We start from the raw sequence: 72,089 nt of genomic DNA, 5'->3' as shown, positions 1-72,089 counted from the left end.
TTTGGCCCAGCTCATTCATGCCAACCAAGATGGCCCATGTCCCTCTCAACATCCACATACCTGCATGGATGTCTTTAAAATCTAATTGTGTCCAGCACCTCCACTGGCAGTTCAATCCACACACACATCACTCCCCGTGTGAGAAAGTGGCCCCTCACATCTCCCTTGGAACATTTCTCCCCTCAACTCAAATCTCTGCTCTTTATTTTTGGACTCCTCTCCCAATGGTAAAAGACTACCATTGCTCACCCCATCCATGTTCCTCACAATTTTTTATCCCTACATCTTCATATGAATGCCTGGTATATTAACCCAATGCATTAATTGGTTCTACTCTTGAGAATCGAGAAACAAAATGTCAACCTTTGACATTGACTGCCTCCTAATCATTTTTCCAATGGAGTTCAATTGCTGACCTCACATGAACGGTACAGAATGGGATGGACTTTCCCGTTCTTGAAGTCTTCCTGTCTAATGTATGAGCCTGGATCTGTGAGGCAAGTGGTAGACCGTCAGATAATCATGTGATGAATTAAATGTGCTTTTGATCAGCAGTTTTCTTTTCCCATTTGGTTGGCCACAGTTTCCACGGCTATGATCAGAGGCCCTGCTGTGATTAGTGGTTGCTGTGGAAACTGTGGTTCTTCAGTCTGAAAATCTGCTGAGAGCTGAAGTACTAAACATCACATGCAGGGTCATTAAGACTCCGATACCAAACATGCCACGTAAATGCTGACACCATTATGTGTAACACATGGGAGCTGCAGAGTATTTCCCCAGGAGGTAGCAGGTTGATGCATGTTATCTTCCACAGCTGCTCAAGGCATCTCTAATACTGAACAAAAAGTAATGTGGATTCCAATCTCTGAGACAGATCCTTTTGTCATCAAGCTCTTGGCTTATCGACAATGTATAACCTCATGTTAATCATAGAACCACAGAAGCACAGAAATAGGCTCTTCACCCTTCTAGTCATTGCCAAACTGTTATTCTGCATAGTCCCATTGATCGGCACACAGCCATTGTAAAGCTGTCCAAATTCTTCTTAGATGTTAAAATTGAGCCCACACTTCAGCTAGCAGCTTATTCCAGAATCCCACCACTCTCTTGTGTGAAGAAGTTCCCCCTAATGTTTCCTCTAAACTTTCCCCCTGCATTTACTCCATCTATACCTCTTATAAGTTTAAATTTCTCTATCAAATCTTCCCTCATTCTTATACACTAGTCCAAACCTGTTTAACTTTTCCTTATAGCACAGTTCCTGAAGTCACGGCAACATCCTTCTCTGCACTCTTTCAATCTTATTGATATCATTCCTGTCATTAGGTAACCAAAACTGCACACAAGAATCCAAATTTGGCCTCACCAATATCTTATACAACTTTAACCTAATATCCTAACTCCTGTACTCAATACTTTGATTTATGATGGTCAATAAGCCAAAAGCTCTCATTTCAACCCTACCCAACTGTGATGCCACTTTCAGGGAATTATGTACCTGTATTCCCAGATCCCTCTATTCAACTGCACTCCTCAGTGTCCTACCTTTTACAGGGCATGTTCTTTCTTGGCTTGTCCTTCCAAAATTCACACTTCTCTCCATTAAATTCCATCAGCATTTTTTGAGCCCATTTTTCCATCTGTTCCAGATCCCTCTTGCAAGCCTTGAAAGTCTTCCTCGCAGTCCATGATCCTCCATTCTTTGTGTCATCAGTTATACTTGCTGATCCAATTTACCACATTATCATCCAGATACAGATGGCAAACGACAATGACCCCAGCACTAATCCCTGAGGCATACCACTAGTCACAGGCCTGGCGTCTCAGAGACAATCATCCACTTCTACTCTCTGGCTTCCCCCATATAGCTAATGTCAAATCAAGACAGATTTGTGCTGATCGTCACCCTGATGGCCTGTGCAAGATAATCCAATATTGGTCTGGAAACTGGCAGAGGGGAAAAAAAAGTCTTAGGGCACATCAGGCATGATCATATTGAATTGTGAGGCAGGCATCGAAAGAGGGAAAGGTCGGTCCACTCCTTAATTTGGTCATTTTACTTATTCACCTTTTGAGATATTGGAGGAAGGCAGGCAATTTAAACTAAAATAATGGGTTATTTATAAAAAGGAAACAACATAGGCATACTTTCTCACAGTACCCTCTTTGACAGAGGCTCATAACCTTTTCAGAAAAGTCTACACTCAAGTAATGCCTCAACAATGCCCACATCCAAGATGAGTCCACCAACTGGAAATGGACTCATTTGATTCTTCAACCATTCAATAAGATCATGGCTGTTCATAGAATTACTCAGTCAAACAGCATGGAACAAGACCTTTGCCCGACTCATCCATGCCAACCTAGTTCTGGGCTGATCTGATTGTATCCTCAACTCCGTGACTCCACCCACATCCTGAAAAATTCCACGCCCGGTTCATCAACTGCTTGGACATTGAGTATAAAAAAAGAAGCAAGTCGTGATGCAGTCATATGAAACTTTGGTTGGCCTTCATTTGGGGTTGTGGGCAATCCTGGTTGCCCTACAGCAGGAAGGATGAAGAGGCTTTGGAAAGCATGCAGAAGTGATTTAGCAGGATTTTGCCTGAATTACAGGGTATGCAAGGCGAGGTTGAACAAACTTGAGTTGTTTTCACTGCAGCACTGGAGTCTCCAGTGGAACCTAAAATTATCAAAGGCATTTGATAAGCTGGAGAGACAAAATTTTTATCCAAGGATAAAAATGTCACATTCAGATTCAGATTTCTGATTTCAGAATTTTTCTCTGAGTACACATGACATCAGAAGCAATCGTAAGATTCTTTTTCCTGCAGGCAAGGCAGAATTTCTACTTAATGGTAGTGCCAAAAAAAACTGTACTCAATGTACACATGTAAACAAATTCTTAAAAAATGTAATCATGCTGTCTGTACAATAAAGGGAGAGAAAAAAATGAAATACAAAATTAAACGAGTCCCTGATTGAGTTTGTTGTTGAGGAAACTAATGGTGGAGGGAGCAGCCTTTCCTGATCCTGCTGGTGTGAGTCTTGTGGCATCTTTACTTCTTTCCTGATGGTAGCAGTGAGAGCAAAGCGTATGCTGGGTGGTGTAGATCTTTCATGATTGCTGATGCTCTCCGATGGCAATGTTTCCTGTAGATGTTCTCAACAATGGGGAGGGTTTTGCCTGTGAAATCGTGGGTTATGTCCACTATCTTTTGCAGGGCTTGACGCTCAGGTGTATTGGAGTCCATGATCCAGCCGGTCTAAACATTTTCTACCACACATTTGCAGAAATTAACCAGGGTTTTCAATATCATACCAAACCACCATAAATTTCTGAGGAAGTTGAGGTGCTGATGTGCTTTCTTCTTGATGCCATTTGTGGGTTGGCTTCAGGAAAGATCATCCAAGATAGTGACTCCCAAGAACTTAAATTTGGTCAGCCTCTCCACCTCTGATCCTCAATGTTTATTGGATCATACACTTCTGGACCACTAGATTTATACCTAGTCTACTAGACATAATAGGTGACATGTATTTAAGAAGGGGATAAGGGTAAGTTTAAAAATGTAAGAGGTGTATTTTACTTAGAATGTGATAGGAATGGGCTGCCAGGAATAATGGTGGTAGCAGATACAATAATAATATTTATAAGATGCATGGATATGCAGGAAATAGAGGAATTTCAATATATATATATTCATATTTATGTATATGTATAATATATATATATGTATGTATATGTTTGTGTATATGTATAATATATATGTATATATATATATATATGTGTGTGTGTGATATATATATATATATATCGTGTGCAAGCAGGAGAATTTTATTTTTATTTGGGCCTGTGAGCTGAAGGGCCTGTTCTTGTTTGGTACTGTTCTATGCTCTTAGTTACACTGAATTACCCCACCTTAAAAATGATCAAAGACTCCAATTCTACGATACTTTGAAGAGATTTCCAAAGACACATAATTGAGTAGAAGTAAAAATTAAAACCACTTCATGTTTCTTGAATGGGCATCCCCTTATTTTTAAATAGCAGCTCAAATTTCTAGGTATTCTCTCGCAAGAAATCGTTCCTTCCACATCCTGTCTGAAGATTCCTCATGATCTGTGAGACTTAGCCTGGGAGTAGCACTGGCACATCTCGCCGCAAGATGCACCCATCCATTCAATGAAATGCAATATGTCTCTGGTCATCGGTTGGTTAGGTAACTGGGTGTAGGAGCAAAATAGAAATACCATGTGACATTGATGTTGGAAACAGCACATGATTTATTAAAATGATGCGCATCTGAAGACCAATCAAAGCTGAGTATGATTTTTTTAAGGGGGGGAGGGGGGGGAACAGGTTTTATATTCTCACTGGATACAATTACCAAACCCTGATTAATTTATTTTTGTTGTTTTGATTACAGAATAGGAGTTACAAAGAGCTAATTACTTATTTATCTACAAGTTTAACTTAGTTAACAATGGGTCCAAGTTTCGGTTTACTACAATGGAGCATTTTATGATTGTCACTCACTTAACAATAAATCCAATTTCCTATTAACAGCAAAGGATGCATGTTATAACACAATTAACTGAGTTCCTGAAACCTGAGTGCCAGCACTACTGTATTCCATGGTTCTACTCTTGGACAGTTTTTGGTTCCCTGTAACCTCATTAGCACAATGCACATCCCTCTTTATAAAGTATCGCCCTCTCAATTCTCTTTCCTCCAACTCTGGATTAGCATCTAGATCAGCCATTCTTAAAGGCCCCCACCCACCCCCGGGATCACACCACATTTAAGTAAAAGCCTTGTTTTCTTTTCACTTCATGTAACATGAATATCTTACGTAGTCAGTAGGAGAGAAGTATGGAAGAAAGTGAAACGTGACTACTTCATGGAGAAGGGGCCCACAAATGTTGGGTGGTGGGGGGGGGGGCGCATCACCAAAAAATAAGATTGAGAATGGCTGATCTAGATGTATGGTTCAGTAATCTCTGCCCTTGAATTCAAGTCACACCATGTCAACAAGCAAACTCAAGTTTAAGTAATTAAATATCTCACTGGATGACTGTTTTGAGAAATGTAAAGGTAACTTCTACAAGTTCTAAAAATCCATTTGGTTCAGGGAAGGAAACCTGCAGTTCTAATCTAGCGTGGTTTATTTGTGACTGAGAAGGCAGGGAGTGATGGTTGGATCCTACTCATCTTCATGCAGTTTCAATTAAGGATAAGCAACATTGCTAGGATTTTAAAATTAATCCATAATGACGGACCACTCTGGGTCCTCTGCTTTAAACTGTACACATTTTTGATATGAAAAGAATGTCATTCAGATGATTGACAGCCAATGTTGACCTGTGATATGCTAGAACTGCTATTTGTGTGAGTCATGAGGTCAACCCAACACTGTATTTGAGTTCTTCTGACAGCACAGCCCTGCAGCAAACAGCTAGAAACATGTCTAACATTGATTGTTTTGGATGTCAGCTCAAAGCAGCTCTCGAGTTCCTTCTTCCAGCAGATTCTATTACTGAAGAAACAGTTGCAAAGGAGAGAGAGAGAGTGAGTGTGTGAGAGAAGTAAGAATAAGAGAAGAGAATAAAAGAAAGGAGAGAGGAGGAGAAAGAAAAAGAGAGATAGAGAGAGAGAGAGAGATGGAGATAGAGACCGAAAACAAAAAAAAAACATTTAAGTTCAAATGACACAATACTGCTTAGAATACATACATTTTTTGGTAGAATCAGCTAAGAATACGCCACAGTGTAAGTTTAAGCTAATGTACACAAAGAAAATCTGTTAAAGCAAAAAGTATTGCTATGTGTTCCTTATTGGAATTAGAGTAATGGAGCCATAGAAGCACTTGTCCATGTTGACCATTTGCCTGCAATTGACCCATATTCCAACAAGAAGGACCGAGTTCAACTATAGTTTGTGCATATCAACCTGCAGAGGGAGAGGAGGCTCAACAGGTAGGAACTCTGTGAGTCACTGTACAAATTGTGAAGCACCTGTACTACTAACAGATGACCATTATCATTGCCAATGAGTTACACACAGTACATCAAAATGCATCAAAATTCTTACTTTGCAAACAGGTAATTAGCAAAACAAACGACCAAAACAACTAAAAACCACTGCAATAGAACACTTAAAGGAATTAAAAGGAGACAATAAATACAAAAAAAATCAGTTATCCTCCTGTGTTAAAAAAAAAATTACGTTACTAAGACGCAGACAATTCTTAGTGCTGACAGAGAAAAGCTAATCAGGGTTAACATTTCAAAGCAGAACATAAAGGTAGGGTGGAAGGCCTTAAAACAAGTTCAATAAATGGCAATGAATGGTTTTCAGAATTCAGATTTTTTTTCTGATTTCAAATTTCAGATTTATTATCAAAGTACATCACATACAACCCTGAAATTCCTGTGGGCAATCAGAATTATTATTTATTAGTAGCACAAAAAAATGTACACGACATACACATGTAAACAAATGTAAATGAACCGATGGTGCAAATATAGAGAGGGAAAAAAAATCAATTAGGTGCAAAAGTAAGAGTCCTTAAATGAGTCTCTGATGGAGTTTGTTGTTGCGGAGTCTGATGGTGGAGGGGGAGCAGCTGTTCATGAACCCAGTGGTGCGAGACTTGTGGCACCTATACTTTTCATCCTGATGTCAGCCATGAGAACAGAGCTTGTCCTGAGTGATGTGGATCCTTGATGATTGCTCTTGCTCTCCATTGGCAGCTTTGCCTGTAGATGTTCTTAATGGTGGGGAGAGTTTAGCTTGTGATACCCTGGGCTTTATGCTCAGGGGTATTGGTGTCCCCATAGCAGATCATGATGGAGCTGGTCAACAGACTTTCCGCCACACACCTGTAGACATTTGCCAGGGTTTCTGATGTCATGTTGAACCATCCTAAGGAAGTTGGCATTTTTTTACAATGCATGTTGAGTCTAGAAAAGATCCTCCAAGGTAGTGATTCTTGAGATAATGATTCAGTAATAAATACTGGAAATAATTTGCAAAGCAACAACTATTTAGATTGAACAATCTGCTCTGACTGGGTAATAATATGTTGTGTTGCCTTTGTTTGGCCAAGTGCCGCCTGCAATCTTTGCCAAGGTTTTTAATGTCTAATTCAGTGGCTTTACTAGTTCTAGTTCAAGTGGGCACCTTGCTTGAGATTGACTGGTATTCAGCACACACCCAATGCCAATTCTTTCAACGTGTACAACAGAGGTCAAACTTTTTAGCCTGTAAAGGATAGAAGGGTAAACACAGAAATGCACTCCCAGTGAGGGGAGCATTGTGTATGACAGTCAGGTCCTGAAGAGTGAATACAAACATCCAAAGCCCCAGTTCCAAATCATACTTCAATGAGTGACAATGCTGAATTGGCCCCAATTAAACCAGATTGAGTTTACTTACAATCGTTTTAAGATTGATGAATCATCTCTCTCTCTCTATCCTCTTTCATTTATCTCTTCCTGAAGGTCATAACCAGTCACACTCTGCTTGGTTAACCCAGAATGGATTCTATCTGACTTCCTTTCAAAGTCATACTCTTTAATGTTAAGCAGAATTCATTACCTTGACCTCGAGCTCAACATTAAAGCCATATCTAACATGAATGTAAAATGGAACAAATAGGTATTGTGTCGGGAGATTATTTTGCCTGCTGCAGTTCCTTATAAGCTATTCTCATTGCATGGAAGGCAATCCTGCTCATGCCCTTATGTCCAGTGCTGGCTTCACAACAGAATTTCCGTCATTGCAAACAGGGTAGCAAAGATGCCAGCTGTGATGCTTTTGACTTGTGAGAGGACATTGACCCTGATAAGTTAACTCAGAACAGAGGGTATTGTTACTGAATGATTGAGTCATGAGACTAGTTTGCAAAGACATTGATCAGGAGGCAGAAGAATAAAGCCACAGTGTAAATTTGATTCAATTGATAAATTGGGTGGCACGATTAGCGCAACATAGTTATGGCTCCAGTGACCAGCGATCGCAACTGGCACTGCTGTAAGGAGTTTGTATGTTCTCCCCGTGTCTGAATGGTTTTTATCTGGGTGCTCCAGTTTCCTCACACCCTTCAAAACTTATGGGGTTTGTAGGCCAATTTGGTGTAATTGGGCAGCATAGACTTGTGGGTAGAAGGGCCTGTTTCTGTGCTTTATATGAACAAAATAAATTGATAGACGAATAAATATATATTTGAACAAAGGAAGGTGGTATTACTAATCTTGCCTGGAAAGTAGACTTATGTCATTGGAAGATGGAAGAGAGGAGGTAATTATGCGTGTGTTGCATCTGATGCAGTTCCACAGGTTGATGGCATGAGAAGGAGAAGCTATTGATGGAGATGACAGAGGTAGAGCAGTAGACTAGATTGTAGATAGGGAGGAATCCCTTGGATTGCTGCAAGGAGGGGGAAGGCAACAAAGTGACAGGTCATGGTACCATGTTGAAGGCGAAGGAAATCACACAAAATTATGGGTTGAATGTGAAGGCTGCTCGGGTGGATGGTTCCGGCAAGGTAAGTTATTTCGTGGCTTGGGTGGGGTGAAAGGGGGAGAAAACAGAAGTTCAGGAATGAAAACAGGTGCTGTTGATAGCCCTGTCAGCCATGGTGGAGGGTAATCCCAGGTTAAAGGAGAAATACCCATCACAATAGCACTGTGGAAATCGGCATCTGAAGAGGTGTGATGCAGAAATTGGGAGAAAGGAATAGAGTCTTCAGAGGATGTAGGATGAAGGGAGCTATCAGTCTTTGAAGATGTTAGTCATGTTCATAGAGAAGTTGACGGATTATTGTAAGACTGCATGTGGTTAATTAGTTCATTCAGAAAAGAAAATCTACCATCCTTACCTTGACAGGGCTAAGATGATTCTAGACCATATACTATTAAAAAATACAGGTGCGTCACTGTGCTTTATACTCATTAATAGATATTCTTCATGACATCATATATTTTATCCTCATTAACCTAATATTATATTCTTTTAGTACTTTAATATTATATTTTCCACATTTTTCTAATTTCCAATAGATCATTCCTTAATTTTCTAATTAATAAATTATTTTAATTTTCCACATCATTTGTAGGCTGATAAATAATCAATAACCTGTTATAAGGAACATTTGTACGGTTTGTGGTTGGCATCCTGTTAATCAATGCACTAAATAATACCACCTGACCTCTGAAATACTGTTACTTTTTAAAAATTTCAGATTCCTAGACTTTATTCTACTTTGCTTTTGGAACCAGCCAGCAGTTGTTAACAAAATGATTTTCAGCACTTTGTAAGAAAGAGAGCAGAGGAACATCATCACCTGAGTGGTTCTTTCAAGCCTCCTCCCATCCTTACTAGGTCAACAAATTGTGGAGCAACACATTGGGGCACTTCTAGCGGAAGGATCACAGCCGTTTGAAAATGGATCATGGTTGAATAGCTCCAGGACAATTGGCCAGTCAGTAATGGATGGCAAACCCTGCAGGAGATTCCCATGCCCAAATGTAGCCCAATACTAAAGCGTCTACTTTCTCTGAAACATATGGAAATTGGATATGTCCCCAAGGTGTCTTTACAACTTTTAGAGATGCACAATAGAAATGATCTGGCCACATCTGCAAGAGACTGCAGACTGTCCAGACCATCTTGCAAACCTTTCATTGAATCCATCGATACTTTCTACTGCTCCATTCATCTGGAGTATGGAGGGTCATGTGATCCCCCCTTCCGGCGGGAACCTAGTCCGAAGCGATCACATTTTTCAATCAAAGCCATGACCACCCAGCCTTTCAAGGAACACACACCTCGCTACTGGCTCTATTAATCACCTGCCCTATTTTGGGATTACACGTGTTTTCCCCCACCAGCCATCTAGGATATATAGCCCAACATGTCGAGCAACTGAATCAGAAGATGAATCCAAGCTCCATTCCTGGCCTTGATCCATAGATGACACTGGGAAAACCGTTACAAGGTGAGTTGCTAATTGGTTGGGCAACTTATTGTGTGACACACATACAAATCGATCAATGTAACTTTTTGATTAACTAACTGAGGTGATATAGCTGCACTAGGTCAAGGTGTGGCAGGAACTGTTGTTTTATTTTTCTGCTATACTGTATAGATCATGATGTTCAGCAATTGTCAGTACTGTTGTGTCCGATGCAAATGTATTGCATGTGTCTTGTGTCTTGTGTGTGTGTGTGTGTGTGTGTGTGTGTGTGTGTGTGTGTGTGTGTGTGTGTGTGTGTGTGTGTCTGTCTGTGTGTGTGTGTGTCTGTGTGTATGTGTGTGTGTGTGTGTGTATGTGAATGCGATCTCGTTTGCAGTTTTTCCTCATGGGCAAATAAATATCTTTTGTTGCAATCGATATGAGGTCAGACCTGTTGCTGCCTGGACTTGCCGAACTTGTTTCTCACATTACATTATCCAACACTAGTCATACTCTCTTCTCTCCACTTCCATCAAGCAGGAGATATATGAGCTTTAAGACACAAACCTATAGATTCAAGAGTTGCTGTTATCAGATTTTTAAATGGATCTCACACTGGCAAAAGTTTATCACCTTACATAGTTGATTTCAACTGTACCATTTGACTCATTGTGACTTTACTACTTACACTATGGATTACTCATTTGTTTATTTATTACTGAACTTCCTGTTGTATATATTGACTTGCCTGGATAGCACTTAAAGAAGCCTTTTTACAATATTAATCCATTTGACAATAAAACAAGTCAATTCAAAATCTTGTCTAAACCATTCTGCTTACAGATAACTGACTGCAACAATGATTAGATTGTTTACAGGAATAATTATTTTATCATAGTGGTTTACTAAATTGCTTTCAAATTGGGAATGGACAAACGAGCTGAGTATTCATGTGATTTCAATCCTAACTCAGGAGGGAGAATGCATTGGCCAGGGAGGACCCAGTGTTTTCCATCCAGGAGGAAATATCAGATTGCAGGATGCTAGTGTTGTGGGGGGAGGCACAGCTAAACTTGTCTGGGAGTTCCGATTCCTCAGCTCATTCAGATGCAAGCATCAATCAAACAGGAAAGTGCTCAAGCAATTGCTCAGGTCAGACAGTATTCCTGGGTAGAAATGGTCAGCCAATGTGTCAGGTCTGGCCCCTTTATCGAGACCCAAATGCAGATTTGTCCAAGAATAGATCAGGTGGATAGAACATAAAGTGGGAAGAGATTCATCTGTCATCACCAACCTCACTCTCATCAAGGCATAGGCTTAGCACAAAGTAGGTCTTCTCACTGAGAACTGTACCCTCTTAAAAAATAATAACACCCGTTTCCTTTCTTACAAAGGAGTCCAAAAATTAGGAAGAGTACAGAAACCAAGCCAAGAATCCGGCAATCTACTCCCTCAGAAGGTTTGTCACTAGAGGATGTTGGTGCAAGGTAACAAAAAAAAACATATGCCTTGTGCTTAAACAAGGAGTTGTGATCTAGATAAGAGAGGGAACTAGAGTTAAGGGAGAGAAAGAGGATTATAGGCAATGAAAAGAATATAACAGCATCTAGATTCTGTAGCTGCAAAAGTATTATAAATTACAATTCCATAAATAAAAGATTTTAAGAAATAAATAACTAGTGCAAAGAAGAGAAAAAGTAAGGTAGTGTCTGTGATTCATTGTCCTCTCAGAAATCTGATGGCAGAGGCGAAGAAGTTATATTTGTTACATTGAGTGTGTGATTTCATTCTCCTGTACCTCCTTCCTGATGGTAGCAGTGAGAAAAGGACATGGCCTGAGTGGTGAGGGTCCTTGATGATAGAAGCTACTTTCTTGAGGCACCATCTCTTAAAGATGTCCTTGATAGAGTGAAGACTAATGCCCATGGTGGTGTTTCCTGAGTTTACAACCTCCTATAGCTGTTTCCTGTCCTGTGTATTGGCACCTCCATACCAGACAGTGATGCAACCAGTCAGAATGCTCTCCTTGAGAATTTGCAAGAGACTTTGGTGACGTACCAAATTTCTCAAACTCCCAGCAAAATATTGCCACTGGCGTTCCTTCTTCATGACTGTATTGACATGATGGCCCAGGGATGGGTCTTCAAAGATGTTGACACCCAGGAATTTGAAGTATCTTATCCTCTCCAGTGCTGACACCTCGATGCAGACTGGTTTGTGTTCTCCTTAGTTCCCCCTCCTGAAGTCCACAATCAATTCCTTAGTTTTGCTGACTTTGAGAGCAAGGTTATTGTTGTGACAGAACTCAACTACCTGATCTAGCTGACTCCTGTACGCTTCCTCATTGCCATTCGGGATTCTGCCAACAACTGTGGTGTCATTGGCAAATTTGTAGATACCATTTGAATTTTGCCTAGGTATACAGTAATGGGTGTAGAGCAGCGGGCTAAGCTCTCATTCTTGAGTTGCAGATGCATTGATGTTTCTGTGAGGAAAAGACCATTTATTCAAAGGAATGGATTCCAGCAAAGAATGGGAAAATTTTAGACCTAGTTTTGTGGAGAGAAAATTAAATGTGGCTAATGTTTGAGGTCAGTGATCTCTCCCCTGAGATGTGAACAGTTTCTCCCCAAGGTCCTGCATTTTTTTTTTTCAGATTTCCAGCATCTGCTCTATTTATTGGTTTAGAGATTTGAGTTAAAACCCAACACAGCAGCTTTAAAGGTGAAATTAAAAATAAGCTTCTGCAGCAAGGACCGTGAGAATACTCAATTGCTGTAAAATCTTATTTTGTCTGCTAATCTGTTCTAATTGTTCTGACCTACTTGTGACTTCATTTCCAGAGCAATATGATTTATTCACAGACGGATGAGATACTGCAGATGCTGGAATCTTGAGAGAAAAAAAAAACAATCTGCTGGAAGAACTGAGCAGGTCAGGCAGCATCTATGGAGAAAAAGAACAGTAAACGTTTCAAGTCAGAACACAGAGAATGGTGAATCTACGGCAGTAAATTTATTTAAGATAATTTTGCATAGATTTTTACATAGTAGGGGAATTAAGGGATACAGGGGAAAGGCAGGTAGGTGGAGATAAGTCATCAGGTCAGCTATGATCTTATTGAATGGCAGAGCAGGCTCGATGGGCTGGATGGCCTACTCCTGCTCCGGGGTGCAATGCTAATTTTTTAGGTGCTGGAGCTCTCCAAAAATGGTGACATGGAGGTTCCTGGAGCAGCCCCCATAAGGTTCCTGGAGCAGCCCCAGGAGATGTCAGGGCATCACTCTGGTAAGCTCTGGCAACACTGCACTCCTGCTCCTATTTCCCATGTTCTTAGGTTCTTCATCAAGTTCATTAATTGACTCTAAACTGGCTTACTGAATAACTTGGAAAACTACTGCTCAAGGACTATTGGAAATGAGCAATAAATACCGACCATCTCAGAGATTCTCATGTTATTAATGAAGTATTTCAATGAGCTACCATATATAATATGAGCCAAATGACTTCAACCTGGGCTGTATCATCACATGATTCAAACTCAATGTGTTAGGAATTGATCAAAGATGAGAGACAGGTTCCTAAAAACAAAAGGTAGATTTGAATTAGCGTCGTCCATTCAACGCCCACTGTGGATCTGATGGAGAATATTCCAGTGATACTAGATGCAGTTAGTGTTTGACCATCTGACCAGCAGACACACTTAGGATGGGAGGGGTACAGAGTGCAGATGGAATTGGGACTTGGCAGAATAATATTTCAGCACAGAACAGAGGGCCTGAAGGGTCTGCATTCTGTGCTATAACGTTCTATGGTCGCGATTAATAACCAGCTCCATGACATCTGAAAAGACATTAGAGTAATCCAAGATATAGTAATTTGACAGAGCTTGTTCTCTATGATGGTGAAACTATTTAATTGGAAGCAAAATTTGGCATTTAATCACCTCTATAAATCTGATTGGCCTCCTCAATGTTCTAAGATCTATGTGACTATTCTTTAGTAATAAGAATGTCTCAAGCTTGATCTAAAGCAATGTAAACAAACCTTTTGCTTTGCTCTCAGTGTTTTCCTTAATGACAAGGATCATATATTTCAAGCAATGTTTTATTTTCCCTGGTATGCATTTGATGAATTTGCCAAAAGATTTGTCAGCTTTTAAAACTGTATGCAGGTGCACAATTTAACTTTGACTATTACAATGGAAGTACAATCTTTCTCTAAAACCAGTCCCTGGGTGTTGGTTCAGATTCAGCACATAATGTGGCATATATCGGAGGATGGCACACCTCCAGCAGGATTGAACCCTAAGATGCCCTTTTAAGAATGAGTTTTCCCTGGGCATCCAGCAACATCCTCATGTCACATTCAAGAGCAACAACATCTGGGAATGTGCGACAAAGCAAAAGAAGCAGCAGTATTTGTAAATGTCGTTTGTGATCTCTGCATTATGCAGCTAACGAAGATAGTAAACAAGTAGAAGGTGTGCACAGCAAGATCCCACAAGTAGAAGGTGTGCACACAAGCTCCCACAAGTAGAAGGTGTGCACAGCAAGCTCCCACAAGTAGAAGGTGTGCACAGCAAGCTCCCACAAGGAGAAGGTGTGCACAGCAAACTCCCACAAATAGAAGATGTGCACAGCAAGCTCCCACAAGTAGAAGGTGTGCACAGCAAGCTCCCACAAGTAGAAGGTGTGCACAGCAAGCTCCCACAAGTAGAAGGTGTGCACAGCAAGCTCCCACAAGTAGAATTGTTGTTAAAAATAGCCAATTATTGTTTGAGCAATGAACACAGGCCAGTATAGTGGAGAGAATATTTTTCTCTTTCTCTAAATGGTTTCACAGGATCTGTTGTATTGACCTGATGACAAATTGATACCTTATCGAACATCGGACTTCAGGAGAACAAAAGGCTGCATATAAGTGGCTCTGTCGTGGAGAGATTTTGGAGCAAAATGTTCCTTGGGGTACATTTAAAGGAAAACCTATCTTGGATCCACAACACCTCCTGATTAATCAGGAAGGTACAGCAGCACCTACACTTCCTCAGGAGGGTGAAGAGGGCAAGGCTACAGGCCACCTTCCTAACAATGTTCCACAGGAGCAAAATAGAGAGTGCCCTGGCTGGCTACATCAAATCGTGGCAAGGTAGCTGCAAAGCACCAGATCAGAGGTCAGTACAGAAGGTGATTAAAACTGCTGTGAAGATCTCCTTTCCCTTCATCAACGACATCTACAGGGAGTGGTGCTTAAAGAGGGCTCGGAGAATGACCAAGGACCCTTACTATCCAGCCCACAGTACCTTTGAGACACTACCTTCAAGACAGAGGTACAGGAACACAAAAAACTAGGACCTCCAGGCTGGGAAACCACTTCTTCCCACAGGCGGTGGCACTGTTGGTCATTTATAGAAAGCCGTAATTTTAAAAAAAAATAATTTTGTATTGTTATATATGTGTGTCGTTTGTCATTTGTGTTCAGGGTGTACTGTGTATCTATGTGTGTGTCTACACTATAATCTGGAGATAAGCTGTTTCTTCAGGTTGTATATGTACATGTACAGTCAGATGACAACAAACTTTTTTTGATATGACAACTCCAGGTCTTCAGAACTCTCCAGAACAGTGCTCCAATAGTAGTGCACTGGAGTGTGCGCTGAAATTTTGACTTCAGGTATCTGGGTTGAAGCTTGAATTCACAATCTTCCAACCTCCAACTGTGCTTGCAACTGTTAAAGTTAATATTATTCTTTGAGCATGCCGATGTTTCAGTCAGCTATTGTAATAATGCATTTGAAACTAAGCCCTTCTCTTGGCACAGTTTTAAATTATAGTCTATTTTTAATTAGCTGATTTCAATCAAAATAACAATACATTGCATGCAAAAAAAAAACAAAGACTTACATTTTTGTAAAGCCTTTCATGTTAAAATGAAATGCTTGACTGTAAGAGAAGGGTACTTGGCATGCAATGATTATTAAAAATGCAGGAGCCAATTTTGAACACAAAACGTTTGTATAAACACCAAGGTCATAATGACCAAGGTAATCTAGCAAAAGGAGGTCACTTGGGGAATAAATTCTGATGGCATACTGGTGAGAATTCCTCCTCTTCTTTGAAAGAGGACAATGAAATCCTATATATCTAAGAGGAAAGATGTAATATCTCTCAATGTAAGATCTCATTCAACAGCACCCACAAGGGCTTAACATTCAGAAAGTGATGAACTGGAATATTAGCCAACCCCTTTTGTCTTCAAATCTCTGCAGTGGGATTTACGTCCTTGGTCTTCTGATTAAGCAGTGGACCCACTACATCTGAGGCTTGACTGAGGTTGTCTGAAGAGGGCACGCCAAATAATTGAAGACCCTTTTCAACCTGAATGCACCATCTTTCAGCTGCTCCCATCGGGAAGGAGATACAGGAGTAACACAGCCAGAACCACCAGGCTGACAAAAAGCTTCCTTCTTCCCATGGGCAGTGGGAATGCAGAACTACCAAATCAACTGCTGATAGTACCCATTCAAGACTTTCGTATTCATGAAACAATATTTATTTCTTAATTTGTATAGATAAATATTTGTCTTGCATATGTATTGTTTGTCTGCATGTGTGTTATGACTGGTTGAGTCCACTGAGGACTGGAGAACGCCGTTTCGTCGGGTTGCACTTGTGCCACCAAATGACAATATACTTGTCTAGACTGATATTGATTGTGACTCCAATTGGATCTCGCATACTTGGAATGGAGAGATGGGGAAAATCACCCCATGACCAATCTGGGAAAATGTATATGTAGATTTGAAAGGCAAAGACAGTATCAGATAGGTATTTTTAGTAACCAACATCGAAATTATGCTTTAAAAAAAGTGGTGAGTCCAAAATGAAGGGCAAAAAAAAAACTTGTAGACTCAGTCACTACCGGTAATTCAGGAGAAAATTCGGTGTGGAGCTTTTAGACTTGCATGGACAGAATGGTTGCGGTCAATGGCAGTGGTGCATTTGAAAGGCAAACTGGTAACCGTGGGATGGCAATGCTGCTGGAGCAGCTGTAAAAAATAGCGTTAGCAATGGTGTGAAGCGGGAGAGCAGAGACACAGTGCTGTTCCAAGGGTTCAAAAGCTCAGTTCTAATGCTGGCTTTAAACAGGCTGTTAAAGGAGCCAACACTGTTTGTAAGTAAAATTCTGTAATCGTAAGATCTGTCCCCAAGATGGCAACGCCTATGCTCAGCTGTGACCACAATGGTTTGCAGACTCAAGGGATCAGTGTAACGAGGCAGGGCACTAGAAGCAAGGATAACATCCCCTGTTGAAGAGAAACATGGGAGAAACAGGACAGTAAGCACAGCAGTTAACTAGCAAGGGGCTCAGCAGCTGGTCCTCCACAGCCTTTGACATCACAGGTAACCCTACTATTGAGTACATCTATAGGGTACACTGCCATCGGAGGGCAGCAGCAATCATAAAAGACCCTCACCACCCACCACATGCTCTGTTCTCACTGCTGCCATCAGGAAAGAGGTATCGGTGCCACAAGACTCGCATCACCAGGTTCAGGAACAGCTGCTCCCCCTCCACCATCAGATTCTTCAATGACAAACTCAATCAGGGACTCATTGAAGGGCTCTTACTTGTGCACTTTATTGATTTTCTTTTTGTTCTCTCTGTATTGCACAGTCAGTTTGTTTACATTTGCTATCTGTTTACAGTTCTTTGCTTACATGTTTACGTTGTGTAGTTTTTTTTGCACTACCAATTAGTGGTAATTCTGCCACACCGCAGGAAAAAGAAATCTCAGCGTTGTATGTGATGTCATGTATGTACACTGGCAATAAATCTGAAATCTGACATAGAAGGATAGGTTAACTGAGTCAGACACTGATGGATGATAGGGTGCCTTGTATGTCTGAATCCTTGAAAGGCGTACTATTGAAACAGACCATTTGGACTATTCAGTCTGCATCAAACACCTATCACCCATTTGCATCAATCCTAATTTGATCTCATTTTGTCCTTCTCCCAACACTCTCATCAGCGCCTCCCAGATGCAACAACTCACTCACACATCAGCCACCAATTAACCTCTCAATAAACACATCCATGGGAAGTGTTCGGAGTACCTTGAGGAAACCATGTGGCCTTAAGGAAAAGCGAGACCTCCGCAGAGACACCACTGGAAGTCAGGATTGAACCCGTGTCTCCGGCATATCAATGTTGGGCTGAAATGTCTGCTTCTATACTCACAATTCTGTTTTTATATTGGACCATTGCTATGATTAATTACGATACTTACACAGGACAATAAATATAAAAAGGAACATGAATTGTAGGAATCCATTGTGTGCAAACCTGAAATTCCCATAAGGAACTGTTCCAACTACCTTAAATTCATTGGAAACCCTTGATACATTGCACTGAGCAAAGCTTCCTTTGACATTTTATCACTACCAAAGTTGAAGCAATCAATCACAAAGTCCTCTGGAGCAAAAAAAATCATTCACTAGTATAGTAGTGGATAAAGAATTTCTCCAGAGATTTTGATCCATATGGATCAGGGAAAGATTTATTTCAACTAGTAACAGAGATGTTGGCATCACCTATCTCCCATCCAATCAAAATGGTCAATTAGCAACGAGAAACCTGGTCATATGGAGAGATGGCTAAAGATGAGCTTGCTTGTTGAGCGAAGACAGCTAAGGAGAGATTACAGGGAGGTGTTCAAAGTGGCATCGTTTTCCAATAAAGTGAATGGTTTCGCTGGCAGAGCTGAGTATTCAGAGGATGTTAGTTTAATTTGCAAACGAGCAACAGTAAAATCCAACTCATTCAATGACTGGGTTATCCAAACTAGATATTACTCCTTTTTATAAACCAATGCATCAGTAATTATTTTAAGCATTTTCTACCAGAGGACAATTAATTTCCCAGTGAGTTTAAAAGGATCACAGAAAACTGAGCCTATGTGATTTAAAGGAATCGTGAGAATCAGAAGCAAATGAGACATGCTAAACTACATGGATTTCTGAATAATTATAATGATACACCATGAGAACAAGTCCTTCTGACCCATGAGTCCATGCTCCCCAAATACTCCAATGTGACCCATTAACTACTTTTTGGAATGTAGGTGGAAACTGGAGTACCCGGAGGTCATCCACGCAGACACGGGGAAAATGTACAAACTTCGTGCAGACATCACCAGATTTGAATCCAGGTAGTGGGTACTGCAATAGCATTGTGCTAACCACCACATTAAAATTGAACAAAGTATTGATGCACTGACATTCTTATTTGCTGTGCCAGATAGGTGATTGCAAAACAAAATTGGAAATGTAAAAGTAATTGAATTAAAAAAGGGCAGTAAATACATAAAATCGATAAATCTTAAACATTCACAGTTACTGCAGTGTGAAAAGTGGTGCAAACCGCTCTTCTGAGGTGTTGGAGCAGTCTACGATGAGCTTAACAGGGTAGGTTCAAGAGCCTGATACCTGTTGAAACAAAACCGTTCTTCAGAATGTATTGTCGTGAATATGTCACAAAATGTATTATTTTGTGGCAGCATCACAGGTGGAAATTTGCTATAAATTACTTTGGAAAAAAAGTCAATGCAAAAGAAGAGTAAGTGAGGGAATGTATATGGACATTGCCCAATTGGAAATATGGTGCCAGAGGGGAAGAAGCTGTTTTTTGCAATGATGGGTTTTAGTCTTCAGGTTCCTGTACCTCCTTCCTGATGGTAGCAGTGAGAAGAGGGCATGGCCTGGGTGCTGAGGGTCCTTGAGGATAGAGGCTGGTTTCTTGTTACACTACCTCTTGTAGATGTCCTTGATGTAGATGTTGTAGATATTCCTGAATGTCGAAGTGCTGGTTTTCAGGCTTTCTGTCTTTTGTTGGAAAGGAGCAATGAGCAGATGGAGTTTTACAGAAGAAGGTGAGTGGTAAAGTTCTTTGTTAATTTAGCAATTTGCTGGGATCTGGAATTAAATACGTCGGAAGCAAATTCAACAACCATCTTCTAAAAGGAATCTAAAAGACAAAGATGCTGCAGGTAAGTGAGCAATTTCTGGTCCGACAAATTGGAACACATCCTTTCATCTCTAATTCATGAATGCTCAGCTCCCAAAGTGAGTGTGCTAAATCGAGTTTGACTGCCCAGCGTCATGCTGAGGGGTAGCAGCACTGTTGTGGGCTCTTTTTTTTTCAATGAGGTGTTAATCCAAGGGCTGTCTGCTCTCTCAGCCCGATTTAATACGGTTTATACTTTTTCAACAAAAAGCAGTGGAGTTCAAGGCCCAGTACAAATTGGAAAGAAATGTCTCCTGGCCCACTACTCTACTCACTATACACCAATAACTTTGCAGCGAGGCACAATCCCAGTGCTATCTACGAATTTACCAAAGATACCACGGTTGTTGGCAGAATCACAAATGCCAAGGAGGAACCGTACAGGATGGAGATCGAACAGCTCATTGAGTGGTGTCACTCCAACAGCCTTGCACTCAATGTTAGCAAAACCAAGGAGGAGAATGTGGACATCAGGAGGGTCAGGACTACACGAACCAGTCCTCATCAAGGGCTCAGCATTGGATAGGTTCAAGAACATCAGATTCCTGGGTGTCAACATCTCCAAGTCAATGCAATCACAATAAAGGCTCACCAACGGCTATACTTTGTGAGGAGTTTGAGGCTATTTGCTAGGTCACTGAAGACTCTCACAAAATCTCTACATGTGTACTGTGGAGAGCATTCTGGCTGGTTATCACTCTCTGGTACAGAGCTGCCAAAGCTCAGGGCAAGAAAAAACTCCAGAGGGTTGTTAACTCTGCCTGTGACATCACGGGTATGAGTCTTCACTCCATTAGGGATGTCTACAAGAAGTGGTGTCTTAATAAATCAATCTCTATCCTCAAGGACACCCACCACCCAGGCCATGCCCTCTTCACGCTGCTACCATCAGGGAAAAAGGTACAGGAGCCATAAGACGAGCACTCAGCGGCACAGGGACAGCTTCTTCCCCGCTGCCATCAGATTCCCGAATGAACAATGAACCAAAGAAACTGCCTGACTTTGACTTTTCATGCACTATTTTTTATTTATTCTTATAAGGTGGTTTATATAAATGTTTGGACTCCGATGCTGCCGCAAAGAACAAATTTTATGATGTGTTCATGATAATAAATTCTGATTCTGATTCTGAGTTGTACAGAATGGAAGCAGGTCCTTCGACCCAGTGCTCCATGGGAACCGTTCTGCTTATGTGAGCTGGTCTTATTTGCCTGTGTACCTTTCCCTGTATTCAATGACCCTGTCCAACAAAACCTGATCACCTGGTCAACTTCAGGTTGTGTCCTGTGGGTGCTTGCAATGCAAAAATCCTCTGCTGTATTTTTTTTCAATATCACTGTTGATATAAAGCTCCTGAGGGATATTCTCATAAAATTATCATTTGTAAGTAAGTACCTTCTTAGATTTTGGAATCCCTTTCATAAAATCACAAAGACAAGCTATAAAAGGTGCTGTTGAAGCTCCTTTCCACGGTTTGGAATGAAAGAAATGGCCAAGACTGATTCATATGAGCACGTGGGGCTGGTACATGTGAACGATTAGTGATCAGCTCACATGGAGCCCTGTGTCATCATCTGTGGTATATAAATTATAGTAAAATTCCACCTGATTATCAACACTGTGACATTTGAGCAGCCAAGCTGGCTGTGAGACGGGCATATGTGCCAGTCGCTGCCAGCTATCACCTCTCTGACATGCTGGGGAGAGGAGCCAATAATGAAAGGCACAAAGATTTTCAGTCAACGCATTAAATAAAATGAAGAGTTACAAAATTTTGCATCTCACATCTCTTCCTGAAGGTTGTTTCAGGTTTCTGACTGCTGGGAATTAGTCAGCCTAGGGCAAATTAAAAAGAAAATGTGTCAATAATCATAGAATTAAGATGGCTGGGCAATGAAGCATATCTTTAAAGCAGAGAGATGTCTCTGCTATTAGAATATAATCTGATTAGACAGTGGAATCAAATGATTAACCCATCCTAATGCAGTTTATAATAGTTTATGTCCCATACTTGATGCAGGGTATACCTGATGAGGGACCCAGGCCTGAAACATGGATAAGCCTTTACTTCCTATGGATGCTGCATGGCCTACTGAGTTTCTCCAGGGGTCAGCACCAGAACGTGTGTTAGAGCAGGGCTTTAAGGTAACCGGTTGGGGCACAATCTGACCGTCGTAAACTCGCCCAGTGGGGAGAAGGTGCTGGTGGCGGCTGGCCTACCTGCCGATGGACGTAAACCTCCTCCGTCCCTCTGACGTAGCAGCAGCTGAAAACGCTGCTTGTATTGCGTAGAGAGTCACTAGCGTGTGTCAAGATAGTGACACTTGACACACACTAGTGATGCGGGTGGGGTGGGTATGACTGCAAGCGATGGGGGCCAGCTTATGGGGGCACAGCACCTCGTAAAAGAGGGCCATGCCTGAGAATGCCCCCTCTTGGCACCATCCATGGTTTGTCCAGCTCATATGGATGTAGCACTCATTCCCAGCATCTGCAGAATTTCTTGTTCAACTGAATCATGAAAGACTTCAAAGAAGCTTCCAAAGTGTTTATTGTCAGAGTACATAGATACATTACATACAACCCTGAAATTCTTTTTCCTGAGGTCCAAGCAGAATTTCTACTTATACAGTATGTAGTGTAAAAAATTGTACTTGGGAAAAGATATGTAGTCAAAAGAGAAGGAATTGCAAACAAATTGTGCAATTAAGTAAACAGGGATTCATTAATAAATAATCTGCAAAGTAAGTGTCGTTAAGTAAGTCTCTGATTGAATTTGTCGTTGAGTAGTCTGATGGTGGAGGGGGAGCACTCTTCCCAAACCTGTGGCACTGATACTTTTTTCCTGATGGCAGCAGTGGGAACAGAGCATGTGTGGATCCTTGATGATTGCTGCTGTTCTCTGACGGCAGCATTCCACGTAGAGTTTCTTGATGGTGGCGAGAATCTTGCCCGTGATGTCGTGGGCTATGCCCACTTTCTTTTGCAGGGCTTTCCACTCATGGAAATTGGTGCCCTCATACCAGGCCATGATGCAGCCAGTCGATACACTTTCCATCACACATCCGTAGAAATTTGCCAGGGTTTCCAATGACTTACCAAACCTCCGCAAACTCCTGAGGAAGTTGAGGTGCTGACGTGCTTTCGTCAGGATGACATTTGTGTACTAGGTCCAGGAAAGGTCCGCTAAAATAGTGACTCCCTGGAGTTTAAATTTGCTCACCCTCTCCACCTCTGATCCCCCAGTGATCACTGGATTGTACACCTCTAGTTTTCCCCTCTTTGTCCAAAATCAGCTCCTTGGTTCTGATGAAGTTGAGTGTGTGGGTGTTGTTAGTGCACCATTCAGCCAAGTTTCCAGATTCCCTCCTGTATGCTAACTCATCGCCTCCCCCCACCCCTTATAAGAATCACAATTTATTGTCAAGAGCATGTCACAAAATGAATTGATTTGGGGCAGTGTTACAGAGCAAATATTACTATAAATTACATTTCAAAATAAAGCGTGCAATAAAATGGAGAAAGTGTGGTTCATTGCTCATTCAGAAATCTGATGGAGGAGGGGAAGAAGCTGTCCTTGTGCCATCGGGTGCTCATCTTCAGTCTCCTCTACCTCCTTCCTGTGGAGAGGGTCTGGCCTGGGCGGTGGGGCTCCTTGAGGGCATAGATTGCTTTCTTAAGACACTGACTCTTGCATATATCCTCGATGGAGTGAGGACTAATACCCATGATGTCACTGGCCGAGTTAACGACCTTCTGGAGCTTTTCCTTGCCCTTTTATACAATCCATTTTTGTGATGTCATTAGCAAATTTGTAGATGAGGTAGCACTCAGTAAATCTAAAGCCTGTTTAAATCAAACTAACATCATTTATGCAGACAAAATAGAGTAGGACATATCGTATTCACCTGTTAATACTGAAAACCATACGAAAGCTAAAATATAACATTTCTTAGAAAGAAATGCTGTGAATGAAAACAAAGCCCTTAATAACAAACACTCTGATTTGGATATGGTCCATGCATTATGTTTCGGAGGCAGAATTGACAGACAAGCAGTAAGGGATAATCAATTCATACCCAGTAATCATTTCTTAACCAATTTATTTGTTGTGTGCTCTTATTTATTGGAGAGCTGAGCAAAAACCATGCTGTGTTTTTAGGGGGACGGATGCAAATATTTGCTTTGCTACCAATAGCAATCTTTTCTCTTATTTATTGGAGAGCTGAGCAAAAACCATGCTTTGTTTTTAGGGGGACGGATGCAAATCTTTGCTTTGCTACCAATAGCAATCTTTTTTCATATTTATTGGAGAGCTGAGCAAAAACCATGCTTTGTTTTTAGGGGGACGGATGCAAATCTTTGCTTTGCTACCAATAGCAATCTTTTCTCTTATTTATTGGAGAGCTGAGCAAAAACCATGCTTTGTTTTTAGGGGGACGGATGCAAATCTTTGCTTTGCTACCAATAGCAATCTTTTCTCTTATTTATTGGAGAGCTGAGCAAAAAACCATGCTTTGTTTTTAGGGGGACGGATGCAAATCTTTGCTTTGCTACCAATAGCAATCTTTTTTATGTTGGCGACTTAATTGAAGCATTACATTTATTATAATAAATTATTGCTGCAGTCACCAGGCAAGGAGAATATTGGATCTGTGATTTTGGCACGCGTGTCTGAGACTTACATTGTTATTTACAAAGTGAATTTCAGTGTATGGACGGCCTCCTTTAATAATTAAACAGCACTCATCTTTATTTCCCCCCAGGGTGTCTCACTAATGAAGCTTCTTGGGTTACCAATTGTTGATGACTCTGTTCTACTCTCATGCCCAGATAACTGACTGATGTCTCAACACCAAGGGTTTAATTATTATGGTTGTATGCTTATTGCAATCAATCATTCCATCATCATGTCATCTACAAAGGAAGATAGAGGGGATCTGTCATGATCAGTTTCTTGCAATTGGCAGCATTGCCTTGACTTTCGAGACAAAGCAATGGACCGAGATTTGTTGGACTGGTGCACAGAACAATGTATTACATTGAAGATCTGCAATTACTGCAACAGCTTAGCACCCGAGGGAATTGAAGCTCAAGACAATTCATAACTATTAATGGTTTCCAAACAGCACTCAATCAAATAAACTCCTTCCTTTTTTTTTTACAAATGCAACTAAGGTCAGCCCAAAGAAGAAGTGATCAACACCATGACATAAGGTAGACGAGAGTGATCTAAATTATTAGTAACTTGCTATATGTGGTTAATTGGAAATCTCACTGTTAGTTTATCCATTTTATATGAGCAACAAAACCCACATGTAAAGCAAAGCTTTATTGAACATGTAATCTCTGTGAACATAATCGTGCTATGCATTGGCACATAGCAAGAGGCATGCAATCTGGACTGAAAGGTTCGCCAGTGTATAATAGTCATAAAATCCTCAGACTGGACATGGGGTGTCACAGCAGCAGGAGCTGCTGTCACACTACTCGAGCAATCTGGATTTGATCCAATATTCCGACATTATCCCAGAGAATCTGGCATTGCGCCCCTTTGAATGAGAGAGTTGCCCCTGGGGGCATCGGTTTCTCCTCACATCCCCAGAGACATGATGAATAAGTTACTGCATATTGCCACTTAGAGAAGACGAGTGATAGGAGAATATTTCAAATTTCAGAATTATTGTCAGAGTACATCACACGCCACATTGAGATTCTTTATGCTGTGGGCGAGGCAGAATGACCACTTATTGGGAGTGCAAAAGAAAAACTGTGCACAGCGTAAACATGTAAACAAATAAAGAACTGAAAGTAGATAACGAATGTAAACAACTGACTGCAATACAGGCAGAATTTTTAAAAAATCAATAAAGTGCACGTCAGAGTCCTTAAATGAGTCCCTGATTGAGTTTGTGGTTGAGGAGTCTGATGGTGGAGGGGGAGCAGCTGTTCCTGAACCTGGTGGTGTGAGTCTTGTGGCGCCTACACCACTTTCCTGATGGCAGCAGCGAGAGCAGAGCGTGTGTTGGGTGAGGTGGATCCTTGATGATGGCTGTTGCTCTCCGATGGCAGCGTTCCCTGTAGATGTTCTCCATAGTGGGGAGGGCTTTACCTGTGATGTCCCAGTCTGTGTCCTCTCCCTTTTGCAGGGCTTTAGACTCAGGGGTTTTGGTGTCCCCGTACCAGACCGTGATGCAGCTGGCATACAAGATTGGCACACAAGAGCAAATAAGTTACAGAGTGATAATTGGGGGAAAAGGTTTAATGAAACTAAACCGAGAGCTGTCTTGAATACTCTCCATTCATATCATAAGGAAGTCAAAATAAGTCATGTTTATTATCATCTGATTGCACAATACCATGCTCTCTGATCCTGGGTGGAAAGCATGCAGACACTCAACCAGGCATAATACATATATAGACAAACAATACATAAGCAGGACAATTACATGTAGCTACAAACAAATAAATACATTTGTTTTGTGAATATGAGTGTCTCGGATGTTTAGTGTGAGTAGTTCCTTTTAGTCATGCCTGTGGGACGAAGCTGTTCCCCAGCATGTGGTACTGACTCCAATAATCCTGTATCTCTCTCCTGATGAGATCAGCTGAAAGATGATGTGTGTAGGGTGGAAAGGTCCTCAACAATTTTGCACGTCCTCTTCAGACAACTATCCCAGTAGATCACATCGATGGGGACGAAGGAGACCCTAGTGATTCTCTTTTATTTGTCCTGTTGTTTGACCTCTCATACATTTCTCTGCAGCAATGAGACCACGGTGTGATGCAGCCGGCCAGGATGCTCACAATAGAGCATCTGTAGAGGGGTGACATGATGGTGGCCGGGAGCCTCACCCACTCAGGAAGTGCAGTCGCTGTTGCCCCTTCCTGACAAGTGAGGAGATGTTGTGTGTCCACGACAGTTAAGTGGACTCCAAGGAACGTGGTGCTCTCCACTCTCTCAACTACAGAGTTATTCATGTATAATGGAGGGCAGTCGTTCATGGTCCTCCTGAAGTCCACAATCAGTTTTTTCATTGTGATATAAAATATGTAACAAATTTCTACCTGACTCACTAATGTCCTGAGAAATAAATCTGCTGTCCTTACATTTATGTGACACCAAACCCAGCAATATGGTTGGCTTGTAAGTGTCCTCTGAAATGCTGAGAAGGACATAAGATTCAGGGGGCCCCTGGGATGGACTTTAAATGCTGGCCTTGCAACGTTCATATCCTGTGCACAATTATATTTCAACAAAGCGACTGGCCAGTGAAAGTGGAGGATGAGGGAAATGTCTCCACACAAAGGGCTGAGAAACTTGAGTCTGTTTTGATTGGACAGTGAAATACCAGTAATTAGATTCTAGTCAAGGTCATAGATGCAAGAATGTGGGGAGCAAGCTGGGAAGTGGAGGTTAACTCCTTGGACTCTGGCCATTTTTAACCCTTTCATAAATATATTTGTGCGCGTACACACACACACACACACACACACACACACACACACACACACACACACACACACACACACACACACACACACACACACACACACACACACACACACGTAAGTATCTCCAGTTTGTGGGTTGGGTATAAAACCAGTCCCAGAACACAGGAAAACAGATTTTGTACATTTGTTGGTATTCCATGAAAACAGGGACACTGAGTATATGCAAGAAATAAAACACGAAAATCTGCAGATACTGTGGTTGAACTAAAAACAGAATGCTAGAGAAATTCATCTACTCAAACAGTTTTATGTGTACTTATGTGGCAAAGATAAAATTACAAAAACCAACATTATGGGCTTGAGCCCTTCATCAAGGTATGGAAAAAAATGTAGGCAGGTGTCTGAACAAAATGGTAGGAGCCAAGGGGAAAGGGAGGAAAACAGTCCCAAAGGAAGGAGGTAATAAGTAGATAAGGGGGCGATGGCTCTGTGACTGAAGAGGGAAGGGGGTGGAGCACTGGAGGAAAGAAGACAAAGGGAAGGTGAAGGGAGGGAGAGTAAAGAGTAGGCTAGCAGAAACCGGAGAAGTCGATGTTAATGCCAGGTTGGAGCATGCTCAGACGGAAAATCAAGTGTTGTTCCTTCAATTATGGGTGGTCTTGTTGGGATAGTACACAAGGCCATGGACAGATATGTGAGTAGAGCGCAGAATTGACCTGTCACTGACGCAGACAGTGAAGGTGCTCAGTGAAGCAATCTCCCAGTTTACGCCCAGTGTCTCCAATGTAGAGAAGGCCTCAAATGGAACACCAGATGCAGTAGATAATAAGAAACATGTACACATATGGACACTTTTGGATGCTGTTTATACATTAATTCCTTGGTTTACATTAATTGTTTACCTGTTCAAATGGTATGCACCACATAAAATCTAGACGTGTGCCATTTGAACATTGATGAGAAGAGGTGATCATGGCAATTCATCCAAACTGAGTGGTTATTTTTGGCCAACAGAACAAAGCAGTTCACAATAACAGCTCCAGCATGAAACATCCAAACATTCTCCAGGAAGAACCAGACTTGGGACACACCACTAACACATTAACACTCTCATTTAGCAACTGAAGTGAGGTAAAAGAACAAGCCGCAACCTCTGACCAAACATTTGGCTGCTTTAGTATATTATGTGCATAATAGATTCACTTTGGAGAAAGAGAAGTTTTGAGAAGTTTATTTTAATTCATAAATATTTCTACTCAATAATCAACCACAAATCCTGTGCTTCTTCAATATCTACACACGCACGCACGCACACGCACGCACACACACACACACACACACACACACACACACACACACACACACACACACACGCACGCACACTCACATACGCACACACGCACACACACACACACAGACACACACACAGACACACACACACACACACACACACACACACACACACACACACACACACACACACACACACACACACACACGGTACGATAGAAAGAAAGGTCTTAGCTTTTCAGATCAATCAAGGAAACTGTGGTAATATGCTTCCTACATTGTATATAGTTATTGTATGGAGCTGGCCTGCCCACTGATGACTCGTACCCTATGACTCCTCCCCCGTGGTCTTGGGCCATAAAGATCGAGCCACCTCTCCCTTCCCTCCATTCCTATACCTAGATTCAGGCCAGCAAGGTTCTTCTGTATATTAAAACCTATCGTTCCCTCAGCCTAGTCTTGGTGGTTACTGGTAGTGCCCAATGGAAACATTCTTTTGTATTTCTCCAGTGTTCTTTCTTGTGTCTCCCCACCTTATTGTTACACAGTTGGTTGTTTGCTTAGAATTCTTAGCTTTTTTCCATCAATCTTTCCACTGTGTCTCTCCTTCATGAATCTTCTCCATTAAACCCTTCATGTGGTGGCTCATACTAAAATCTGCTTACCTAACTGAGATGTTTGGCTCTGATAAACTCGCAATTTAAATTTGGGGTTGGGTTTGAATCTGGTGCTGACCGTAAGGAGTTTGTACATTCTCCTTTTAATTCGGTGGATTTCCTTCGGATTCTCTGGTTTCCTCCAACTCTCCAAAAGAAACATACAGGTTTTGGAGGGTAATTGGTTCATTTGGCTCATGGGCAGAAAGGCCTAAATTTAAAAAAAAATAAAAAAAATCTCAGTTTTGACTTGTAGGTAATGAGGCAAAGTAAATTCTCTTGCTCTTTCTAAGCGATTTCCAACTAGAATTTTTCCATGCTTTCACCGTTGCAATAGAAAACAAAAACACAAAGAATGAAGTGATTTTCAACCAGTGAAAACCAATGTCCTGTTAATGAGTTTAGATCAAATATCACAATTGCCAATTTATTGCCCAAGGTTTCAAGACCTTTGCAATCATTTTAAGTACTTGGTTGATCAAGCAATTTGGCCTCTGCCATTTGGAAAAGGCAATTTCTTTGTTTTCAACACTGGTTGGCAATGATACATTAAGCCAAGGTGTATCTCAGGTTTTGAACTGAATTTACTGGCGAGTGGCAGTATTGTTGTCATCAACTTCACCACTTAAGTTTAGTCAAGAGTTTGAACCTGAAAGGATCCAGACACAGATTGTGGAAACTCAGATGGCCCTATAGACATGCTGTCAATCCAGTGTCAGAACTGGAGTCAAAAGGCAATGTTCAGATCTCACTTTTTATGTATGCCTTGGGAAGGAGAGAGTTGTGGGTGTGATTTCAGGATGGTATGTTGAACGCCCCCTACCCCCTTCCTTGCTGCGAGGGAGATACTTCATGCTTATCACATCCAAGACAACCATCCCTCTAAATAATTCCTTTTTACTCATTATATTTACCCTATCTATCCTATATTTCACATTCTTTCCCTAAGGTATAATATCAGCTTCATCGACTTTGTTTTGCAACCAGTCACAAAAATATTCATTAGGAACCTTGCATAACTTCTCTACTTCTACAAAAATCAATACCTTTAAGCTGGCTGGTCAACTCTGCTCTTTTTATTTATTTTTTTTCCTTTTAGAGAGACAACAGGGTAGCAGGCCCTTCCGGCCCATCAGCTCGTGCCACCCAAATACACAAATGAACCTACAAACCCCATATGATTTTTGGGAGGGTGAGAGTAAACCAAAGCACCTGAGGAGACCCCACAGATAAGGAGAGAGCGTAGAAGTTCATCACAGATTTTGTCAGATTCGAACCCCGGTCGTTGGTGCTGTACAAGCGCGGTGCTAACTGTTACACTGCCTGTGCCAACCTTCAGTTATTCTTTCATTCTTTATGTTGAAATAAAACATCTTTGAACTTACATTTTATTTGCTTTTCATTGTCAAAATATGCATTTGAATTTCATTTGTACACTTTCCACACTCTTCTGCACTTTCTGGTGAATGACATTTTCAGTATCCACCCATATTTCCTTTTATATCCTTTGTGATCGAAGAGCTTCTCATTCAAAGTTCAAGTTCAGATTTCTTGTCAGAGTACAGACATGATATCACAATCAACTCTCAGATTCTTTTTACTGCGGTGCAGGCAGAATTTTTACTTATTGGAAGTGCAAGAAAACTGTACTCAATAAATTCCTTTTCCTTCCTTTGGCTTGGCTTCGCGGACGAAGATTTATGGAGGGGGTAAAAAGTCCACGTCAGCTGCAGGCTCGTTTGTGGCTGACCAGTCCGATGCGGGACAGGCAGACACGATTGCAGCGGTTGCAAGGGAAAATTGGTTGGTTGGGGTTGGGTGTTGGGTTTTTCCTCCTTTGCCTTTTGTCAGTGAGGTGGGCTCTGCGGTCTTCTTCAAAGGAGGCTGCTGCCCGCCAAACTGTGAGGCGCCAAGATGCACGGTTTGAGGCGTTATCAGCCCACTGGCGGTGGTCAATGTGGCAGGCACCAAGAGATTTCTTTAGGCAGTCCTTGTACCTTTTCTTTGGTGCACCTCTGTCACGGTGGCCAGTGGAGAGCTCGCCATATAATACGATCTTGGGAAGGCGATGGTCCTCCATTCTGGAGACGTGACCCATCCAGCGCAGCTGGATCTTCAGCAGCGTGGACTCGATGCTGTCGACCTCTGCCATCTCGAGTACCTCGACGTTAGGGGTGTGAGCGCTCCAATGGATGTTGAGGATGGAGCGGAGACAACGCTGGTGGAAGCGTTCTAGGAGCCGTAGGTGGTGCCGGTAGAGGACCCATGATTCGGAGCCGAACAGGAGTGTGGGTATGACAACGGCTCTGTATACGCTTATCTTTGTGAGGTTTTTCAGTTGGTTGTTTTTCCAGACTCTTTTGTGTAGTCTTCCAAAGGCGCTATTTGCCTTGGCGAGTCTGTTGTCTATCTCAATAAATAAAAGATACGTATACAACAGAGGTAAATCTTATCAGAGAAAGAAATGTAATCTTGGCAGTCTCACACTTTCTATGGAAACATCTTTACTCTGAACTTGAATTTCCTTCTTAAGTTCCTCAAACGCACCATATAATACATGTTTGGTGAAGTTAAGATGATCCATGTCCTCTTGTAAACACACAGCAGGCGTGAAAAAGCCGCCAGCAATGCTATCATAAGTCATATGTGAAGTAACAACTGTATTATCTCCTTGGCTAACACACCTTACACTGAAACCACAATGATGTTAAGATTCATTGATTAGGTCTCGTAACTTGAGTACAGTTTTTGCACCATCGATAAGTAGAAATTTTTGCGGGAAAGTAAATCTCAAGGTTGTATGTGATATCATGTATGTACTCTGACAAAAGATCTGAAGTTTGAAACTTTGTATGACTCCCAGAACAACAAAGCTATACCTAGTTCTGTCACAGGGAGAGACTACGAGGTGGACAGAAGAAACGATGAAAGGATGTACTTTTAAAATTCCCTGATTCGTGATTCATTAAAAGTGGAGAAGCCATTGGGAACCACAATATGGTGGTATTCTTCATTAATGTGGAGAGTGAGAGTTAATTCAAATACAATGGTTCTGAACTTAAAGAAGGATAACTTTGATGATATGAGACATGAATTGGCTAAGATAGATTGGTAAATGATACTTAATGGTGGAAATGCAATGGCAATCCTTTAAAAATAACTTGGATGAAATACAACAAATGTATATCCCAATTTGGAAAGAAAATAAATCAAGGAAGGTTGTGCATCTGTGGCTAACGAGGGAAGTCAGGGAGAGAATCAGATCCAGAGAAGCAGCATATAAATTAGCCAGAACAAAAGTATTCCTGAGGACTGGGAGAAATTCAGAGTTCAACAGAGGAAGACAAAGGGATTCATTAGGAAAGGTAAAATGGATTATGAGAGAAAGCTGGCAGGGAACATAAAAAATGACTGTAAAAGCCTTCATAGATATGTAAAGAGAAAGAGGTTAGTTATGACAAATATGGGTCCATTACAGTCAGAAACAGATGAATTGATCATGGGGAACAAGGATATAGTAAACCAATTGAATAACTACTTTATTTCTGTCTTCACGAAAGAAAACATAAATAATCTTCAGGAAATAGTAGGGGACCAAGAATCTAATGTGAGGGAAGGACTGAAGAAAATAAATGTAAGTGGAGAGGTTGTGTTAGGTAAATTGAAGGGATTAAAGGCAGATAAATCCCCAGGGCCGGATAGTCTGCATCTAAGAGTGCTTAAGGAAGTAGCCCAAGAAATAATGGATGCATTAGTGATCATTTTTCAAAACTCTTTGGATTCTGGATTAGTTTTCCTGAGGATTGGAGGGTGCCAAATGTAACCCCACTTTTTAAGAAGGGAAGGAGAGAGAAAATGGGAAATTATAGACTAGTTAGCTGACATTGGGAGAGGGGAAAATGCTAGAGTCAGTTATGAAAGTTGAAATTGCAGCACATTTGGAAAGTACTGATATCATCAGACAGGGTTAGCATGGTTTCATGAAGGGAAAATCTGATGAATCTAATAGAATTTTTTTGAGAATGTAACTAGTAGAGTGGGTAAAGGAGAGCCAGTAGATGTGGGATATCTGGACTTTCAAAAGGCTTTTGATAAGGTCCCGCAAAAGACATTAGTGTACAAACTTGAAGCACATAGGATAGGAGGTATGGTATTGAAGTGGATAGAGAATTGGTTGACAGGAAGCAAAAAGCAGGAATAAATGGGTTCTTTTCAGAATGGCACCCAATGACTAGTGCTGGGACCCCAGTTATTTACAACATATATATCAATGACTTAGATGAGGGAATAGAAAGCAGCATCTCCAAGTTAGCAGATGGCATGAAGCTAGGTAGTAAGTGTGAGGTTATCCACTTCGGAGGCAAGAATAGGAGAGATTATTACCTAAATGGTGTCCGATTAGGGAAAGGAGAGATGCAACGAGACCTGGATGCCGCTGTGCACCAGTTACTGAAAGTGGGCATGTAGGTACAGCAGGCAGTGAGGAAAGCGAATGGTATGTTGGCATTCATAGCAAGACGATTCTAGTACAGGAGCAGAGAGGTTCTACTGCAGCTGTACAGAGCATTGGTGAGACCACATCTGGAGTATTGTGTACAGTTTTGGTCTCCTTATCTGAGGAAATACATCCTTGCATAGAGGAGTGAAAAGAAGGTTCACTAGATCGATAACAGGGATGGCAGGACTTGCATATGAAGAAAGGCTGGATCGACTAGGCTTATACCCACTGGAATTTAGAAGATTGAGGGGGGATTCTATAGAAACATAAAATTCTTAAAGGATTGAACAGACTAGATGCAGGAAGTTTGTTCCCGATGTTGGGGGAAACTACAATCAGGTTAAAGATAAGGAGGACTGAGATGAGGAAAAAAATTCTCTTGGAGAGTGGTGAATCTGTGGAATTCTTTGCCACAGGGAGTAATTGAAGCCGGTTCCTTATCTATATTTAAGAGGGAGTTAGATTTGGCCCTTGTGGATCGGGGGGTATGGGGAGAAAGTAGGTGCTGGGTACTGAGTAGACAATCAGCCATGATCAAAATCAATGGCAGTGAAGGCTTGAAGGGCAAAATGGCCTACTCCTATACCTATTTTCTATGTTTCTATGTATAGCCCACTTAACCTTGAATATTTAAATCAGGCTAAAGCACTTTTTTTTTAAATGTTCATTTCAGAAACTCCTTGTTTAATCTTTTCTGTGGATGTAATATAGCTCCTGCAACAAGGTGTCCAGATCTATACACCATTTAGAATGTGGTGCATTGCTGTTCACGTGCTTTGCCTGTCATAAAAGGACAATTACATCGTAAGAGGCCATCCTGCTGAAGCTTTCTGATCATTTTAACACAAAATTCCTTTCAGTTCCTTTCTAGAACTTGAAAATGTGGAATATTCGAATGTGCTGGAGAAACTCAGCAGATCCAAAACAAGGAAATTTGTTCCCTATGTTGGAGGAAACTACAATCAGGTTAAGGATAAGGAGGACTGGCCCCTTCAGCAGATACAGGAAAGTATCTTTAAACCGATTGTTATAGGATTATCAGAGCACATATATGACATCACATAAAACCCTGAGATTCTTTTTCCTGTGGGTTAGGCAGAATTTCTAATTACTGCTAACTGTAAACTATACTCAAAGAAGAAAATAAATATAAACAAACTGCCTGTTTAAAGACAGTATCATAAATATTCAGTAATAAATAATGGCAAAATATGAGTCATTAAATGAGTCTTCCAATGCTTCTGTTGTTAGGTGTCCAATGGTGTTGGGGTAGCAACTATTCCTGAACCTGGTGGTATGAGTCATGTGGCACCAATACCACTTTCCTTATAGAATGGATCCTTGATGATTGCTGCTTGCTGCTGCTTTCCATGTAGATGCTCTTGATGGTGGGGAGAATTTTGCTTTTGATATACGGAGCTGTGTCCACTATCTTTTGCAAGGCATTTCCGCTCAGTGGTTTTGATGCCCTCCAAAACCAGGCCATGACTTTGCTTGTAAATGTCAATTATATTTGGAGTATTTTCCCATGCTGCAAGGATTTTGACCTTGTGAGAACGTGAAAAAGACTGATGTTCATTATTCCAGAATTTGCACAAATGCGGTGAACCAAAACAATTCTAGTTGCAATCAGCATTTCACTATTCCTCCACAGGCTCTGTTGATTCAAACACAATCAATGAACTGACATTTTCTCATTATTCTCACTGCCTGAAATTACTAAGCACATGAAAAATTGGTTTGTACATTTACACATTGTTCAGTCAATATGCTAAGTCTTCATTGATGCTTCGTAACCTCCTTGGCCCTAAAATTGAATATATAGCATTTTATTTCTTTGGAACATGATTCAAAAAATTACATGACAGGTAAAATTATATAATTTTTTTTAAAACAAACTGAAATGTTTGATTATCATATTTCAGCTTTCATCTCAATTTCATGTTTAACTTTTAAGAACTTAAAGAATTTAAAATTCCTAGGTGCCAACATCTCCAAGAATCTGTCCTGGAGCCTCCATGTCAATGCAATCATGAAGACGGCCCACCAATGGCTATATTTTGTGAGGAGTTTGAGGACACTGAAGACCCAAAATCTTCTACAGTGGAGAAAGCACTCTGTCTGGTATGAAGGTGCCAACGCTCAGGGGAAGAAAAAGCTCTAGAGGGTTGCTCACTCAGCCCGTGACATCGTGGACACCAGATATCACTCTATCGAGAACATCTACAAGAGTCAACATCTTAAGAAGGTAGCCTCTATCCACCACCCAGGCCTTGCCCTCTTCACTCTGCTACCATTGGGAAAAAAGTACAGGAGCCTAAAGTCGAGCACTCAATGGCACAAGGACGGCTTCTTCCCCATTGCCATAGATCCTTGAATGATCAATGAACCAAAGACACTGCCTCACTTTGACTTTTTGTCACTTTTTAAATATATTTTTACCAGGTGGTTTATAAAAATGTTTGCACTGTGACGCTGGTGCAAAACAACAAATTTTGTGACTTGTTCATGTCAATAAATTCGGAAAATTTATTTTGTGCTTGTTAAACAGTGGTCCGTTTTAAATTGTTCAAAAAGAGTTTTTTTTTACTTCTTGGTTAACCATTACTGAGAACTCTTCAATTTAATTAGCTACTGAGCTTGCAGAATATACTTTCTCTGCCACAGGATGCAAGTGTAATCAGAAATGGGGGTCGTTCACACTTGATTCTTCACGGTCTATTTTCTGCAAGATCACTGGTATGGGTCATTGCTTCAATAGTGACTGTAAGACCAGGTCAATATTTTATTGAATTTTCTCTCCATAACCTGCGATGAACTGGTCTTCAACATACACCGGAGAAGGTCACAAAATATAAGCAGGTGCCAAAAATAAACATTTCACTTAATTTGTGATAAATCTATGACGACAAAAGGGCATGGTAAATAATTATCTTTATTTACCCGATCTTGGCAAATAACAAATATGGCAGGTACTTTTCTTTAGAAGGATAACCCAAAATCTTGTTAACTTCTCCTGTTAAAGGGCAAAAATAAACTTCAGGGAAATCTGAGCATAAAAGATCACAGGCTGGCAAGAATCGTACTTTGTAGCAGTGTCCCCTTGTTTGTGACTTGCCCATTCATTATAGCATCACGACACTGGCTAACCTATAAATTGGCCATTCAGTGAACCATTTCAAGAAGCCATTCTTGCCCTTCACACTGGGGCACTGTTAACCGGTCCTCTGCGTTCTTTCACACTCATCACCAGGCATCCCAGGGTGAGGGGCACTTATCCTCCACTGGTGATGTCACAGAGAGGTGCATCGAGCGATGCTGGACCTGCCCTCCCAGAATTCTGTGCGGCTGAGTAACCCCTCAATAATTGCTCTGTGATTACAGCCCTTTCTCTGCTGCACAGGATTCTGGGAGGGCAGGTACGCCATCACTCTCTCTTTCTCTCAGCGACTTTCGCACAGTCTTTATAAATTGTGAACCTATGTGTTTTATTTCCTCAACCACTTTCCAAAGGCCCTTTATAAATTTATAAAGGTTTATATAGGTCGGCACAACAATAGGGGCTGAAGGGCTCATACTGTGCTGTACATAATGCTTAATTATGTTATAATTAGGCATGATTAATTTTGTTTAAATAATAGATCATAATACTTATCAGATTTAGTAAATGGAAAACAAAGTTTATACCTTTTTAATCTTTTGTTTCCTTCACATTCCTGGATTCACACAAAAATCTCATCAACGTGTCATTATTTTGTCCCTGGATAGTCCATGTCCCTTTCACACTGGGCTAATCGGCATGCAGGCGTCAGATGATCCTGGGATGATACACCCTACTTAGGTTGTCCGTCCCCGAGGTGATTTGATGCCTGCGTGCTGATTTGCGAGCATTCACACTGGTCCTTTAACCGGTATATTGGCCATTAATTACTAGGATAAGGTGCCATTGTGAAAGGGGCTAAAATCTACCTTGTCAAGAAGTTCAAATTTATTTGTCATCTAAGTTACAAGATGGGAAGGGAGGAATGTTTAGGGGAGACCTCAGGGTTAAGTGTTTTACACAGAGAGTTGTGGGTGCCTGGAATGCCTTGCCAGGGGTGGTGGTGGAGGCCGGAACAATAGGGGCATTTAAGAGCTTCGTAAAGAAAAATAAGGGCTACAAGGTAGAAAGGGTCATTTTTTTTATTTTGGTAGGAAAAAATAGGTTGGCACAATATTGAGGGCAAAGGGTCTGAACTTTGCTGTAGTGTTCAATGTTCTATTACACGATATTGCCTTCTGCCTGCTGTACAAGAGAAACACTGAGGAGGATAACCCAAACTATCTAGCTTCTCTTGGTAAGGGAACCCCGTCATCCCAGGATTCAGCCTGATGAGTCTCCAGTGGATTGTCTCCAGTACCACTATGGCTTTTTGTTTACGCGCATGGATCAAAAGTGTTTGAGCGTTTCAGGCATCTAGTGATAGTCATGAGGTCATTCACCATTGAACTGGGACCATCAGCCCGCATGAGCCATCAAGCGCTCATCCACCCACTGGCACCTCCATCAGCTTCCCCTCCCCCAAGAATTCCGGCCACTCATCTCCATAAGGAGCAATTTACACCAGTTAATTGGACCCATCAACTGGCATATGGAAGGAAACTAAGGCTCCTGGGGAGAAATCAATGCAGTCACGAGGAGGATCTGGAAAGTCTTCAGGATCGATCTTGGAGTGGTGAGGCAGCAGCACTAACTGCTGCACCATTATTCTGTCTCCTGAAACATGAGAGGAATGATATATTTTAAATATTATGTTAATATTTGAGGCAGTGTTCTCCAACCCAATGCTGAGCTGTACCTTGTGAATACACCACAGCATACATTATGCAAACAATTTAGATGATATGGTTAATTGTATTTTTAAATGTCCATTTACATGAATTCCAGGATGTAATTTACACCAGTAAATGAACTATAAAAGTCCTAAACTATGGAATTCAGGCAGAATATCTGACAGCGACAGGAAACAAACTGAAGGTATTCTGATTGCTGTAATTATGGCAAGCTTAATCTGCTCAAGCTCTGAAACTTACTGGTCTTGCACCAGGCTAAAGTTCAACCTTTTAGTTATTAATTTTTAATTGATTTTCACATTCCTCATCCACCAGAACTGACAGAGTGGCCAAAACTGGCTACATCAGCTGTCAAGTCTATTAGTTTAGAGAATCTGTTTCCAGTCACCCTTTGAGGAGTGAGTTTGAACTCCACATTTATTGAGTCTTAATTGTACTTTATATTTATGGAACCTTTGTGTCTGGTCTATGAATCTATCTGCAGCACTGCTCTTTGTGAGATGAGGCTGCAATAGCTGCATTAAATTGCAATTCCAACGATCAGATGGCCTTTTGTCATTAATTTCCGTGCTGTTAGAGGAGAGAGAGAAGAGTAAGAAAGGCTTGCATGTACAAATGTATGTTACAGAACATGCTGCAATGATATCTAGGTCTTTATTTCTTGCATTTAAAAAAGATAAATTCCTTCCTTTGGTCACTCAGAAATTTCCATTCAGTTTTGAAATATACTTGCACAAAATGGCTGGAATCCTCCAGATTCGAAGTCTGATGCAAGTCCAAATTGCTCCATGATGGATTGAGACTAAATATTTTAACAGGCCTCAGAGCTTCTTTCTGTAATAGCAATTCTACAGTAACAAAAGAATTTAAATAATTAAATAGATCATTCTCTCACCCCAAATCACAGCTATTTTTGGACTTTTTACAGAAATGGTGAGGTTATAATTCCCTCAACCGCTCCATATAAAAGCAAATTCCTGAACGCGAATATTTTCTGAATGGTAAAGATAACACGTTTATTGTCATTCAATGTACATAGACACCAAAATTATTACTTGCTGCAGCCAAACAGGTACCTCGTAAAAATAAACAGCTGCAATAGTGTACTTTAAATTATATTGAAAATAGATAATAAACACAAAAGATAGATGGACAGTAAGTATTCACTGTTACCATGTTGCAATAAAAAAAGTGCCGTTACAATAGTGCAGACAGTCCTCTTGCGGTGTCGGAGTAGTCCATAACCACTGTAACATGAGGAGGTTCAAGTGCCTGAAAGGAACTGTTGTAGAGTTGCTGGACTTCAGAATAAAGGAGCTCATCCAGCACTTCAAATTGGATTTATGAATGGCTGTCAAAGTCAACTTTCTGATTTTGAAAATCACACGTCAAAACAACTCATCTTGAAGCCACTGTCATTCTGTATCATCATTTAAACTGCAGTGGTTCTCAACCTTTTTCTTTCCACTCACATACCACTTTAAGTATTCCCTATGCCATTGGTGCTCTGTGAGCTTAAGGTGGCATGTGGGTGGGAAGAAAAAGTTTGAAAACCAATATTTTAATCATCCCTAATTGACTCGTTATGTGCACGGTTTCATAACTCCAAAGGAAATAGGCCAATGACAAATTTTCTCAAGCAAAATATTTTGGTAACAATAGTGCAGTGATTCTCAACCTTCCCTGTTCCATTTTCACCTACTTCTAAAGTTCCTTCCAAAGCAGTTCCATTGTCTTTTGCAAAGACACTGGTGCCTGAATGTCTGGCTTCAGCAAAGCTCTTGCATTTTTAAATGAGATGTGTTTTGTTACTCTGTGAAGTGACCTACATTGAACCCCCACAATCTATCTCTTTTAAAGACATATTTATATATAATATAAAATAAAATATAACCCGTAACAGCATGAACATAGAGAGCTAAATGTATCAATGTGCATCTCTCTCTATCAATGACAGACCATTTGATCCTTCAGTCCATGATACCATTTAATAAGATCTTTGCAAATTTCTTTCACCCTGGTAATCTTTTAACTCTTGCTTTATAAACATCTATCTATCTTTGCCTTAACAATATTCAAAGCTGCCCTATGAAGTAGAGTTCCAAGAACTGAAGTTCTTTCAGACCAAAAAAAAAGTTTACTTTATTTCTGCTTTAACAGGGTAACCCTTTATTTTTAAGCAGTGGTCCTCAATTTTCGATCAATCTGTTGAAGTGCTTCTTCAACTTGTATGCTTAATTCAGGTCCTTCTCTTAATCTTAAAAACTCCACATGAGACAAGCCTACCCAGTCAAATCCTTCCTTATGGCACAATCTGTCCTTGCCAAAAATTAATCTAGAAATATTCCTCTGAACTGTTTCCAATATACAGTGAGGTGCCGCATAACATCTGGTTGGGTAACATCTGGCTGCAAATATGATGGTATTCCCATAACGTTATAATAGAGTTCAGAAATCTCGATCAGAGAATGAGACATAGCAGATGTAACCGGAAGTAATGAACACAACAGCTTCCCGCACAGAACACACGTATCTCGTGTCTTGTATCCAAAGCGATTGCACTGCCAGATGTATAATGGAACAGAATATATGTAACCTGTAATACATATGCCTTGATAGTCATAATAAACTCTAGACTCACCCAACACTATGTTAGCTTTGCAAGCTTCAATTGTGGCAAGTTCAGATTACATTTTAGCCTATGTGTACAGTCATGTATATTTACAATGTATTATTTACACAACTTAACCGATATATTACCTTTCCAGATACATTTCCTGAAATACAGTACTGTATGTGTGCAGTATCTTGGCTATTTAATCAATACAATTACACTACAGAATCCCTTATAACTTTGCTAAGTATGTAATATGGTGTTCGCACAAAGTCCCAATCGCATAACGTCCTGTTTCACAGAACATATCGCAGATGTTATGCGATGCATGACTGTCTTGGCATCTTTCTGTAAGAAAGGTGACCAGTCCTCCAGCTGTGCTCTCATCAATGCTTTATGTAACTCAATACCCTGTAGCTTCCCTAATTACTTGTTTAGCTGCATGGACAAAGAAACCCTGATCTTTCTGCATTTGAGAATTCTTCAATCTTTCCCCCTTTTTGATAATATCCTCCGAGGATAACTCAATGATCTGCCTGCACTTCTGAAATGCATGAAAAGGCATGGGCAGAGTAGATGTAGAAAGGTTGCTTCCCATGGTGGGAGAGTCCACATCAAGAAGGCACTACTTCAGGAGTGAAGGGTGTCTGCTTTAGAACAGAGATGTGGAGGAATTTCTTCAGCCAGAGTGTGGTAAATCTGTGGAATCTGTTGCCACAGATGGTTGTAGAGACCAAGTCAAAGGGTGTATTTAAGCCAGATATTGATCAACCAAAGGATCTAAGGTTTTAGAGAGAAGCCTGGGCAGGGAGGCTGAGTGGGAAAATGGATTAGCTCATGGCTAAATGGTGGGGCAGACTTGATGGGCTGAATAGTCTAATTCTGCTCCAACTGAAGCTATGTCTTATGGTCTTTTCTTTCTTTCTTTCAGTAACTGCAACCCTGAATATTTATTTATTCGTCTGACATTTACTATCTATTTTTCTGTTTTGGCATATTGCAGTCATTTAATTTTTGCTAGTGTAGTTGGTGCATCCTACGAACCTGTTTGCCTGCAGCAAGTAAGAATTTCAATGCATCTGCACACTGTACTTATATATGTGACAACAGACCCTCATCGACATTGATAAACATTTTTGTTCCTGTCAACATAGATGGTCGCAGACTTTCCCGCATTATTCTCCATTGTCGGCTTAAAAGCTGCTGCATGAATACCAGTAGATTTTTGCGAAGCAGTAACAGATAGTAACAGATATATTGGAAGTAATTGCAATAAAAGTAGATTTGAAATTTTCATACGCAGAACTGAATTTTCATTATAAGATACAGCCTATGCAGATCCCAGGAGGAATGGCTGAGAAATAAATCAGCTCAGGCTCAAAAAGCAATGCCTTCGTTAAAGTAAAGAGTGATAATGACAATGGAACAGGTTATCTTCCAGTAAAGGCATGTCACCCTGCTCCAAAGAAAGCCAAAAGAATGGAGTCTGATGAATAAATGCTCCAAAAGATATATTTATTTTAAACTTTCTTGTCTGAACATATATTTGGGAACAGTGTGCTGTTGACTTCGGCACACGGCTGGGACTGACCATGGTGAACTTATAGGAAAATCACTGCCTGTCACTTCAAGTTCCAACTTGGGTTGCTTCATCTGAAATGTTGCACAGAAGTCGAATTGTGAGTGACTTTAAACAGATGCCAGGCTACCACAATCATTACTGCTGATATTTGCGCAAATTTCAAACTAAGCTTGCCGCCACTTTTTGCATAATTTTCTGGTAGTATGATACCATAAAAGTGACATTTCACATTGCATTGATACCAAAATCCAATCTGTACTTCAAATGATGAGTTCCAAACACATCAAACTGCTGTTTAATCAAAGGGTATTTTAAACATAAAATTTGCTTCTTTTTGCAGAGATATTTGTCTATAAAACCATAAGATATAGGAGCACAAGTAGGCCATGTGGCCTGTCGAGTCCTCTCCGCTATTACATCTTCTGCTGATCCATTCTCCCACTCTGCCTTCTGTAAACGGATATGAAGAGACAGTTTAAGAGAGTCACCTCAACGTTGAGCTCTTCATCATGGGCGATGACATTTTATTCAAAGACAACTTTATTCAAACTTTATGCAAGCAGCTGCTAGGTGCAAAGCACAACCAAGGCTTTCCTCTGGGTGAATGGTTGGCCCCATCTTCACCAAAGGTCAATGTGCTGTTCAGAGAACATTTACAACTTCATTTAAATTTTTAATTATTGGGTTGTTTTTGCATTATTTATTTATTTCCCTCAATTGTTTTGCCAGTTGTTTGAGGATACTGGTTGCTTTAATTCCAGATAGCAGGGGGTTTACTGTTCTTAGATTTATACTGTGACTTTGACAGCTTCAAAATGTTCCAAACCACTTGATGGCGAATGAACAACTTTGAAAGTGTACAAAGCTTGCTTTAGTACAATTGCAATATACAAATGTGCAGGAGAAACTTGACCTATTAAATGACATCGGGAACCTGCTAACAGGCAGGAGGTGCACAGAATATGCCTGATCCCTTTTGAATTATTATGAGGAACTCCAGAGGTGTCTTATCTTTGCAAAGCAGCAGTAACTTAAACAATTATTTTGGACAGTGTACACCTGAAGAAGGGCCCAGGCCTGAAATGTTGGTTACCCTTTACTTTTTGGATGGTGCATGACCTACTAAGTTTCTCCAGCCTGTTTTCTCCAGCAGCAGATACTAATGACTCAGGTTTAAATCCAGCGCTGTCTGTCAAGAGTTTCTGTTTGTCTGCTCACCCTGTGGCCTTCATGGGTTTTCCCTGAGTGCTCTGGTTTCCGCCCACCCTCTAAAAATATGGTAGGTTAATTGGAGTATTTAGGCTCATGGGTTGAAAGGGCTGTTACCGTGCCGTATGCCTACATTTAAAATGTTTGTTGTATTGCACTTGGCCCCAGCATCTGCACACTTTCTTGTTTAACTCCTTATGGCACAATTGACAGATTTTGTATGTGTTTGACAGAAAGCACCAAGGAATATTTCTTTCTGGCCTGTCTTTGATACCACAGTGGTCAAGGTAATCAGCAAGTTATCAAAGCCATGGGGCCAACTTGTAAAGGTAGTTGGAGAATCTAAATTTGCATGGATAATTACTTGAACCTGGAATTAATTAAATTAGCATCAGAAAGAGTGGCAATGAATCTACCAGGTTTGGTGAAAACTGAACTGGTTCACAAACTCAATGAAGAGTTTTAATCTGGTCTGGTTTATACATGACTTCACAACAAAGGAACAGTTTTAATTCATAACAACTATTTGCTCAAGCCCAAGCAAGCTATGTAGTTAGACTAAAGCATCATCCCTTCCCAGTGGTCCTGCCAATATCAGTCATATCCCAAAAACAAGTTTGGTGAAAACTGAACTGGTTCATAAACTCAATGAAGAGTCTTAATCTGGTCTGGTTTATACATGACTTCACAACAAAGGAACAGTTTTAATTCATAACAACTATTTGCTCAAGCCCAAGCAAGCTATGTAGTTAGACTAAAGCATCATCCCTTCCCAGTGGTCCTGCCAATATCAGTCATATCCCAAGAACAAGTTTGGTGAAAACTGAACTGGTTCATAAACTCAATGAAGAGTCTTAATCTGGTCTGGTTTATACATGACTTCACAACAAAGGAACAGTTTTAATTCATAACAACTATTTGCTCAAGCCCAAGCAAGCTATTTAGTTAGACTAAAGCATCATCCCTTCCCAGTGGTCCTGCCAATATCAGTCATATCCCAAGAACAAGTAATGACAGAAATGTTGACTGCCAAGCATATGGCTATTAAATAGCAGTTATTTAATCATCTCTTGCAACAATGCAGGAGCACTGACAAGAGTAAATTGAAGGACTAGAATGACTGCGCAATACACAAAGCCAAACTCACCATCTCCTCTCAAATATCCACTGCCTTAAACTCCTGTTCCTTACATTTTCTTTCTCCTGCACCTCTCTTTGTGAACTCCAACATCATTTGCTCATTGCCAACTTCATAGAGGCTCAAGAACACTGGCATGGCTGTATGGCACATTGTAGGAAGGAAAAAATAATTCCTCAGAACTCACAGATGTCACATTTGTTTTATAGATCAATCTGGCAGACTGGTTCGTGCAAGATTTGGAATTAATGGGAAAATGCTGTTTGGCCTGTGGAAAGAGATAACACTGAACCTTGAAAGCAGCGTGCTTTAACAAATTGCACGTTAGTGGTGCAGTAAAGGCACCAGCTGTGCTTACCTGTTTTTCTATCGGTATCTCTCAGACCCTGTCCAGAGCAGTCGTGGTTATCAGAGGTGAGCCATGTCTCAAGTAATTTCTCAATTTTCTGCTGCTTTGCAAAGATAGACACTTTAGGAGTACCTCATATTCATTCCAAAGGGATTAGATATGTTTAATGCACCTCCTTCCTTTCACCAGGTACCTTATGTCGTTTAGTATGTCAATAGTCCCAAGAATCCGCATCTCCTTGCAAACATTATTAACATAGTGAAGGCATACAATGCCAAAAATGACAGAATTTTATTAAGCCCAAGCAAGCTTTTATTAAAGCTTTTATTATTTTATTAAATGACAGAACAGACTGGATGGGCCAAATAATCACTCCTGATTCTAATGAGATGACTTTAGTGATGACCCACAGAAGACCCATGATACCTTTCTTAGTCCCTCTTATTCTTTGACAACACTTGCACAAGTCTCTGCAGAAATATTTTTTTTTATTTAGCTGTCCTGCGAGCTCTCTTTTCCAGCTGTCATTATGTAATTTTCATCCTCTGTATCACCTCTGTATCATCTTTCACGTGAAATTGCTGCCTGTACAGATCTGGTGCAGGAGTGTAGGGATTAGATTGCTGTACTTGTACTCTAAATTGCTTATGGTAATAAGTTGGACATGAGTTCCCATTCCATGAAAGCAAACAATGAATTTAAAAATATGAAATAAATCTGGAAGACGACATTTGCATTGTTAACATTTGGATTGTTGTATAATATCTGGTTCCATACTGCCAATCTGGGAAAAAGAATCTGATGCCCTTATAAATGTATAAATGTTTGCCCACCTATAGTAATTGTGTTATCTTATCAACTGGACACATCTATGCACATGATGTCTATGCTCAGATTTTACAAAACCTGATGCTTTGACCTGGATTCGATCATTCCAGGTGATCTTTTGCATTGAAGATGATTTGAAATTCAAGCATGAGTGACATTAACATGAGTTATACTTTCCTACCTTTATTGTCATTGCTAAGGACAGGACAGATCATTCCCTCCATTGCCAGTGGAACTTAGCACTTTTGGGTCATGATCAATGACCTGAGCTGTTCAGTTGCAGAGCAGCGCACGCCATTTTGTGCAGGGATTGGACATGAGGTGGTGGCTAAAGTATCTGGACTCTCTTACAGTTATTGCTTTTATATGCGATACAGCACAGTAACAGGCCCTTCCGGCCCATGATCCCGTGCAGCCTAAATACACCCATTAACCTTCAAACACTGCAAAAATCTGAAGGATGGGAGGAAACCGGAGCACTCAGAGAAAGCCCACACAGTTCACAGGGAGAACATATAAACGCCTTACAGACAGTGTTAGATAAGAACCTGGGTCACTGGTGCTGAAGCAGCATTGCTCTAACAGCTACGCTAATGGTGCCTTCATTTTTTTGATGATAAGGGGAGAAAGATGAAAAAATCAGTGATCTTCCCTTCACTAATCACATCCTCGATCTCGAGATGGTGAGTTCTGTGCTGCGACCACTAACTCTTTGATTAGCCTGCACCTTGCTGTCTGGGGCTACGCATGGCAGGAATCTATGAGGACAGGCTGTAACCAGGCACATAGGAGAGGATTCCCCTTTCCCTCCGGTTCACTTAATTCCATGGAGGTCTTTTCTGCACCTTTTCTGAGGTTACCTGGGGAGAGTTCTCTAAACTTTACACTTCCCGCTCATCAGCACAGCAGCTGTGAACTATGGATGAAATTATTGAATGGAAATGCACAAAATTCTACAGTTCTAATGAGTTTTTTGGTGGAATATTTTCCTTCTCAACAACATCCTTATCTCCTGAATGAATTAAAAAAATATTCCCACTACAGTGAGCAGGTTATACTGAATCAGCTTTGAGACAAGACAGGTATTACTGGATCGCATAGTTCAATATATAATGTTATGATTTACAGATGCAATTGGACTGAAGTGGAGACTTTGCTCAGGATTTTGCCCTTGTTTAGATTTGTCCCAATGCTGATGAAGCATCAAAACCACTTTATCATTGGAAAGTTGGTGGCACTCTTTCTGAAGACTAATTGGTATTCATGGGACTAATATGCTTGCTGAAATGGCGAAAAAAATAGAAGGTAATGAACAAAGAATAAACAGAACCAGAAATGCAACACAGGCATCAGCAATATGTTAAATAAAAAGAAAAAAAAATAGACACTTAGGTTTAATGTGAGTGGTTTCATTAGGAAAATGCTGAGTTGTGAGAAGCCTTTCTTTGAATTGTTCAATTCTTCTTTTCAGATGCTGTTCCAATTGTCTGATATTCCAACATTTTCTATTTTCATTCTGATCTTCCAGAATTTATTTTAGGAAATACACAAAGGTGAACACATTTCTTTTTTTTAATTGTTCAAAGAGTGAATAGCAATTGCAGATGACAGTTTTATTGCAAGGGGTTAGAGGTTTCTTCATTGAAGATGGAAGGATGTAAAGAGGGGCAGAGAATAAAGGAAATTAAATTGCCATTTAGTAAATGGATGCGACAGGTTTTGCCCCTGATTTTGTGTCAAATACTTCCATCTGTCAGTAGCTTTAATCAAGAATTGTTTATCTGTGGATTCCTCAAGTCTGAATTAATAATTCAATATTCACCCATTCTTATATTCCCTTGCATTGAACTGCAAGAAAAGGGATTTGGGTAGACATTGAAACTCTGGTTAGATGACACTTGGAATATTGTGTTCAATTCTGGTTGCCTCATTACAGAAAAGATGAGGAAGCTACAGAGAGATTTACTAGGATCTATCCTGGATTGGAGATGTGTCTTATAAGTCAAGGTTAACAAAGTAAGGGGTTTTCTCTTTGGAGCAAAGAAGGAGGAGAGGTGACTTAAGATTCAAGACTCCTTTATTGTCGTGTACTAGAACAGGACACGTAATATGGCATGAAATTGCCTTCTGCCTGTTATAAGGCAGACAAAGGGTCACCATTAGTATTGCCCAGCACCCCTTACAGTAAGAAAGAGAAACAAAAGAGAGTCCCTTCAGAGTCATTGAGTGTCCGTGAATTCTCCTCCAGCCCTCCAACAGCCTCTGCAGCAGCAAAGATTCCTGTTTGATCCATCGGCAACCTGAACTTTCGGTCCAAAACTCCAACACGATCAGGAAGCTTTCAACACCTGAGGCCCTTTGGGAGCCCTTCTTGCCCTCAGCTCCTTCTTGAATCCCAGATCTATAAGATTCTGTGAGGCATAGATGGAGTAGACAGCTAGCACCTTTTTCCCAGGGTGAGATTAGAAAACACCAAAGGACATTTGTGAGGAGTAAAAGTTTCAGAGAGATGTCTTCCGGATGTAGGATGAAACCACAGCATCCAGGAGAGAGTGGCACAGTGACAGTGACACTCGACACCCACCCCCCCATTCTGGAAGAGAAGCCGAGAGAGGCAGACAACCCTAGGGACGGTGACCATGGTGGTGGAACATCAAAGTGCCTCCGTGGCTGAAGGACACAAACAAGCAGTGGGGGGGGCGGGCAAGGAATCCACAGAGGTTGCGGGCTGCTGGCGGCTTGCAGTGATAGGACTCACACTAGGGTGTGGACTGCTGGAGACTGGTTTGAGACTGGCCCAAGGGGTACCAGGTATCAGAACTGGGATTTGAGAGGGTGCCTTGGGCAGGAGGGGTTCTCAAGTGGCTTTGAGCGCTGAAGGCTTCCAGATCTTGTCGGAGGTTTGGATCAGAAGCTCGTGCTGCTGATGGTTTGGACTGAAGGCTGTGTGGCTGCAGAGGGTGTAGGAGGGCTGGAGGTAAATCCATGGACACTCAATGACTCGAGCATCTCTTTTGATCCTCTTTCTCAGATTGTAAGGACAATTTATGGTGATAATAACTCTTTGCCTTACGCAGACAAAAGGCAATTTTGTGTAATATTTCATCTGTTTTATTACATGCCAATAAAAGACTCTTAAATCCTTAATCTTGAGATTATACAAACTTCATACAGAAATGACTCCAGATCACCCAACCTGTGATGAACCAGCTCTATTATGACTTGCAGCTAAATTTCATTTATGGTAACTCAATGCACACTGAAATCATTGCAACATAATTTTTGAGGTTTATCCTAGATATCTATCCAACCCCATGGATTGCCTCATTCCATCTATTCACCGTTGCCTGATTCCAGTTTGTGCCACATCTCATCCCAACTGTACCACTTTGATTCTAAGCCTTTCCTCTTCATTCTCTCACGATCCATTGACTAACCTTCAGCAAGACTTGTTCAGCCATCACCCTCGTGGTTCCCAACCCTTCTTGTGTCAAAAAACTTTAGCATGATATGAAACTGCATTAGTATCCTTCAACCAAATAGTGTGTCATCTAAATGGGGATAAAAAGCAGCCACATTATTGAGGGTATGATGTTACCTGCAGTCTAGGCCAGGAAATAATAGTCCACGTAGGTTTGTTAGAGAACCAGAGCTTTCAGAATGGCTTTATAAATCATTCACTAAGGTTTAACACCCTCTCATTTTACACAGCTCCCTGCGATGGGGCAAAAGTGAAAAGGAAGATAAATTTTACATCTATAATTGTAATTTCCTTGGGATGATTATGATCATCAATCCAGACAATACATCAAGTTTATTGTCATCTGCACAAGTACAAACCAATGAAACAGCATTCTTCGATCCTGGATGCAAAACGCGTTGACATACAATGAGACATAATGAACATACAGACAAATAATACATATGCAGGACAAGTATTCATATAAATAAATAAATAGATTTATTTATAAATATGAGAGTCTTGGATGGTCAGTGTGAGCAGTTCCTTTGGTCATTCGACCTTCTCACTGCCCGTGGGAAGAAACTGTTCCTCAGCCTGGTGGCGCTGGCTCTGATCCTCCTGTATCTCTTCCCTGACAGGAGCAGCTGAATGATTTTGTGTTTGGGGTGATAGGGGGTCCGCAACGATTTTGCGCACCCTCTTCAGACAATGATCCTGGTAGATCACGTTGATGGGGGATGGGGAGGCAGATGCCGCTGATCCTCTCTGCCACTCTTATGGTCCTGTGGATTGACCGCTGATCTATTTCTCTGCAGCAAAGGTACCTCCGTACCCATAAAAAGAATTAGGAGGGTTTTTTTTTCTGAAAACCTGCTGATGATGTATTATTTCTGAGTGACCTTACTGCAACCTACAGGAGGCCAGAGAGCCAGTGGTATAGGCCTCTTTAACCTTAGGCACACGTACTCATCACTACTGCCATAGATGACTAATCTGCCTTCTGGTGAGTGACCCACAGAATGCAACTGACCTAGATGGAGTCCATGGCCATGACCTGGAGCTTCCTCAGACCAGCTGTCAAGGTTATCCACGGACATCTTCAATCTTTCCCGCCTGTGGCTTGAAGTACCCACCTTCTTCAAGAGCAACACTATCAACCCAGTGCCTAGGAAGGGTATTGAGATGGGCTTAAATAACCATCAGCATGAAATGCAATGAGATGCTTGTCAAGACTCACATTGAGCACCTGTAGATGCTATGATTGTAGCAATTGTACACATTATCTCCAGTCTTCCAGCCTGATGATTCTCCAACAATGAGGAGGTGGATATAAAAGAGAAAGTGAGGAACTTGTGATGGTGCCAGGACAACAGACTCCCCATAATGTCAGCTAGACAAAAGATCTGGTCATAGATATCCGGAAAGAGGTAGAGCTCACTCCTACAGTTGTAGTTGACAACGTTCTGTTTCCAGGAGTAAAGATCCTGAGCCACCCGAGAAATGGCTGAGAAATCAAACCAACACATTTACTTACTCAGAAGCATGAGGAAATTTGGCACAACACATTCCTCGTCAACCTCCACAGATGCCCCATTGAAAGAACTCTTTGGGGAATGCATCACTTCATGGAGTGGGAGCTGCTTCTCCTTAGACCACAAAGAACGGTAGAGACTTTGAATACAACTCAGACAATCAAATAAAACCCCCTGCCCTCCATCGACAGAATCTATATTTCACACTGTCTCAGAAAAGCAGCCAATATATTCAAAGATTTATCCCACCTCAGCCAGACTCACTTTACCTTCTCCCTCCCTCCTTCCATCATGAAATAAATTCATGAATGTGTGATCACCTATCACCAGATTCAAAGACCATTTCGTTCCCGCCATTATCAGACTCCTAAACAAACTTCATGCAAGTAAACTAATGATGCCTTTGGTCTGTACGGACTCTGTGATTCTGCCCTTCATACTCTGTTTAATTGATGAACTAGGTGTGGGTTGACAAGCAAGACTGCTCGCAAAGGCATGGTTAGAGTAGTGGTTAGCGCTGTTTCTGCTGCAGTGTCCTGGCTTCGAATACAACTTTATCGTAAGGATTTTGCACATTCTTTCAGTGTCTGCATGGGATAAATCCAGGGGCTCCACTTTCCTCCCACTCTTCAAAATGTATGGGGAATGTAAATCAATTGGATGGCATGGGCTTGTGGGCCAGAGGGGCTAGGTGTCTATGTGTCTATCATGTTAAATAACAACTTTTAAATTTAAATTTAAATTTCAAACAAATGTTCTCGCTGTACACACGACAGTAAACTTGAACTGAACTGAACTTCCAGATAAGATGTCCTCTTCTTCTAGGGAGAATATAAACAATCACATAGTATTATGGTGTCTGGTGGTGCAGTGGTTAAGATAATGGACTCACAGCTAGAGTTGTGGAGGATTGATCCAGGGACAGAGTCTGAATCTCACCATGGCAGCTGGGGAATTTAAATTCTAGTAATTAAATAAATTGCAATTTCTATAAAAAATCTATCTGTCTGTAATTATAACCATGAAATTACTGGATTGTTATAAAAACCCATCTGGTTCATTAATGCCTCCAGGGAAGGAAATCTGCCATCCTTACTTTGACTGACTGAGATGTGACTCCACACCCATCAATACAGACGACTTTGAAACTTACTTGTCAGACCTACAGCAAGTAGGGATGGACAATAAATGTTGGCTTGGCCATCAATATCCACAACCTCTGCATGAACATGTACAAAAAATGCCAAACTAAAGGAAACACTTGCTGTGGTCCATACAATATTCTTTTGGAACAAGGATTCATACACATGAATGACAATAAAAAGTACATAAACAATGGTCTCCCATCATTGACCAGAGATCATTTACTCTGGAAACCAATCTGTACCATTTTCAAACACAAGGTAGAATCCAGTTTCATGGATGGGTCTGGCTGCTTTAAATTAACTGCAGTTCCGCTGATATCCCTTCTAGTCACCGTCTTTTTTAAAAATTGATTTTAACATATAAACTTAAGTACAAAATTTTAAGGAAATACATAACGTCAATTGTCACTGCGTCTCCAGAATGGAGGACCATCGCCTTCCCAAGATCATCTCATATGGCGAGCTCTCCACTGGCCACCGAGACAGAGGTGCACCAAAGAAGAGGTACAAGGACTGCCTAAAGAAATCTCTTGGTGCCTGCCACATTGACCACCGCCAGTGGGCTGATATCGCCTCCAACCGTGCGTCTTGGCGCCTCACAGTTCGATGGGCAGCAATCTCCTTTGAAGAAGACCGCAGAGCCCACCTCACTGACAAAAGACAAAGGAGGAAAAACCCAACACCCAACCCCAACCCACCAATTTTCCCTTGCAACCGCTGCAACCGCGTCTGCCTGTCCCGCATCGGACTTGTCAGCCACAAACGAGCCTGCAGCTGACGTGGACATTACCCCTCCATAAATCTTCGTCCGCGAAGCCAAGCCAAAGAAGAAAGAACACAGCCATTCTCAACTTTGTTTTAGCTCTGGCCCCTTTAGGACTGTGGTCAAGGTTTATGGGACACTTTCCTTGTAAAACAGTCAAGTTTTGGCTTCTTCTGTACTTCTCTCCTACCGACTGCATAAAGAAATATTTTATGATTTCAGTCCTTTCCCCCCCCCCACCTTAAATGTGCTGTGGCCCCCAGTGGGACCATACAGCATCTGTTGCGAATGGCAGGTCTAAGGCACTGATAGGTACCTTCTAAAACTCATGCTGACTTGCAGTTCCATTAACATTGCTTACATATTAATATGGTTGAGTGGGCAGTGACATTTTCTTTTCATGTTTCAACAATGAGTGACAGTTGGACCCTCAGTCACTGGTGGATGGTCAAGTGGGTGTACAGATGCTGATGAGCAGAATGTTTATACAATCAATGCAGTATTTACCACCTCATTTCCAGGTCTATGAACTCTCCAGAGTGAGTCGTTCAATAACACAGATGAATTTTTTTCTCTTTTGTTGCTTAATATCAATGACCTTGTTCCAACCCTTCAGCTGCAGTGCCTGTTAGCTCAATAACACAGCACTCAGAAGCAATAAATGACAGGTAGCTATTGGAGGATTCTGAACTGAATCAAGAGTGATACCACCATAGAGAGATGCACAGGAGGCAGCAGTTCCTGGAATTTTGTCCAAGAATAAATCTGCTGGAGGAACCCTTCAACATTCTCAACAAAGTCAACCAATCTTTTACTCCCACTGATGCTGTTTGACTTGCTGAGCTCCTGCAGTAACTCATCTTTACTTCTGGCACTTCAACGTCTGTCTGCCGTCTTAGTAAAATAGGCAATGCATACTTCTTTTGTTTCCAACTTAAGAAGCTTCCTTTAACTTTACTAAATTCTCTTCCCCTGCCAATCAAACACTAGCCCGAACTGTCGACCATTCATGTTTTACCCATGGCTATTTCATAGCCCTTGTTCCCCGGTTCTCATATGACACCCTTTGCCATTCTATTCTCGCTTTAATCAAGCATCATGGTTAGCGTAGCAGTTAGTGCAATGGCGCCAGGGACCAGGGTTGGAATCTGGCGCTGTCTGTAAGGAGCTTGCACATATGCGTGGGCTTCCCCCGGGTGCTCCGGCTTCCTCCCACCCTTCAAAAATGTACCGGATTTGTAGGTTAATTGGGATATTCGGGCAGCACAGTCTCATGGGCCGGAGGGCCTGCTGTCATGCTGTATGTCTCAATTAAAAAAAATATCCACAGGCTTGCATCTCCCCCAAATTCAGTGGAATTTAAAAAAAAAGGGACAGGTGCAAAATTGTAGCAATAGAGTTAAACAAAAAATGTCAAGTGCAATAACATAAATGTGCTGCAAAACTTCAGCAGGCCACGCAGCATTCATAGGTTGTAAAGGGTAACCAATGTTTTAGGCCTGGTGAAGCATTGGTTACCTTTTACTTCCCTATATATACTGCATGACCTGATGAGCTTTAGCATGTTTGCGTAACAGATAAGTTACAACAGATAAGTCTGTGAGGAGGTACTGTACAAGTCTCTTGCTATTTCTGAGTGCCTTTATTGCGAATTGGTTTGCCTTAAATGCTTCCCTAATGAAAACTCCAATAGGCAGGAGCCTTGTCCTCTCTCAATTACCTTTGTTCATTTTGCTGGAAAAAAATTGGAAATGGCAATGGCTGGGATGCACTCCAGGTGACGAATTCTCATTGTAATGCTTGTCGTGTTGCAATCACAGCATTTGTTTATTGAACAATAATGGTGAAATATCTGTCGGGGTTCAAATCAAATGCCGTGGTTAATTCAGAATTGAACAGGTAAACCATTATTTCTCTTTTTTTTAAATTATTTTCTATCTCTGCACATCATAAATGTGTAATTTTCTCTCACCAATAAAATCAATAGAAATCAAAAACTGGCAGGAGAGTCTGAAGTGATAACAGTACCGTTTTATTTTCATTTGAGAAGAGAATTTGTGTAACACATCAGGAAAACATTATAAAGTGTGGTGATTTGGTGAATAAGTCATCATAAGTGTGTCTGAAAAATCCTTGCTAAGTTAGCAGCCTTCATTGGGTGTGAAAGATTTGGTTGGAGTATACCTGGCATATACTCCATCCTCGGCCTTGTTTCTTACTTACTTACCACTCCAAAGGAGACCATTCAGCCCATTGTGTTAGTGCTGGTTCCAAGTATGGCTATCCTTTCAGCCAATTCATTTCTCTCTCCCCGCTGCAATGTATTGCATTGTTGGTTGTTTTGCTCCTTACCTACAGGAGCCAATGAATATCCCAGTGCCTCTTTAAGATGTGGGACTTTTGTGCCAGTGAAGCCAAAGACAGTCAGATCAGTCAGGCAGTACAACAGAGAGCCAATCATCCCTACACCCATCCAGCCACCGGGGTGGAAAAAAGCAAAGTCTGGTTTCAGAACGCAGACATGAGGTATGGAAGATGAAGTTCCTCTCAATCTACTAATTTCCCACTACAACAAGAAAGTTGACTATATCAGCTAAATTTTTATTCAAAATGCCCATTTCTGGGAGCTAAAGGAGATTCTTTTCCAACTCCAATTGGCTTTAGAGTCATGGACATAGAGTTTTGAAGCATTGAAACAGGCCCCTTAGCCCAACTTGTCCATGCCAACCATGTTGTCTATCCAGGCCATTCTGGTATGTCTGCATTTATTCCACATCCCTCTAAACCAGTGTATCTCAAACATTTTCTTTCTACTCACCAGGGGTGCAGTGTTGCCAGAGCTAACTGGAGTTCTGCTTCGGCACCTCAGGGGGCACCTTATGGAGTTGCTCTGGCACCTCCTTTTCACCAATTTTGGTGAGCTCCAGCACCTAAAATAATTAGCACTACTCCCCTGTTATCAAGTGCCTCAAATGCCATAGGTGCTCTGTGGTTAGTAAGGGACTACTTCAGGTGGTATGTGAGTGGGGAAAATAAAGGTTGAGAATGACTGCTCTAAACCTTTCCGATCCAGAGGAATTTTAGCTTGCAATTTGTTGTCAGATAAATCGCCAATGAATGCACCCATAGACAAAGCAAATCAGTAGTTGATGGTGTAAGCATAAAGATAACAGAAAACTCATCAAAGAATTTCCATATTTTACTTTGTTAATGCCAAAAACTACATAAATGCTGATGGAACAGCATACTTGTGTGTCTCCTGCTCTGTGTCAGCCTCTGGTGGCAGCCAAGTATAATCAAACAGTAAGGCATGGCTAGTTGCCTTGCAACCATGATCACTACTGTTACACATGTGCCTGTCTAACAGTCTCTTAAATGGCTCTATTATTCCAGCCTCAACCACCACCCCTGGCAAGACATTCCAGGCACCCACAACTCTGTGTAAATAAAAAAAAACAACTTATCTCTGATGTCTCCCTTAAACTTCCATCCCTTCACTTTGTACAGATGTCCTCTGGTGTTTGCTACTCCCGCCCTGGGGAAAAAGGTGCTAGATGTCTACCTTATCTATACCTCTCAGAATCTTGTCGATATGAGCATTAATGTGACACTGAGAGAATAGTTTAATGTGCCCTATATCCTACCAGTGGATTAAACCTGAATAATCTGAATATCTATTCCTTGTGCTACCTTTGTACTTCGGCCTGCTAATAGAGAGAATCGGCAAAAAGCAATGCAGTAACTCACCTAATTGGACAGCACCATCCAAACTCGGTACCTCTATTACTAAAAATGACAAGAGCAGCAGGCGCATGGGAACACTGTTTCAAGTAGGTTCTTGTCTGAGTCACACGTCGTCCTTTCTGAGAAATATATCGCTTTTCACTTGACATCACTGGGTCTAATCCCTGGAGGTCTCCTCAGAAATATGTTCACCACGAAGAACTGCAAACATTCAAAAAACTCCAGCAACTTTTCCAAAGGAAATCAGGGATGGGAAATCGCTGCTGGCCTTGCCGACAGTGTCCTAATCCTGCATTAACTAAATAGACTGCCAGTGTGCATTCATTATTCAGCTTCACACAGGTTCAATGGTCACATGGGGAAAATCCAAACAACCAAAATGAATGACTTTTCTTGGCGCAGAGCAAAAAAAAACAAGAAACTAGTTATTGTGAGATCATTGAGTGATGTAATTCTTATTGAAATGATCATCAATAGGAGCTGTTTCTCTCTCACTCATAACCAATAGTTGATATTAGTGATTTTGTATCAGAGTTTCTGCATGAAAGAAAGGGATTTTTTAGATATTCTGTGTTAAACTCTCTTATTGAGAGTACCATTCCTGCAACTCTGTGTATTTTGTTGAGCTGTAATAAAATGAAGGCACTCAAGGGCATAATGGAGAGAACTATGAAAGGTGCAAAATGAAAGAAAATTAGGCAATAAAATATAATTTGCAACCTTATATCGAAATAACGGTGGTCCTTCAGTGCTTACAGCATCCCAGCTTTCTCTGCCTGTGGTTGAATAATTTCTTTGCTCTGAAGCTAAATGAAGCAATTTCACAAAGTATCTGTATTTCATGGCACTAAAGATAGTCACTAGTTGCAGAGTTTAAAGTCAGCATGTGTGTGTGTGTGTGTGTGAGTACATGCGTGTGTATGTGTGTGTGTGTGTGTGTGTGTGTGTGTGAGTACATGCATGTGTATGTGTGTGTGTGTGAGTACATGCGTGTGTATGCATGTGAGTATGTGAGTGTGTGTGTCTGTGTGAGACTATAATCTGTGTCCCTCTGTGTGTGTGTATGCATGTGTGAGTACATGAGTGTATGTGTGTGTGTGTGTCTGTGTATGTGTGTGTGTATGCATGTGTGAGTACGAGTGTATGTGTGTGTGTGTGTGTATGCATGTGTGAGTACATGAGTGTATGTGTGTGTGTATGTGTGAGTACATGCGTGTATGTGTGTGTGTATATGTGAGTACATGTGTGTGTATGCATGTGAGTATGTGTGTGTGTGTCTGTGTGAGACTATAATCTGTGTGTGTGTATGCATGTGTGAGTACATGAGTGTCTGTGTGTGTGTGTATGCATGTGTGAGTACATGAGAGTATGTGTGTGTGTGTATGCACGTGTGAGTACATGAGAGTGTGTGTGTGTGTGTATGCATGTGTGAGTACATGAGAGTATGTGTGTGTGTATATGTGTGAGTACATGCATGTATGTGTGTGTGTATGTGTGAGTACATGCGTGTGTATGCATGTGAGTATGTGAGTGTGTGTGTCTGTGTGAGACTATAATCTGTGTCCCTCTGTGTGTGTCAGTGTGAGACTATAATCTGTGTCCCTCTGTGTGTGTGTGTATGCATGTGTGAGTACATGAGTGTATGTGTGTATGTGTGTGTGTCTGTGTATGTGTGTGTGTGTATGCATGTGTGAGTACATGAGTGTATGTGTGTGTATGTGTGAGTACATGTGTGTGTATGCATGTGAGTATGTGTGTGTGTGTCTGTGTGAGACTATAATCTGTGTCCCTCTGTGTGTGTGTATGCATGTGTGAGTACATGAGTGTATGTGTGTATGTGTGTGTGTCTGTGTATGTGTGTGTGTATGCATGTGTGAGTATGAGTGTATGTGTGTGTGTGTGTATGCATGTGTGAGTACATGAGTGTATGTGTGTGTGTGTATGTGTGAGTACATGTGTGTATGTGTGTGTGTATGTGTGAGTACATGTGTGTGTATGCATGTGAGTATGTGTGTGTGTGTCTGTGTGAGACTATAATCTGTGTCCCTCTGTGTGTGTGTATGCATGTGTGAGTACATGAGTGTCTGTGTGTGTGTGTGTATGCACGTGTGAGTACATGAGAGTATGTGTGTGTGTGTGTATGCATGTGTGAGTACATGAGAGTATGTGTGTGTGTGTATATGTGTGAGTACATGCATGTATGTGTGTGTGTATATATGTGTGAGTACATGTGTGTGTATGCATGTGAGTATGTGTGTGTGTATGTGTCTGTGTGAGACTATAATCTGTGTCCCTCTGTGTGTGTGTGTATGCATGTGTGAGTACATGAGTGTATGTGTGTATGTGTGTGTGTCTGTGTATGTGTGTGTGTGTATGCATGTGTGAGTACATGAGTGTGTGTATGTGTGTGTGTGTATGTGTGAGTACATGTGTGTGTATGCATGTGAGTATGTGTGTGTGTCTGTGTGAGACTATAATCTGTGTCCCTCTGTGTGTGTGTATGCATGTGTGAGTACATGAGTGTATGTGTGTATGTGTGTGTGTCTGTGTATGTGTGTGTGTGTGTATGCATGTGTGAGTACATGAGTGTATGTGTGTGTGTGTGTGTGAGTACATGTGTGTATGTGTGTGTGTATGTGTGAGTACATGTGTGTGTATGCATGTGAGTATGTGTGTGTGTGTGTTTGTGTGAGACTATAATCTGTGTCCCTCTGTGTGTGTGTATGCATGTGTGAGTACATGAGTGTATGTGTGTATGTGTTTGTGTATGCATGTGTGAGTACATGAGTGTGTGTGTGTGTATATATGCATGTGTGAGTACATGAGTGTGTGTGTGTATGTGTGAGTACATGCATGTATGTGTGTGTGTATGTGTGAGTACATGTGTGTGTATGCATGTAAGTATGTGTGTGTGTGTGTCTGTGTGAGACTATAATCTGTGTCCTTCTGTGTGTGTGTATGCATGTGTGAGGACATGAGTGTATGTGTGTATGTGTGTGTGTGTATGCATGTGTGAGTACATGAGTGTATGTGTGTGTGTGTATGTGTGAGTACATGTGTGTATATGCATGTGAGTATGTGTGTGTGTGTCTGTGTGAGACTATAATCTGTGTCCCTCTGTGTGTGTGTATGCATGTGTGAGTACATGAGTGTATGTGTGTATGTGTGTGTGTCTGTGTATGTGTGTGTGTGTGTATGCATGTGTGAGTACATGAGTGTATGTGTGTGTGTGAGTACATGCGTGTATGTGTGTGTATGTGTGAGTACATGTGTGTGTATGCATGTGAGTATGTGTGTGTGTGTGTCTGTGTGAGACTATAATCTGTGTCCCTCTGTGTGTGTGTATGCATGTGTGAGTACATGAGTGTATGTGTGTATGTGTGTGTGTATGCATGTGTGAGTACATGAGTGTGTGTGTGTGTGTATATGCATGGGTGAGTACATGAGTGTGTGTGTGTATGTGTGAGTACATGCATGTATGTGTGTGTGTATGTGTGAGTACATGTGTGTGTATGCATGTGAGTATGTGTGTGTGTGTGTCTGTGTGAGACTATAATCTGTGTCCTTCTGTGTGTGTGTATGCATGTGTGAGGACATGAGTGTATGTGTGTATGTGTGTGTGTGTATGCATGTGTGAGTACATGAGTGTATGTGTGTGTGTGTATGTGTGAGTACATGTGTGTATATGCATGTGAGTGTGTGTGTGTGTCTGTGTCTGTCTGAGACTATAATCTGTGTCCCTCTGTGTGTGTGTATGCATGTGTGAGTACATGAGTGTATGTGTGTATGTGTGTGTGTGTATGCATGTGTGAGTACATGAGTGTATGTGTGTGTGTGTGTATGCATGTGTGAGTACATGAGTGTATGTGTGTGTGTGTGTGTGTATGCATGTGTGAGTACATGAGTGTATGTGTGTGTGTATGTGTGAGTACATGTGTGTATATGCATGTGAGTATGTGTGTGTGTGTGTGTCTGTGTGAGACTATAATCTGTGTCCCTCTGTGTGTGTGTATGCATGTGTGAGTACATGAGTGTATGTGTGTATGTGTGTGTGTCTGTGTATGTGTGTGTGTATGCATGTGTGAGTACATGAGTGTATGTGTGTGTGTGTATGCATGTGTGAGTACATGAGTGTGTGTGTGTATGCATGTGTGAGTACATGAGTGTGTGTGTATGTGTGAGTACATGTGTGTATGTGTGAGTACATGTGTGTGTATGCATGTGAGTATGTGAGTGTGTGTGTCTGTGTGAGACTGTAAGTCTTTGGCCCTCTGTGTGTGTGTATGCATGTGTGAGTACATGAGTGTATGTGTGTGTGTGTATGTGTGTGTGTTTGTGTGTGTGTGTATATGTGTGAGTACATGCATGTATGTGTGTGTGTATGTGTGAGTACATGTGTGTGTATGCATGTGAGTGTGTGTGTGTCTGTGTGAGACTATAATCTGTGTCCCTCTGTGTGTGTGTATGCATGTGTGAGTACATGAGTGTATGTGTGTATGTGTGTGTGTCTGTGTATGTGTGTGTGTGTATGCATGTGTGAGTACATGAGTGTATGTGTGTGTGTATGCATATGTGAGTACATGAGTGTATGTGTGTGTGTATGTGTGAGTACATGTGTGTATGTGTGTGTGTATGTGTGAGTACATGTGTGTATGCATGTGAGTATGTGTGTGTGTGTCTGTGTGAGACTATAATCTGTGTCCCTCTGTGTGTGTATGCATGTGTGAGTACATGAGTGTATGTGTGTATGTGTGTGTGTCTGTGTATGTGTGTGTGTGTATGCATGTGTGAGTACATGAGTGTATGTGTGTGTGTATGCATGTGTGAGTACATGAGTGTGTGTGTGTATGTGTGAGTACATGCGTGTATGTGTGTGTATGTGTGAGTACATGTGTGTGTATGCATGTGAGTGTGTGTGTGTGTTTATGTGTGAGTACATGTGTGTGTATGCATGTGAGTATGTGTGTGTGTGTCTGTGTGAGACTATAATCTGTGTCCCTCTGTGTGTGTGTATGCATGTGTGAGTACATGAGTGTATGTGTGTATGTGTGTGTGTCTGTGTATGTGTGTGTGTATGCATGTGTGAGTACATGAGTGTATGTGTGTGTGTGTATGCATGTGTGAGTACATGAGTGTATGTGTGTGTGTGTATTTGTGAGTACATGCATGTATGTGTGTGTATGTATGAATACATATGTGTGTATGCATGTGAGTATGTGTGTGTGTGTCAGTGTGAGACTATAATCTGTGTCCCTCTGTGTGTGTGTATGCATGTGTGAGTACATGAGTGTATGTGTGTATGTGTGTGTGTCTGTGTATGTGTGTGTGTGTATGCATGTGTGAGTACATGAGTGTATGTGTGTGTGTGTATGCATGTGTGAGTACATGAGTGTATGTGTGTGTGTGTATTTGTGAGTACATGCATGTATGTGTGTGTATGTATGAATACATATGTGTGTATGCATGTGAGTATGTGTGTGTGTGTCAGTGTGAGACTATAATCTGTGTCCCTCTGTGTGTGTGTATGCATGTGTGAGTACATGAATGTATGTGTGTATGTGTGTGTGTCTGTGTATGTGTGTGTATGCATGTGTGAGTACATGAGTGTATGTGTGTGTGTGTGTATGCATGTGTGAGTACATGAGTGTGTGTGTGTGTATGTGTGAGTACATGTGTGTATGTGTGTGTATGTGTGAGTACATGTGTGTGTATGCATGTGAGTATGTGTGTGTGTGTCTGTGTGAGACTATAATCTGTGTCCCTCCGTGTGTGTGTATGCATGTGTGAGTACATGAGTGTATGTGTGTGTGTGTGTATGTGTGAGTACATGCGTGTATATGTGTGTGTGTATGTGTGAGTACATGTGTGTATATGCATGTGAGTATGTGTGTGTGTTTATGTGTGAGTACATGTGTGTGTATGCATGTGAGTATGTGTGTGTGTGTCTGTGTGAGACTATAATCTGTGTCCCTCTGTGTGTGTGTATGCATGTGTGAGTACATGAGTGTATGTGTGTATGTGTGTGTGTCTGTGTATGTGTGTTTGTGTGTATGCATGTGTGAGTACATGAGTGTATGTGTGTGTGTGTGAGTACATGCGTGTATGTGTGTGTGTATGTGTGAGTACATGTGTGTGTATGCATGTGAGTATGTGTGTGTGTGTCTGTGTGAGACTATAATCTGTGTCCCTCTGTGTGTGTGTATGCATGTGTGAGTACATGAGTGTATGTGTGTATGTGTGTGTGTATGCATGTGTGAGTACATGAGTGTATGTGTGTGTGTGTGTATGCATGTGTGAGTACATGAGTGTATGTGTGTATGTGTGTGTGTGTGTGTGTATGCATGTGTGAGTACATGAGTGTGTGTGTGTGTGTGTGTGTGTGTGTGTGTGTGTGTGTGTGTATGCATGTGTGAGTACATGAGTGTCTGTGTGTGTGTGTGTGTGTGTGTGTGTGTGTGTGTGTGTGTGTGTGTGTGTGTTTGTGTGTGTGTGTGTGTGTGGAGATGGAGAGAGAGAAAATAGAGACAAAGACAGAGAAAGAGCTAGGCAGGCAGACAGAGAGATCACTTCATTTATATATATATATACTCTAATGTTGACTTTAAGACATAAAGATAGACAACACAGCTTTTGGTTACATGTTTACAACTTTTAGAGCTGCACCATTAAAAGTATATCATCCCAGATGCATCAGTGCGTGATAAAGGAGCTACTTCACTCAAGATCACTGGAGAGCAGTGAAAGCAGCTCAGATCTCCCTACCTTCATTGACACCATGTACACTTCCTGCTGCTTTGGAAAAGTAGCCAACATTTTAAAGGACTTAAACTGTCCCAGCCACATTTTCTTCTCCCTAATACTGACAGAAAGATTTGTGAATATGATGTTATGTACCACCAGATTCAAGGACAATTTCTTTCCCACTGCTATCAGACAACAGTAAAATAATGTTGTCCTTGCTTTCTTCCAACAGATCTCTCTCTCTATACTTACGCATGGGTTGACTGCCAGATAGCACATAAAACAAATCTTTTTACCGTACCTGGGTACACATGAGAGTAAACTTGAACAGTTGGATACTTTTGATATTCAGCTTAAGAACTAAATTTAAGATTATAGACACAGAAATGCTTAAATTACTGTGAACTATAACAGGCTAAAGCCTGGGATTGTAATGTTTGCTAAGAATTCTTTTAAAAATCTGGGAATTTTATTGCCTTGATCAATGATTCTCAATGGCACCTCTGGGGGCAATTTAAGTATGAGCTTTGTTTTCTTTTCAACTCACATAATACAGTAAAATCCCATTATTTGGAATTCAAGTAACCGGCAGCCTCAAGCAACTGGCAAAAATAAGCGGCGCAGAAAATAAATAAATAAACAAATAGATAAATAGGAGTTCAAACCTGGCACCTCCTAGTGGTTTGATTTCCAATCATGCAACACACAACCTCAAGCAACCAGCAAGTACACTTATCTGGCATCTACCCCACGGTGGCTGGTACCAGGGGCTTTACTGTATCTTTGCTGCTTTTTTACATAGTTGGTAGGAGAGGAGTACGGAAAAGACCAAAACTTCACTGCTTCGCAGGAAAGGCAGCCCATGAACTTTGAGTAGAGTCCTTGTGGGGGTGACCGTAGCTGTAAAATGGTTGAGAATGACTAGTCGAGTGTAGTCCTAGTTCCCCAAAAATAACTGTTGAAATATACTATTCAAGTGCGTCTTTCGTAGCATAATGAACATGCACCCTTTTCAGCTGAAATTCAGAAGTTAAAGCATGAACGATTGACTCAACATAGATTAGGTAAATAGAGAGCATTGTGTATCAAATAATATGCTTTCAATTGTTTATTTTCCTCAACATATGAAAGCAGGACAGATGTTTCTCCTGAACTACCTGCCAAGATTCCATTGAAACTGGGAACAAGGTCATTTATTCTCTCTTTGAAACAGTATAATGATGACAAGATAGCTTAGCCTTTCCAACATTTGAAGGCCAACTTTCCACTGCCAGGCATTCTGCCCGATGGAAGCACTGGCCACCAACTCTTCCAGTCTTGCAAGTGAAGCCCATACCTTCACCAGAGATTCTGCTGTCAATCAAAACAGGATGCTAAGAATCAAATGCATCAGTTTAATTCATTGAACCCAACAAAGCAATTTGAATCCCTTTCTGCAGTTGGAAAGGCTCAGTGAGCGATCAACACCTCTACCATCATGCAATCCATCAAGATTAGCATATTAAATGCTCTTTGGTGGATAGAACCCAAAACTGATTGTCATCAACCTATCACGCTACTTGTCATTATTCCTTGCAGGAACGATCAAGGATTAAACCTTCTGTGTCCAGCAAAACCAAATCTAAAATGCCTATCTAACTCAAATGGGAAAAGTTACATTTTAGCCACATCCTTTTTTTTAATCTTTAGAAGACGCCAACATATTATTAAAAAGAAAAAGTGCAGACGTGATTCATCAGGTTTGGAAAGCTGAATTGTTTTCAATGAAATTACAGTAAAACCCTAGTATCCAGCACCTATGTGGAATGGTAGATGCTGGATAAGTTAATTTTCTGGTTGCTTGAGATTACATGTTGCATGATTGGTGAACTAACCAATGCCAATTTTAAAATTCCATATTTTCTACCTACATATTATCTGCAATTTCTTTTGGTGGTTATTTCCTTGAGACCGCTGTTTGATTGAATTCTGAGTAACACCTTTTACTGTACAAATCTGGGAGCCACAGTTAGAGTAGGGCGTTAGCACAACACTGTGATAATGTCAGTGACTTGGGTTTGAATCCGGCGCTGTTTTTGAGGAGTTTGTACATTTTCCATGTGACCTGTTTGGCTTTCCTTTGGTGCCCCAGTTTCCTCCAATTCTCCAAAACGTAAAGTGTTGTGGGTTAATTTGGGCGGCACAGGTTTAAATGGCCAAATTTGACTTTTACATGCTGCATAGACTGGGACCGTTTTTCTCCTGGAGTTTTGGAGGTTAAACAGGAGACCTCGTAGATCAGTGGTTTTCAAACTGCACCCTTAAACTCACATTCCACCTTAAGTAATCCCTGTGCCATCGGTGCTCTGTGATTGGTAAGGGATTGCATAAAGTGGGATGTGAGTGGGAAGGGAAGATTGAGAACAACTGCTCTAGACCCTTTGTTACTGAAATATTTTTCTTGAAAAAAATTGTCATTGGCCCATTTCCTTTGGAATTATGAAACTGTGCACATAACGAGTCAATGAGGGACGATTAAAATAGTGGTTTACAAACTTTTTCTTTTCAATCACACACCACCTTAAGCAATCCCTTACTAATCACAGAGCATTTATGGCATAGGGATTGCTTAAGGTGAAAGGTAGGTTTAGGGGGGCAGTTTGAAAGCTATTGTTGTATAGAGTTATAAAACCATGAAGGCATAGATATAATAAATAATCATGGACTCTTTGCTGGAGTTGGGGAAAGGGGAAATATTTAAAAGAGATCAGAGGGGGTCAGTAAGTTTGCAGATGATACCAAGGTTGGAGGAGTTATGGATAGTGCTGATGTTGCCATAGGTTATGAAAGGATATAGACATGATTGCAGTGTGGATTGTGGAGGGTCATGTGTCCTCTCCGGCAAGCCTGAGGTTGGAAGTTACCTCACCTGCCAATCAAGGGTTAGATCTGCCCACCTGTTAGCCTGATGTGCTATTGGTTCCATCCACAGCCCTTCCTTTATCTACCTTCTTGGTAACCTCCTTGAAAAAACTAAAGATTCATTAAATACGACCTACCATGCACAAAACCATGCTGACTGTCCTTAATTAGCCCATGGCTATCCAATTACCTATATATCCTAGCTCTCAGAATTCCATTAAATATTTTATCTACTGTGGACGTCAGGCTCACTGGCCTATAATTACCTGCTTTATTTTTGGAGCCTTTTTTAAACAAAAGGACAACATGAGCTACCCTCCAATCATTTGGCACCTCACCCCATGGCGAAGGACATTTTGAATATATCTGGCAGTGCGCCTGCAATTTCTACACTTGTCTCCCTCAAGGTCTGAGGAAAATATCATATCTGGCCCGGGGGTTTATCTACCTTTATTCACTGTAAGGCAGCAAATACCTACTTCTCCTTAATCTCCATATGTTCCATGACACTTCTATTTGTTTCCCTTCCATCCGCATGCACTATGCCAGTTTCTCCCAGATTTCCCTCATTCCACACGCGGAGTAATCCACTGCTCTAGGTGTCTCCATTGCCTTCTCCTAATTTAATTGCAGGATTAAATTACCTCACCTGACCTTGCCTCAATGGAAGCAAGCTTGTCCTCAGCCTCTGCTCGCTGAAGCCTCTTGAACCAAAGCCTCAAAGTTTCACTCCCACTCTGGGCCCTAATTCTTCTTCTAATTGCTAAAATATCAAAAAGAAAAAAAATTGAACTTCCCTTCAATGTCCGCTGGGGCTCACCTTGCCGAAGCCTTACTGCCGACCCGCCTAAAGCCATCCCACCGAAGCCTCAACAACAACCCTCCAAAGGCTGCCCTACCGAAGTCTCACCGCTGAAGACCGCCCTGCAGAAGCCTCATCAATGACCCACCAACGGCTGCCTCACCAAAGCCTCACCACCGACTCGTAGTCTCGAAGGGCTAAATATTCTACTTGTGGCCCAACTTTTCATATGTCATGACTTTCAGTTTTATAAAATGAGTTTGCATACGAAGATGCACACTGATTAAAATGATCTGATGAATCTTAGTTGTGTTAATCAAGTTTATTATCTGATTGTAGATGTAAAATCAGAGAAGATAGGATTTTTCTACTCCACCACAGTGTGCACACGAATGCAAACACACACACACACACACACACACACACACACACACACACACACACATACACACACACACACACACACACACACACACACACACACACACACACACACACACACACACACACAAAACATAATAATGACATATATACATAAATATATAATTTTTTTTAAATGTATAATTATTTTGGAATGATTAATTAGGTAACAGGTTCATCAATCTTAGAGCCTTTGGAAAGAAGGTATTTCCCAGCCTGGCATTCTTGATTTTGATGTTCCTGTGCCTCCTTCTTAATGTAGTGGGTCAAAGATTCTCTGCACTGATGGAAAGGGTTCTCTGTAATTCTTTGAGCCCTTTTTAAGCCACACCTCCAGTAAATGATATCAGTTGAGGAAAGGGAGACCCAGTGGATCTTCTCAAAGGTTTTGATAATCCTCTGTATTGACTTCCGGTCTGATGATGTGCAGCTGCCGTCCCACACAATGATGCAGCCAGACCAGACACACTCGACTGTGCTCCTGTGAAGTGTTGTCAAGATGGAGGCCGACAGCCTTGCCCTTCTCAACCTCTATAGGAAGTGGAGGTGCTCCTGCGCCTTCCTGACGAATGACGAAGTGTGGGTCCAGGACAGGTCATCTGTAACGCTCCATCTGGATTCCATTCATTAATATATTGGTGTTCATTTAAAAAATATATATTCTTTAAATCTGACTGAGCAGGGCAAGTTTTATTCTTGGTGACCTGAAAATAATTTTGGGGGTTAAAAAAATGATTTTGATTTACTGTGAAATTTTAATCACAGTTTGGATTTAGCTACTTGTGTGTATTTACGGAAGAAATTCTTGTGTGTTTTTATAATACTATGTTTCCAAATTATTCAACAATTTTTTTTTTAATTCCTGGCTTGATGAATTGGAATATTTCATGAAAAAGCTAATTGTCTCCCTTTAACCTGAAGATCAGATGCCTGGTTTGCTCTTTCTCATTACAAACATGGTAATATTGATTTAATGGCTTGTTACTGATGAAACATGTTCAGAATCCACTCAGTCACAGCCATCAAGCCACTTAATGATAAGGTAAAAGCTACTAACAGAAAATGAATTGGGAATCATCAGGTCAAAGCAAAAGAGTGAATAGAAATCATACTAGTCAATACTGGAGACAAATAGGTTCATAGAACTTGCTTGTTTTTTGAATAGATACTTCGGACAAAGGGAAGAGCATTACAACTCAGGTAACATGCAGAGAAATTGAATTATGAATAATTGACGGGAGATTTCGAAGCTGCTGTTGTGCGTGAGTAATGTTTGCTGATAAGAATTTTACTTCTTTTTCCATAGTTAACCCTTAGACTGCAGAGGACAATCATTCTGTAATGAATGTTATTTAGTTGCTTTAAATTATATATATATATATATATATATATATTAAATTCAATTCATTTACAGCACGTTAGAAGACGATTCTGGCCATTTTCAAACCGTGCCGCCCAATTTCACTCATATTAACCGACAACCCTTGTACATTTTTGAAGGGTGGGAGGAAGCTGGAGCACCCGGAGGAAACCAATGTAGCCACGGGGAGAATGTACAAACTCCTCGCAGACAGCGCCGGATTCGAATCCGGGTCACTGGCTCTGCAATAGCTTCGTGCTAACTGCTATACTAAAGTTTTCTGCTCATGCTACCAAAAACTCATTCGAAATAGTTATTATACTGGTCATCTGAAAAAAAAACATGTCACTCAGATAAATACTAAAAAAAACGGTTTCAAATATGTTGCTGTTTAACAGCAACACCCCACAGGTTCTCTCTGTTCTTTCTTTTGTTGTTTGGTATTTCTTCTTCTTTGCTTATCCCATTTCATCAGATGGCTTTGACTCATTCACTTCATCTGTGGATCCAACTCCTGAAATACTTTCTACATCAGGACTGTAGGAGTACATTTGCCATAAGCACTGCTGTCTTGAGAGAAGGGCAACATGGTCCCCGTTTATGCTGTGAATTTCTATAAATCGAAATAATTATTTCCTTAATGGGAACTACCATTTTTTTAAATGATTACACCTCTGTGAGAAGCCTTGGGCTGTTTTTCTATATAACAGACACTATAACTGCTGCTGTTACTTTTAATTAGATTGGTGCATTGTTGCACACATTATTTGTTTTGGGTTGGAATGGTGGAGATTTTCCTGTTGCAAAGAGAATTGTTCCTAAAATCAAATTTAAAAATCAGCTTAGAACATACAATGGAGCCAGTTCCTGCATTTCCCTCTCACTGACCCTGTAATCAGAGCATCTACTGGCGAACAAGTCAGTTATATCTCACTTCCGGGCAGCCTTAGCTTCATACCAACACACTCATGACATGAACTATTTTGTGGCAGGATGCAGTCTGCCTAATACCCAAAAGATGGGAATCACATTTCTAATTTACATTTCTTGATCCCTGTTTCTCCAGGATAATTTCTCTTTGCTTTTTTAATCCTTTGAGCTGGGCGTCACTCACCATTGCTCTTTCATATACCCAATGGTGCATGGACACCACCTTATAATGTGTATGTCAGAAGATGACTTGCACAAATATTGTTTCCAATTGGAACAAGAGGGCACATACCATGAGAAAAGGCACTTCATCTTCCATCTGGGCATCTTCCAAATGGATAGCATTAGCATAGACTTCTCCTGTTTCTGTTAGCCATCCCCCCTCGTTTTCTTCCAACTGTTGCCTTCCCCAGTTTTCTTTCTCTCTTTTCTTTTTCTCCTTCTCTCTCTCTCTCCTCCTCCCCCAACCCCACATTCTCCCACTGTCTCCTTTCACAGAGCCAAATTAATTCTCACCTTATCATATTCTTTTGGCTGTTGGTCTGCACTACTCCCCTCCCATTCTTTCCCCTTAATCTGTAGTCTTTTAAAGGCCCATTCATACAGTCAAAAAGCCCAAATGTAAAGGTGGAGATTTTCTGCCCTTATGCCAGGAGACTCACTTGGCTGTCTCCAAGGTGCCGAATGTAATCCCTCAGGGGGAGGGTTAGTGGCAGAGAACTGTGCCCTGCTACCTAGCATGAATGTAATGTCACTGCAAGCTGCTAGGCTGATGACAATGTGGAGATGTTATTAGCCCATGACCCATCTAACTCACCCCTCTCTCTGCATAAACCCCTCAGTGCAGGGGCAGTTGGTGCTGGGCCATCAGGGAATGGCTGGGTAAAGCAGTGACAGCCCCGCTATCCGCTCCACCCTCCAGCACCTCACCAGGCCGCTTTGTCCTTTGGGGCCACTCATTGGTGCCAGCAGCTCAACACATGGCTGAGCAATGACCGTCGCTCCTACCCATAATCTAAGAAATGCAGAGCGGTTCCACCAGTGTGGGGGATTATGGGTAATGAAGTCAGCCATTGCTCGGCGTATATGAATGGCAGCATGGCACCAGTAGCCACGCCGCCGTATCAATGTCCCAGCCGCCTCTAGTCTGAAAGGGGACATTAGAGCACGCTTTTGTGGGGCTGCAATGAAAAGGTAAAAAATATCTTTTCATTCGGCTTTTAAGACGGCCTCCATGCGGAGGTCGACTATGAAAAGGACTTTTAATTAAGATGCCTGCCTATTTTTTTGCTTATACCTTGAAGAAGAGCTCAGGTCTGAAATATTAGCAATATGGAAAAAGAAAGGGCACACAGAATATTAACCTCGAAACCACAGTCACAACAAAAACCAAGATCCGTTTTAGTAAAATTCCTGAGATACACGACAAGAGAAAATATTATGACCCACCAATGGCATCATGAAGAAAGCCTCTACTTCCTCAGGAGTTTGCGGAGGAGCTAGTGGAGTTGTTCAAGTGAACCGGTACGGACTTGAGGGGCCGACATGGCCTGTTTCCGTGCTGTAAACGGTTATATGGTTATATCTTTACCTCACATGGATGTTGCAAGACCGGTTGAGTTCCTCCAGCATTTCTGGGTGTTTTTACTACAATCACAGCATCTGAAGACTTTTGTGTTTCAACCCATGTACCATGGAAAAGGTGGTAGAGCTACAATCTCAAAACTCCAATGACTTGGCTGCAATCTTTCCAACAGACACTTGAACTACCCCTTGTTACACTAATCAGGGTTTGTTCTAACACCA

General features: G+C 41.2%; 1 long non-coding RNA gene across 1 annotated transcript; it reads left to right on the top strand.

Annotated features, from left to right (window-relative positions):
* Positions 1–37,279: 37,279 nt before the first annotated feature.
* LOC138742814 (uncharacterized) lies at positions 37,280–47,855 on the top strand. The gene is made up of 3 exons (XR_011344421.1): positions 37,280–37,348; positions 45,515–45,719; positions 47,611–47,855. It is a non-coding gene; the product is annotated as an uncharacterized lncRNA (long non-coding RNA).
* The last annotated feature ends 24,234 nt before the right edge of the window (positions 47,856–72,089 follow it).

The sequence above is a fragment of the Narcine bancroftii genome, chromosome 9 (assembly GCF_036971445.1).
Source record: "Narcine bancroftii isolate sNarBan1 chromosome 9, sNarBan1.hap1, whole genome shotgun sequence".
Lineage (NCBI taxonomy): Eukaryota > Metazoa > Chordata > Chondrichthyes > Torpediniformes > Narcinidae > Narcine > Narcine bancroftii.
The sequence above is the reverse complement of the archived record's forward strand: the minus strand, read 5'-3'. Positions and strand labels throughout refer to the sequence as shown.